Source organism: Xiphophorus hellerii, chromosome 1, assembly GCF_003331165.1.
Source record: "Xiphophorus hellerii strain 12219 chromosome 1, Xiphophorus_hellerii-4.1, whole genome shotgun sequence".
Classification (NCBI taxonomy): domain Eukaryota; kingdom Metazoa; phylum Chordata; class Actinopteri; order Cyprinodontiformes; family Poeciliidae; genus Xiphophorus; species Xiphophorus hellerii.
In genome coordinates, this window is record NC_045672.1 from 22,983,710 (window position 1) to 23,037,434 (window position 53,725).

The window sequence follows — 53,725 nt, forward strand, 5'->3', positions numbered from 1 at the left end:
TTAGCAAAAATAAAGCTTTTACTATTAAATTAATAAATGTTTCTTTTAGCTCAAAAACAAATTCACTATCTCATTTTACAATCGCAACAGAGAGAGAGAAAAAAAATGCTTAAATTCTGGAATAGAAATTTGTCCTGTAACCAGCGGGTTGCCAGCTCAAAACTCGCTCCGTCCATCTCAGTCGTTTCCTCTGTAAGACACTTCATTCACCTCGCCACCATCAGTGTGTGAATGTGTGTATGAATGACTAAAAGTAGAGTAAGCCGCTTTGGAGTCCTCTGACTTGATACGCCATAAAATGCTGGCCATTTTGCCATTTAAGGAGAAGTTGGAATTGGCTAATATCTATATTTGCTGGTCAGATCTTTATATTGATCACCTATCGGCCAGCAACCCCATATCAATATTAAATAACAATTCGTACTCAGAAATAGGACAATTTTTATGTGAACCTCAAGTTTTTTCTTATATAGCTGGTATTTGTCTCATTTTGCATCTTTTCCCAAGACACGCTGATGAGTGAAGGCATGCCATTCATTTCTTTTTGTCTTTCACAGTAAGCCAGACAGTTTGAACAGATCGGCTTCTGTTGCTCAGCTAAAAGCATTGTGCATCTTTGTGTGAGTGAGCATTATTTGTGTGTTCATGCGAGGTGGAGGTGCTAATGTGTGGGAGGCGGTAGGAGCAAGTTGTGTCCTCTTTAGATCTGTCTGCCTCCTCTTTCTCAAGTCTTACATCACCTCGGATGGTTATATGGGACATGGATTTTGCTTTCCATAAACAGAACACAAAAGTATATTGATAGATACAACTTGTGTAACGCATCCTACTTTGCAAAGTTAAGTCAACAATAAAGACCGGTTAAATAAAACCTATGGGTGTAAAACTTAACATTTCACCAGGACGCCCTGATTGTTGGTTGCTCTTGCTAGCAGAAGCATCTATTCCTGTCCTAATTACATTTCTTATATTTGCTTCTTGTGCACATTTGGCCCCCGAGGACAGGACGAGGAAATTGAAGCTTGCTGTGGTTGTGTAGGTAGTGATTAGGTGGCAGAGGGAAGACAATAGAGTGCGGACATCCTGCCAATTTGTTTTTAGCTCTGGAACTTGTTCTGTTTATAGAAATGCAAGCAGAATTTGTGTCCTTCATTCTTCTGTTTCACAATACCTGAGGGGGAATCCCAAGGCCAGCGAACACAACCAATATGATATACAGTTTTGAGTGATTGCTCTTGTTTTCAGTTAATTATCTGAGGAAACATTTTGACGTGTTATGCACCACTGCTGTTAAATGTTTAATTTCCAGGTGTGAAGTGCAGGTCCTTGCTAAAATTTACATAGCCATAGATCTTTTTCACAAACTGTCACATTAAATCCTCATAAGTAGTGGATGTAATTGACATTTTATATGATACATCTAAAGTTTGGCAGTTTTTCAGATATTTAAAACAAAAAACCTAATCAATATTTATTCATATCAACTGATATGAAACGCATATATCATTGAGCCCCATTATATTTATGATTTTATGTTGATTGTTACCATGTCAAACCTCCTATTCAGCTATATAAAGTTTTGATCTGACTATTTGCTGCCCCTTTAGGCTCTCCATATTACGACAACGTCAGGCCCCTCTGCTACAGCGACTCAGACGCAGTGTTGCTATGCTTTGACATTAGCCGGCCGGACACAGTAGATGGTGCTCTGAAGAAGGTATGAGCAGCTGAGATTCCTGCTAGGTGGCATATATGCTTTACTATCTACAGTAATGATAATTAATAATAGTAAACCTGCTTGTTTTATTTGCAGTGGAAAGCAGAGATTCAGGACTTCTGTCCTAACACTCGAATCCTGCTCATAGGCTGTAAGACAGACCTTCGAACGGATGTGTGCACACGCATGGAGCTGTCCAATCAGAAACAGGCTCCAGTCTCCCATGAACAGGTGAGCTTTTGTTGGTTCCCTTTTCCTTCTTAATGTACTTTCTCAATTAGAGGTGGGCAATATGGACTTAAAGTTTTAATATGATATTTTATTGACTCTTATAATTAATTAAACTTAAAATCTTCACTTAATTTCATTATACTTTCCAATTTATTGATATTTGTTGATGTTTTCATTGACCCAACAGTGGAGAAAATAGTAAAACTAACAAATCCAGTAATAAGGACAGTTTAATATAAACATCATTAATTGGGATTTATCCTGACAACAATAAATCAAAATTATTATCATAGACATACAGACACACTGCATTTATTCTATACAATAAATTAACCCTTTTAGAATTTAGTTTAAAAAAAACCCCATTTTATTAAAAACGCTCCTCTTCATTTTGTAGGGTTCATCTTTGGCCAAGCAGCTCGGTGCTGAAGCTTATCTGGAGTGCTCGGCTTTTACTTCGGAAAAGAGCATCCACAGTGTTTTCCGTACCGCAGCTCTTGCCTGCATGAATAAACTGCAGCCTCCCAACAAACCCAGCCCGGTCCGCCGCCTCTCCAAAAGACTGCTACACCTTCCCAACAAGACAGATCTCCTTAGCAAGGACAAGTCCAAAAGTTGCTCCATCATGTGAACACAGCAAGGAGCGTGCTCGGAGTATGGAAAGAGAGGACAGTATTCTACCTGGTTCAGGTGGGGTTCAGGGTGTGCAAGGGAAAGAGAGCAATCATCGAGATTTTCACAAAACCTTTTACTCTTTTGCATCATCCTCCTCTAACTCCTGGCTGCCACAGTTTCCACAGAGAGAAACTATTTGAAGTGGAGTTTCATGATCCTGTACAAATGGAGAGAAACATGTTGCAGCCCCACATAAAGGTTGTTGTGAATCAGCTTAACAATGCTCCGTTTCTTAACTCGTCCATGAAGGAAGCATTGTTTCCTCTCCATTAAAGTGATGAAATCCATTTAAAGCTCTGATAGCAGTGCCGTATCCCATCCATCTCTCTGTCCGGATGCAGTTTAAAGGTCACAGCATAGGCTGAGTGATGAGAACGTAAAATCTGAGAATGAAGCTGCATCTGCAGAAATCTAGCTGAGGAGATCGTAAAAAATTATTCCCCCACCAGAGCTCTCGCCGTAATATCTATTTTGAAATTAAAGTTGACAGCAGAACAAAAAAGATGACAAAAAGGGAGGGATTTGGCAAGCGGTGCGCTCATTTGCAGAAGGCAGTGGGAGGACAAAGTGAGTCCGTGAAGAAGTGCAATGTGATTCAGTACTACCATGAGCCGCAAGGTCGAAAAGGGTGGAAGCATTTTGTTAAATACTTTCCACCTGTTTTCAGGAGGTTCTCTGCCATGCACCATCACCACACAAGTTCAGCAACCATAGCTATTTATTTTAGTGGAGTTACATGGAGGAATTATATTTCCAGACTGTTAATGGGTTCAATTTTCATTTTGTTTACTTTTTTCTTAGTCTTTTTTTATATAGAAGAGACCAAGAAAAGAGGATTTTTTTTGTGCTCCAAAATAAGTCAATGGATTATCTATGTTTCAGAAATACTCTTCCTCACGGACAATAAGGGGAGCAATTGTTCAGCTTGGTTCTACAAATATGTACTCATTACAGCCTACTGTCCTGAAACCTGGCCAGAAGATATCACACCAGTGAATAATCAGTTAGCACCCCAAAATAAAACTAAACCTGATATATCTTTTTTTCTGCATGTTTTTTGCCTTTCATACTCCACAGAATGTAGGATTTTGTAGCAAAGAGCTGAAAGTAAACACAACAACATTGTGCCGTCCTCATCCATGACCTTCTTGTTCTTAAAGGGAAAGTTCAGAATTTTTGAAGCAGGCTTTAAAAGATTACGATTTGTGATTTCTGAAACCCTGCTAAGACTTGAAAATTCAGCATGAGCCATGACAGTTGTCAGCCTTATTGTTATCTGCTGAAATTCTTGCTCTCATTCATAGCCTGAGAGAACTGAAGACATGGAACCAGACTTCTTCCGACTGTAACAACTTTAACACCAAAGAGTGTTGTTATTATGGACTTGTTGTTATTAGGGACCTGGCTAAAAACATTGGTCATTACAAGATTTTTCCTCTTTAGATCTGATGACTCTCACAGCATCTTAATTTGTATGAATTGAGATTAGTTGGTAACAGATGCTAAAGCTAACTGCTAGTCCAAGCATAGCTAAGCACAATACAGACTTCCACAGTCCTAAAAGTGTGCCATCAATTAGCTTCCCTGTGAAACGTGTACTGAGCACATTTTTCCACTCAGAATAAATTATAAAAAAGTAATATAGTGCATAAAAAATAAATAAGTGAACAACCTCCATTTTCTACCTGTTTAAATAAACATAGCTTTTGTGTCCAAACTTGTGATATGCAAATATCACAAGAATTTAAAGATTAATAACATAGCATTGCATAAACCACAATGACATTTTCGTTATTGTGAGATTTTTAAGATAATAAAAGTTGGAAGTGCTACTCTGATTAGCTGTTTTCTATAGTCTCCAGGAGCAACGGTGGATGGTGAGAGAACTATGTACTGCAGGAGAAATGTAAATTATTCATAACCTTCTACAGAATCCCACTTCAAAAATCATGGGCTATCACTTATTTTTCTGCCATTGTCATTTAGGTTTTGGAGTTTGTGCTGCATGCTTCTGTAAAGAGGAACCTCTAGCCTGGTACCTTAAACTCTTTCAATTTGTGAAAATAAAATGCTCCTTTCTGGCTGCTAACATCCAGAGATTAACTGAAATAATAAAGACTTTCCTCAAATTTTAAAAACAAAAGATTTTCTTATATCTGCACTAAACTCAGCTCTGTTATGCAAAAATACAAACTTTGTCACCTCAATGCCCAATTAAGGCTTTATTCAACACACACTTATATAAACTCTCTATATTTAAGCTAACAGGACTAATTTGCACTCAGAGTAAATCCCATGAGAACAAAACATGAGTTGAATCCCTCGAACAGGCTGGTCCTGTATGCATTTTCTTTTCTCTCCAATCATTACGGAAAGCAGAAAATTTGATACTTTTTTTCTTTTTTTGCTGGATGTTTTTGCTTATTGTTGTTTTCTCTGGCGTTGTGTTCACTGGAGTCTCCTGGCATTAAGCTGTTGACAGCTTGGCTAATGGAGGGCTTGATGATTTGTAGGTCTGCACCGGGAAGAGCAGCAATGTGCACAGCGGTGGAATTTAATGCGTTGCCTAGCAACAGTGTGAGCAAGGGCCATGCCTATATCTCCGACGGAGAGGAGGGGTAATGTCTCCGAGAGAAGCACGCCTCACCTTTTCTTTGTAGCATTAGACTGAAGCCTCAGCGAAGGTGACGGCGGGACATATCAGGGAGAAGCTGTGTCTTCAACATGTGTTTTCTGGTTGGGACACCGCAAAAACACAAAATCTTACCAAGTAATTTTGGTCCAGTTTCTAGTGTAAATATCTTAGTCCACTTGAAATAAGACAAAACTAACTTACAAGTAACTTTTCATCAAGATATAGGACCTTGTTTTGAGTCAGTAATTCCTTAATTTTGATGAATAAGTACATTGGACATTGGACAAGTAAAATGATCTGCCAATCATTGGCAGATCATTTTACTTGTCCAATGTCCAAGCATCAACCAGTTTAAAAATAAATACAAAGCTATGGCTGCGTTCACACTGCAGGCTGAAGTGACCCAATTCCGATTTTTTATTTTATTTTATTTTTTTACGTAATGTGAGCTGTATCTGATCTTTTCATGACAGTCTGAACAACACAGGTCGGATTCTTTTCGACCCAGGCTGCTTACCGGATACGTATCCGAGTCAAATGTGACCTAACATCCAAGTCACGTTAATCCTGCCTGAACATCACTGATACTCGACAAACGTCACTGTTCTGTGTCCTGATATGCGCAAGCGGGAAGAAAAACAACAACCATGACGGACTATAATGAGGATTAAGTTGTTAACAACTTCAACTGTGTAAACTATGGTCCACCGTTAGCATCCATGTTTACTTCCGCAAACACTGAGCACTTCTTCTTTATATGGCGGTTGGCAAAACACTGACGTTAGTGCGCCCTCTACTGCGCATGCGGGATACTTTCAGGTTGTTTGCCCGTTCACACTGGGAAAAAATCCGATTTGACGAAAAATCAGAATTGGGTCACTTCAGGCTGCAGTGTGAACGTAGCCTATGTTACTCACGTTATACAGAGAACATTAGCTGTATGTCAGGTTGTTATTTATAATTGTCATTGCTACTATTAGTATTATCCGTACATTTTCTTGTCTCTAGAGAGATAGTTTGTAACCACTTTGTCTGTTGAGTCAGTAGGTAAAATATTTCATTAAATTGAGATAAGGGGATTAAATAAGTGTTGCTACTCCTTTTCAAACAGAAAAGTCGTGGTAAACAAATTTATTTGTTCTTGTTTATGCATGCACTTGTTCTCTTGGGTTTTTTTTATTTTAAAATAAATACATAATACTTATGACATGGGAAAAATGTCTTGTTATAAGTTAAATGATCTGCCAATAGAACTGGAACTTTTTCATCAATATTAAGAAATTTTTGACGTAAAACAAGCTCTTATATCTTGCTGAAAAGTTACGTATGAGTTTTGTTTTATTTCAAGTGTACTAAGATATTTGCAATAGAAATTAGTCCAGAAATACTTGGCAAAGGGTTGTGTTTTTGGCGTGAAAGGCCTCCCTTACTAGTAGCAGTCATCTGCTTTAGACTGGAAGGAACACAAAGTTTTAAATGTGAATCTTCAAGCTGTGCTGCGGTGCTTATTTAACCACTGACTTGGTATGTATCCCATACATCCCAAACTAGTTAATTATAATTACACTGTTTCACGGCTTCTCTTGCTCTTTTTTTCCAGATTTGTTTTGTACATAATCTTCTTCATAGAGCTGTTTACTCCCACAGAGGAATGTTATTGAAGCAAAACAACATGCTTGTATGAAGTCGCCTCTCGTGGCTTAAATTATTGCCAAGATCCTGTATTTGTTATTGTTATACCGTCTTTAAAAGTTTCATTTAAGTAAATATGCCTGAATTTTGTTTACAAGTGTTACTTCTGTGATAAATCAATAAAAGATAAACATTTGATGGACATATTATGAAATCAAGTCAATTTTTATGTTAGAATGTTTATGTTCTGAGTTAAAAACACCAATTTCAATTAAAAATATATATAAAAAAGACAAAAATAGGAAGTGTAGAAATCCTACATATATGCAACACTTCGCATGTATGATGAGTTGAGACATTAACTCTTCTGTAAGTTCAAAGTTCAAACTTATCAGAAACTATCAAAGTAGAATAAAAAGCTATTTTGGGGATTTATTTGAACTCAAGGCTTTTATGGAGTGAGCAGCTGATAGCTTGGTGGCACATTGTCTGTGTTGACTTCAAGATGACTGATAATATATCTTCATTTTTTAACCAAGGGCAAAGGAAGATGGACAGAGTAAAATGCAAAGCATTCCTGAAAGAAAACTTGCTAAAGTCTTTCAAAAAAAAATTCAGACTGCGGTAGAAGTTTCCTTTTAGGAGGACAATTAACCAAACCATACAGCCTGAGCTACAACAACATGACTTAGATTAAAATTGGCATTAGTGGACTGAACTTGAGCTATTTTAAAATAATAATAATGGGTTCAAATTTCAATGTGAAAAGCTGCTCGTTACAAGATGACATGGGCTTATAAAACATGTTTACCACATTATTTTGCAATCAAAGCATCCATTTCCTCTCTGCTTTACAAAATATGGATTACTTTGCATTTGGTTATTACACAAACTCTAATAAAAATCCTTTCAAGTTTGTGGTTTTAACATGATCTTTTGTGACAACATTTGAGGGATGTGAATATTTTTGCACGACATTTTACATAATGTTTATACAAAAAAATGAAAGATAAACAGCTACCTGAATCCAAATTGTTTTGTTTATGCGCAAATCCTGTTGTATGACTTTAATGCTGTGTAATGCATGTTTGTTTTCAGAATAAACCTTAAATAATTAAGCCTTTAATTGCTGTGTTGCATCTGAGGTAGAAAAGACTGCATAAAAAATAGAAAGAAATATATAATGAAAACAAAAAACAGGTATTCATGAAAGAAAACCGTAGTTTCATTTATGCTTTGGAAAAGAAGGGATGGAAAAACTTTACTGTTTGGAGTGTCGCAGTAAAACTTTCATCATTTTATTCAAAATATTATAAAACTTTCCTTTCAGGTAAAGAATTCCCTTGATATTATGTTTCTGTTGCCTCTTTCTCTCTTTTTCCTCTTAGCCATCCATCATTTGCTCCGTCACAATGTTTGCTGTCTTTCCCATGACTTGCCAGATCTTTGCCGTTATCAGCTTGTCTCTGTTGGCTCTCCGACGAAACCATATAAATGAAGTGGCCTGAATGTTTGCCATTCCTGAGCTATCACACAGGATACAGCTTATCTGCTCCCTTTACACAACAGCAGACAGGCCAATTGGGGCAATTAGCAACCTCCGATAAATTTCATATTTGCTGCTGCGAGGCTGATTTTATGAATGGCTGCTTGATCGTCTTTTGGATAAGCGGAGCTGTTTCTGTACTCCTCTGTCCTATCTCTTTCTGCCGTTTATGATTCCCCATCTCATTTTGTCAAGAACGTTACATGTCTCATCAAATCAGGTAGCCTTATGACTAACCTGTCGCTCCAGGGCGTGATTATGCAGTTTGGCACATCCATGGTAGATGTGGTGCCAGTCCTGTCGCTGTCCTTTCACAAAAGCGTCTACTATTTCAAGGTTTGTTCTGTCTTTTTCTTAATACTGTGGTGCTAAAATATTATTGAAAAACTGTCACAAGAGATATACTGTAAATAAATCAGTATCTGAGTTTCTTAGCTTGTATAAAACAGGTTGAATGAATCTTTAAAAACAATTCAGCCAAAAAGCCTAAAGTTGAGCTTTTACAAATTTAAGTATGTAGATATGATCTGCACACCCACGCTACTGTGGCTAATCAATAAAAACACTTTAACAAGTGTTTCATGTTTGAAACCCTCTTCTATTGTTGATAAAATGGTGGGAAAATATTTTGAAACGTTTTTGATCTTTGTACTAATCATTAAACAAATAGAAATAAATTGTGCAAGTGACTTAAAACAGGAAAAGTTTAGTCTGATTTGATGTCAGGCTGTAAGGGGAAAAAAAACTACATTGCACGCAATCATTTTGTTTCAACTGTATGTATAGGAAAGGTTATTACTGAATGGAGAACAGATGAGTGACATGATAATATACAAATGCAAAACAAACACAAACTTTAAAATTATGACTTGTAAACTAGTCATCAGAATAAAGATTTTCTGCAAGTTTTAGATTTGACACTTTAGTTTTGGGCAACAAAACTAAACATGTTGGACATGTTTAGTTGCCCATGTTGCTCATGTTGTCCAGCATGGGCAACTTGTTGGACAAAGTTTGGCAAAATCTTGAATCAGTTTAAAAGGATGCAAACAGGTCAGTATGATATCTATGAAGAGAGTCTCAAATTCTTTGGTAAAGATAGTATAAAACAATGTGTATCCCTTAAAGGTTCATTTTTTAAAAACAAAATGTTGAATTTGACATCTACAGTAGGTTTTGACAATAAGCTCAAGCCCGAAATTTGGTCTGAACAGGACAAAGAAAACCTGAATTACTCTGACATGTTTGACATGAACCAACAATCAGGATTGTTCCGGATTGATCTTTGTCGACCTGACGCGTGTCCCCTCCTCTCAGCTAACATTTTAGCCTCCAACAGAGAAGGTGGAAGTGCTGACGTTCATAAAAAGGGGCACGGATGAAAAAAAAAGACTTCTGCCATCTGAAACCCTCTGTGAAATTTAGACAAGAAGGTTGCTTTGTGGCATTTTTCACTGGCACGTAATCTCTTAATCTATCAGACGGGATGGTGCCGATAACCCACACACACACACCCCCACACACCCATACACACACACACACACACACACACACCCACGCACACACACACACGCAAGAAGCAGGGTCACACATTCTCGCAATCAAGCCCTCAGACGTACCTCACACTGCAGCAGAAGCAGCAGAAAGAAGATGATGAGGGGGTGGAGGGCTTGAAAAAGCTTTGCAGCCTGGATGCTGGTGACGAGCGATCTGCAGCCTGACATATGGGTAGCATTCCTTCATGCAGCAGGCTCTGTCACAGCTGCTCTGACAGTGTTGTAACACCTGTCTCTGTGTGCGAAATAGGAGTGCATGTCAACGTGTCAGCCAGGCGAGGAGGAGAGAAAATTAGAGTTGTCTTTGACTATCTGCGGCTCAGTCAAAGGAACATCGACTCCATCGTGTCTTTCCATGTTACTTTATTTCGATTCTTCAGCTCGTTTTATTGCTGATAATCCAGGTATTATATGCAAGAGATAAATAGAAGCTTTTTTTTTGTTAAATTGCTTATCTTGGAGGTACACCTGTTTCCAGAGACATTGCATGATTTCAGTTGTGTGTGGTTTTATTTTGGATATTTAAATTGTCTTCCAATTTCAGTATGGAGTGTCCATCCATCCATTTTCTAACACCCTTGTCCCTAGTGGGGTCAGGAGGTGCTGGTGCCTATCTCCAGCTAAAGTTCCAGGCGAGAGATGGGGTTCACCTTGGACAGGTCGCAGGACAGACACACACACACACTCACACCTAGGGATAATTTAGAGAGACCAGTTTACCTGACAGTCATGTTTTGGGACTGTGGGAGGAAGCCGGAGTACCCAGAGAGAACCCACCATGCACAGGGAGAACATGCAGAAAGACCCCAGGCTGGGAATCGAACCCAGGACCTTCTTGCTGCAAGGCAACAGTGCTACCAACTGCGCCACTGTGCAGCCCCAGTGTGGAGTGTTCTGTACAAAATTAAGGTGTATTAGTCTTTGGGAGGGAAAACTTGCATTATTATTATCTTTATTTTAGTTAAAACTGCTATCAAAACGACACTATTATCATTTATCTTAAAATTTAAAGAAATTTTTAAAATGTGCTGTGAACTTGTAGAACAAATTTAGCAACTAATTTCAATCAGAAGTAAATAATTAGTGTGTTTACTTATTTACATGACTAAATGTGAAATATTTGATAGGGTATGAATACTTTTGTAAGACACTTTAAGTTTTCCATGAGCGATATGAGAGTGCGATCAATCTTCCTGTTCCGGGAAATGAAATAAAAAAGCAAATGTTTTCCTAAAAGGTCAGCCAACATATCCTCTCAAAATACAAGCTGTCAAAGTCAAGTCATGTCATAGTTTGTTTCTCCCGTCTTTCATCAAAAAAGGCTAGACGAAGAAAGAAAAAGAAGGCCAGACTGGCTGCCCCATAACTGCCAGAGAAATGATAAAAATCAGAGCTGACTCTCTCCGATTTCACAGGACTTATTGAAGCTGAAGTTTTGTTTCATAAGTCCATTCGCATATTTATGATTTTTTTTTATTTCAAAGTTGCCCGAAGTGAGAGCATCAGACAGCTGACAGACTGCTGGTAAGCCTTCTTCAGTCCTGCAGCCTGAGGACTCGTGTTAATACTAACTAAATTATGCTCTATTAACATCATCCTGCAATGCAAAAACGCGCCAGAAGTCAATGAGTGTGAGAGTAATGTGTGTCACTGGGTCAATTTAGCTTGGCACGGTCTAATTATCAGTTCATGTGTGTTTTTATAAAGTCTGTATTTGCAGCTAGAGGCATTCATATGTGAATGTGATTTGGTGTATGATTGTGGCGCGTGCTAAGCAGTTTATTTTGTATGCTCTGCAAATTTTCTTAGTTTTAATCGCAGCAAGGTGAGCCAGATTCATATATGCTAAGAAGAGGATGGTGATGGAGCCCCTTCCCCCATCATGTCCCTGCCAGAGTGGAATAAATTCCCTTGGTGGGTCGCCTCTGCCCTGGTCCCAACCCCCCCTCTGCCTCCCCTTTCAACCTTTCTGCCAGAACCCCATATTTTATGGCTCTGCTCACCTTCTACAGATCTAACCTCCCTTCCCTCATCCTGCACATGTGCCCTGCTTGGCACGCCCTGAGGGCATGTCAAGAGTGAACGCTCTACAGCAGCTTAATTAGGCAACTATGCCTGGCATCCAGAAGTATGGAGAGGGGGCTAGGGGGTCCCAGTGCTGGGGGCAGCTGAGGTACGTCGGTATACGGGGTCGACTTTAGTTAGGATCTAAGGGATATGCTTTAGATAAAGGGTGTACAGCTGGGGAACAGCTAAACCCCATCATATCTGTGTTAGCCAATGATCTGAATCCAGCTAAAGCCTGTTACTGGGCGCCAAACTTTTACTGTTGCTTGTTATTCAAACATGCTACAGCTACACTGGTTGACTCCAAAAGAGCTGAATTATTTTTAAGCAACCCTGGATATTGTTTCCTTACTTACACAAACCTCGCTTTAATCAGTCGCCAGCTGTTAGTGATCAGAGTGATGCAACAGACGATAATATCCAATGTTAGATGAAACAGTTCAACCTCTGGGCAAGCAGAAACACACTGTAATTTATAGCAAAACATAAAAAAGTGCTTTTTTGTTTAGAAGACCAAGCTGTCCTGAATTTTAAATTGATCTTTCTCACTGCAGAGTAAAGAAATGGTTTAAAGCCACACAGTTTTCAGCTTGCAACTCAACAAAAAAGACTCATTAGGTGAATTATCTGCTGAGTATACAGGACTTGAGCACACTCAACAAATAAATAAAGACGAACATAATTGAAAAGTTCATTTATTTCAGCAACTCAAGTGACACACATCTTAATTACACACAGACAGATATTTTTAGCTTTTATTTATGTAACTATTTTCCACTTACAGGTAGTGAAAACAAGACATTTACCACCAATAAAAAACAGTTTTAATAAAGGTGTGTGATCTTGATATAAAAAAGCATGTTTAATACCTGATTAAAGACTGTTTTTCTGACAATGTAATTTTAATCTGACCAACAAGCCTAATTTGAATTAATATTTTAACTTATTGAATATGAATGAATATTACCCTAACTATAAGACGTTTTCTCCTCAGATCACACAGTCTTGTATTGTCTTTGCTTTGAAGCTTGACAAATGTGCAGCTAGATTTAGTTTTTTTTTTTTTTTTTTTTACATAAAAGCTTGATAGTGTGAATTACTTTTTAGTTTTAATTAGAAATAATGCTTGTGTTGCACCTTTAAAACTATTATGTTTTCTCATGCAATGATTATGGATTTTTGTGCATAGAATTAGTGTCAATTGTTATGCATATTTAAGTTATTCTAAAGTGATTTGGAGGATTTCCAGAGGCAATGTGTGAAGAAATCTCTTATGACCTAACGGTTACCCATTAATTGCCAACATATCATTTATAAAACTTGTCCTGGTCCAACTTCATTGAGTTTGATTACTTCCTAAGAAATCAGAAGAAGAAACAATAATAATACTGAGATGTGAAAGCTTTGACTGTATCCAGATCTTCTCAAACGCTAAGATCAGTCGTACCTACTCGACTGTTTTTGTTGCATCTTCTAGTTGAGCACCTTACCATTATTGACTCCACTCAAAGCAGTTTTTAACTTAAGTTTGCAGCATCTGTATACCAGCTGAGACTTGGTCATGCAATAAGATGAGTATCCCACAGGTAGCTTGTCTTGCTGTGTGCAAAACACATGTTGTATGCAACATTATTGTAACACTTGTTGCATGCTCAAGAAGCAGCTGCTGGGCTTCTTTCCCACATGTGTACAAGAATACATACTGCATAAAATAAACCTGTTGTGTAGCATTTAATTGCTCAGATGAAAAGCCACAAACTAATGGAAAGTATTATGTGCAGCAAGACAGTCAGCCTTTTATCCTTGTTGTCTTTTAGCAACAATGTGGGATAAAATCCAGTTAACTTTTTCGGTCTCACCAGTCTGTTGTTTTCAACTTCAGGAGCTTTTCATTTCTTATGTATGTTTAACAATTGTTTTTTTCACCATTAGTTTTGATTATGTCCACTGAAACAGTTCACCTTCAGAAGGGCTCCATAAATCTCCTTTGATCTGAGGATGGAAGGAAAGGAAGGTCCAGAATATGAATAAGTGATCGAGCCAATCCTGACTCAAACACAGCAGCATCTAACATGTCTTTTATCTACATGCAGTAGCTTGTACACATACACACACACACAGAGAGAAGACACTGCTTTAAATTACAAGAAGAAGAAAAAAACGGATTCCTGGGAAGACAGCCGTTCTTGAATTTTAATCTGCTGCAAAGGATGGTGCTTGTGTGTACAGAGCAGACAGGGATATTTCATCATCATGGCTGCTGGTCTGCATTACAATATAGTATTGTGTTGTGTTTCCCTTTTCAAACTCTGGGAATCCAGACAATGTTGGCATGAAATTATTTTTTGCACTGAATTTTTGACGTACTTGTTAAATATCACAATTTAGTTATCTTGTCAGTTAATTAAAGTAAAAATTATTGAACACTTTTTTCTGTCCATCCAAAAATAACGCCATTATCAAGTTCTTGAGTAAGTTCGTGAAAATTGTGAGAAATTGCTATTTGTTGAACAAAAGAAAAAGAAAGGAAGAAATAAAGAAAGAAAGAAAGAAAGAAAGAAAGAAAGAAAGGGGAGAAGAAAGGTCCTATGTTGCAACTTATTGTCGCCACCTGGTGGCCAAACAGATAAATCCAGCTTAACGCATTATGTGTTTGGATAATTTAGAAAGACTGAAATAATAATAATAATAATAATAATAATAATAATAATAATAATAATAATAATAACAACAACAACAACTGGTTTTTAAAGGGTTTCACATTTACCTCTAAATCATTATTTTATGCCATTGTACAGTTTAAACATCAAAAAGGTATTAGACTTAGTGGTTGGATATATTTTCATATTAATGTAATTAAAAACATTGTACGGGGCGTGCAGTGGTGGAGTAGGGGATAGCCCTCGTCGCGGCCGTCGCTGGTTCGATTCCCGGACCCGGCGACATTTGCCGTGTGTCTTCCCCCCTTTCCTGTCAGCCTACTTTCATACAAGGGACACTAGAGCCCACAAAAGACCCCCTGAAGGGGAGAAAAAAACAAAAACATTGTACATCGCACTAGTTGTACTTTCTTATATTGATTTGGAGATCATGTTCAGTTTTTCTCTCATTGGAAGCTGTTAATTTGACTAAAATGACTTCCTGTCACTGCGTAAAAACAACTGCTCAAAATTAGTTGAATGTACATTTTAGTGCCACTGTTATTATAGCAACACTCAATTTGGAAGCAGATTTGCTATTTTTCAATCAGAAGTTTACAGTCGTAAAATCAACCCTTTTATATCAGTATGCAGTAGTCAAATTTTGACATCTCAAAAAATCGGACAATGCGACTTCCAAGCACCACAAGTCTTTTTTTAAAAAGGCACTTAGACGTCCGTGTGCTAAACAACTGGGGTCCTTACAGAGCTTTTGCTTCGTGATGGACAATGTAGTTTCCACAAGAGATTATCTCACTCTCACAACAGCACCCTGGACTTCACATCCCAGAAGCCTTTGCTCGTTCTGCTCGTGCAGAGCATTATGGCGTCTCCTTGAATCGTCGATAGATCGCTGGTGTTTTGTTGACAAGCTAAAAAACGAGAGTGTGAGTTTAGTTATAGTTAAACTATCCTGGTGGTTTTGGCTCTCTGCTCACAGCTGGAGGTAAAGTTGTCTCAGTTTTGCGCAGTTGAGCAGTTTTTTTGGGGAACAAATAGAATCTTCGTTTAGCCTTTAGCTAGCCAACGTCTGAGGGTTGACGTTGTTACTACAGAAGTAAAATTACCAATTCTTTTCCCTCCATTGCAATTCTCGTTTGTTTAAATGTTGACAGCATCTTTATAATACTGCTTTTTTTTACACTGTAGTTTACTGTTTGTTGAAAGACATGCCCTAACACCAAACTAGATTGCAGAAAACATATTCTGTCTGTATCATACAGGAGACGTTATGCTATGATGTATTTATTGCTGAATATAGTTGCGCTGTTTTGTAGTACTTTTGTAATTGCTTTATGTATTTTACCCGTTATCCTCTTGCTTAAATAAAGATTTATTTTAGATTATGAAACGTCCACTTGTTACAAGGGACACAACCTTTTTTGACAAATTTTTATTATATAACATATAGGTCAAAAACTGACAGAGAAATCCGGAAATGTGTTTATAAATGTAGAAATCCAGAATAAACATCTGTTCAGCTATTTTCAGATGACCACGTTTCTGCCTTTACTTTCCCCGATGATATTTTTACAAAAATACTATTCAAATTACTTCACTCCAGACTGCAAGAATTAGTTTTTGTTCAGAAGTCAGGAATGGAGATAAAGAACAATAAAGCAAAATAAAAAAAAATCAGGCTGTATTTGTTAAAAGAAAAGGTACTCAAAGTTATATTTTCTAAATTTGGTCCTGGCTGTTTATTCTTCTATTTCAGGGCTAAAATGCATTGAAAAGCTTCACTCATGTACTTGCGCCTTTTTTAACTCGCAGATGGCCGCTGACACAGACAGGAAGGATGCCGAATCATCAGGGAACAAAGACCGGGACAGGAAGCGGAGCCGTTCACGAGATCGGGATCGCAGAGGATCACCTTCACGTAAACGGCATCGTTCCCGTGAACGAAACCGCTCCAAATCTCCAGACAGGTGACTTGAACTGGGGCACACAAACAGAACTTAAGTGGTTGTGTAGATGTGCTATGGATTGTTTGCTTCTTTCTAATTTGTGTTACAATAAAAAGGGATCGTCGCATGAAAGATAAGGACAGAGACAAGGACCGGGACAGAGACAAAGACAGAGACAGGAGCCGCAAAGACAGAGACAGCCATCGGCGCGATAAAGATCGCAGCAAGAGGTCAAGGTATGAAAAACACAAATGTGATCCTACTGTAAAAATATGAATATTTTAGCAAAAATTTTGAGAAAATAAATGCAACTAAAAAATAATGTCAATCCCGACAAAAATATGTGGTGTAATTGTTTTTCTTTGTATGACCATAACACACAAAATATATATTTAAAGGAATTTCTTTAAAATATGATTACACATTCAAGGGAAATGTCTCCAATTCACTTAAATTTTATAATTTCTAAAGATTTACACACCCAATCTCCGCCTAACCTTCATGACTTATTGTTTCCTTTCATGAAAAAAACACCTAAAATCTTCCTCTGAAATTCAGCTTTTATTTTTATTTTACTGTTATTTCCAAATCTTGGTGTTGCTAACATTAAGATTTAAGAAATGCATCGACCAGTGCCTGATTTCATATTTGGCTGGTTCTAAATTAGAGATGGTGAGCATATGAAAGTTTTGTGTAAAATATCTAACTGTCACTCGGTTGTCTTTTTAGAAGCCTGTCACCAAAGTCAAGGGATAGCAAGTTAAAGAAGGAGAAGGATATAAAAACAGAGGAAGAAGAAGATGACAAAAAGAAGAAGGAGAAGGTACGCTCTGGACTCGTGTTTTCATTTGGTTTATTTGTTCTGTAGATCAGTTCTGATCACTGTTGTAAATCATGCTTCTGTTTGCAAGAATTGAATAAAACTGAATTATTGTAAGGAATTTGAAACTTTGCAAAGAAAAAGAAACATTTTCCATAATATTTCGAAGTAGAAATGTAGTTATTCATGCAGCATCTATGGACTGAGTGCTTTTTTTCTTTAAACGTTTTATTATTTATTTTATGTTGTGTGTCTCAGGTTCAGCCACTCTCTTTGGAGGAGCTTCTGGCCAAGAAAAAAGCAGAAGAGGAAGCCGAGGCAAAAGTGAGAATTTTCACTGCATGCTTATTTTCTTTCAGAGATTTGATTTTTAATATTTTTCTTTAACTTTATCTGTTTTGTTTTTAGCCAAAGTTTCTATCTCGAGCAGAGCGAGAAGCTGAAGCTATAAAGCGCAGAGAGCAGCAGGTGGAGGAAAGGAAAAAGATGATGGACGAGGAAAGAAAGAAGAGACGGATGTTCCAGGACATTGGGAGAAAAATGCTAGGTTTATTTCACATTTTAGCTTCAAAATATGACATTCTTGTGCTAAGCTCTGGAAACATGTTTGTGAGACTTGAGATTTGTTTCTCACAGAGGATCCCCAAGAAAGGGAAAGAAGGGAGCGCAGAGAGCGAATGGAGCGAGAGAACAATGGGAATGATGAAGATGATGGGAGACAAAAACTCAGGGAAGAGAAAGACAAAAGCAAAGAGCTCCATGCCATCAAGGTTAGTTTCAAGAGACCAGGCTCAAGAGAGGTCTGCAATTAAATTATTTAACATGAGTCTCAAGGTGGGTGCTGTACCATATTTAGGTTGGCCTTTAACAACAAAATCATCCTCCTCATTTGTTTTTTCAATATGTTGCATTATATATGATATTGTTTTTATTGCTTTTCATTTTGAATCTATTGTTTTCTGTGTTTGTATACCTGAAATCAGTCCCGTTTAGGTTTTTTATTATTTTGATTAAAAATTAATTACATGCGTTCCTGTCCTACTGACTAAATATTGCATCAGCAAAAAAAAAACACATGAAGAACTCAACAATTATTGTACTCCAAACAGTCCTTAGCAACATGAATGTTGCGCATACTGATACTGCGATGATGATTTGAATATGTTGTGCAGATCTAGTTTCCATCAAAAGAGAGTCATTCTCTAATTTAGTTCAGTATGACCTTTACGCCTTTTCTACTTAGAGAGATAAAGCCCAAAATGATATTTATAAAAGTACTTATGTGCTTTCAAAAACAGAGATTAAAACCTAGAGTTTTTCTAGGTTTTCTGGGTCTAAAATGTGTTTATTTTTTTGCTAAGGTTCCATATTTTTACGGTAAACATGAATGTGAAACTAAAATGATGATAAACAGCATGCATGCTAATAGTTTAACCTAATTACAGGAACGATATCTGGGTGGAATCAAAAAACGCCGGAGAACTCGCCACCTGAACGACAGGAAGTTTGTATTCGAGTGGGATGCTTCTGAAGACACTTCAGTCGACTACAACCCGATGTGAGGGGATTATAAAGTTATCTTGAATTGGTTATTTAATTTTTTTTCCAGGTATATATGTTAGATTTTAATTTCTCCCTGCAGCTACAAAGAGAAACACCAGGTGCAGCTTTACGGGCGCGGGTTCATCGCTGGCATCGACCTGAAGCAGCAGAAAAGAGAGCAGTCACGTTTCTACGGCGATCTGATGGAGAAAAGGCGTACGCTGGAAGAGAAGGAGCAGGAAGAGTGAGTATAATGATATAAAATGGTGTAATCTGTCTGGTTGAAGGAATCTCACATTGTTTTCCCAACAGGACACGACTGAAGAAGGTGCGAAAGAAGGAAGCTAAGCAGCGCTGGGACGACCGGCACTGGTCCCAGAAGAAGCTGGATGAGATGACGGACAGAGACTGGCGAATCTTCAGGGAAGATTACAGCATCACCACCAAGGGAGGGAAGATCCCCAACCCCATCAGGAACTGGAAGGAGTATTCGCTGCCCGCTCACATCCTGGAAGTCATCGACAAATGCGGCTACAAAGTTTGTTCAAGTCCTTAATCCTGCTCTGACGTGTAGCACTGGTTTCTGTAGCGCTGACTGGTGTCTTCTGTAAACTTCAGGACCCAACACCCATTCAGAGGCAAGCCATTCCTATTGGCTTGCAGAACCGTGACATCATTGGCGTGGCTGAGACGGGTAGCGGCAAAACGGCTGCTTTCCTCATTCCTCTGCTGGTCTGGATTACCACTTTGCCGAAGATCGACAGGTAGCAGAAATAATCCTTCATTATTCCTCAGTAAACCCTTCAATGCGCCTCCATCCTGCCGGTTACAGCGGTCTGCTCTGTGTGGTAGGATCGAAGACTCCGATCAGGGGCCTTACGCTGTGATTTTGGCTCCGACTCGTGAGTTGGCTCAGCAGATTGAAGAAGAAACCATTAAGTTTGGTAAACCGCTTGGCATCCGAACGGTGGCGGTGATCGGCGGAATCTCCAGAGAAGACCAGGGCTTCCGACTCAGGATGGGCTGCGAGGTGAAACATTAATACTTAATATCTGCCCTGACAAAGTATCAAAACCACTATAACATTCAATCTTTAAAGTCAGAACTGAGTGAAATCAATTGAAGACAAAGTAACTCGTTTGATTAAAAGCTGCTTAATATGCAGACTTACTTTTGTAGTTTTCTGTGACATTGTAAGAGATCCTGCTTTCTCTTTCACCAGGTAGCGGAAACCTTTCGGTTCATAAACGTCTGAGTTTTTCCTCTTCTAACAGATCGTCATAGCAACTCCCGGTCGTCTCATAGACGTGCTGGAGAACCGCTACCTGGTGCTCGGCCGCTGCACCTACGTCGTCCTGGACGAAGCCGACCGTATGATTGACATGGGCTTCGAACCGGACGTCCAGAAGATTCTGGAGTACATCCCGGTGACCAATCAGAAACCGGACACCGACGAAGCCGAGGACCCGGAGAAGATGACGATGAACTTCGAGTCGGGGAAACATAAATACAGACAAGTACGTGAATCTTTCTGCTCCATGCCGCCGCTGGCGCCAGGTGTTCTCTGAACTCTTTGATTGCGTCTTGCAGACCGTTATGTTCACCGCCACCATGCCTCCCGCTGTGGAGAGGCTGGCGAGGAGCTACCTGAGGCGCCCCGCTGTGGTGTACATCGGATCTGCAGGAAAACCCCACGAGAGAGTGGAGCAGAAGGTCCTGCTCATGTCGGAGGGAGAGAAGAGGTGAGAGGCAAACCAACACGACCTCCGAGGATCACAGAAACCGCAGCACGCTGAGCGTTTCCTTCTTTGTGCTGTGCAGGAAGAAGCTGCTGGAGGTCCTGGCGCATGGCTTCGAGCCGCCCATCATCATCTTCGTCAACCAGAAGAAGGGCTGCGATGTTCTGGCCAAGTCCCTGGAGAAGATGGGGGTGAGTTACTGTGAAACAGGCGGGCGGTTCTCTGACAGTAGAAGAAGAAAACAGAGAAACTGGGAAAAAAACATCTGTTGCTGACTTTATCATTCATCCATCCATCCATCCATCCATTTATTTGTTTATCCATCCATCCGTTTATTTGTTTATCCATCCATCCATCATCTATCCTTCCTTCCTTGTTGTCTGTCTCTCTATTTATCTATTCATCCATCCATCTATCTTTCCTTCCTTTCTTCCTTCCATCTTTGCTTCCTTCCTTCCTTGTCTGTTTTTCTATTTACCCGTTCTATTTGTCTTTTGCCTTCCTTCCATCCATTTTTTTCATTTGTCCATTTTTCTATTTATTCTCCTTCCACACTTCCTTCTATTTATCCATCCATCTTTCTATTCGTCTCTTTCTATTCTTCCATCCATCTGTTCAGCCATTCAGTTTGTTTTCATTTATAAATTCATTGATTTATTCGTCTATTCCATCCCATTGTTTGTCCCTCATCTTTTCCTTCTTTCTCCTTCATCTTTTTGTTTGTTTTCTGTCTCATTCTGTCAGATTTTTTTTCTCCATTTCCTAACAGGGTCTGTTTTTGTTGAATCTTTACATAAACCCTTGTCAATGTAAATAAAATAAAATAAAAATCAGGGGGACCGTTACACTTTAAAATGTGTAAGACAGAAGGAAGACTGAATAAATCTGAGTCTGGAATGTAAATAATAAAATAAATAGGGACCCTGACTAGATAGTATAACATTGTAACACATGAACGTACCTCCGTTTCTTTCTTCAGTACAATGCTTGCACGCTGCACGGCGGCAAAGGCCAGGAGCAGAGAGAGTTTGCACTTTCCAACCTCAAGGCTGGAGCCAAAGACATCCTGGTGGCCACAGACGTTGCTGGTCGAGGAATTGACATCCAGGACGTCTCCATGGTCATCAACTACGACATGGCAAAGAACATTGAAGGTGAGGAGGCCACCTTGTTTCCAAAACAAGATAACCACCAGGCTTCAAGTTCAAGTTTTCTGGGGGAAACCTTGAATATTCAACATTTAAAATGCATAGCTCTAGAGACTGTGTGTGTATTATATGTTGAAGTAGTGCTGTTCTTACTTGAGTAACATTTTTGGGTTTTCTGCCCACCTCTGTCTGTTACTTCTAAAAACAACACAAACATAACCAAGTCTCACTTCTTCCCCCAAAGACTACATCCATCGTATCGGTCGTACTGGTCGTGCTGGTAAGAGTGGTGTGGCCATGACGTTCCTGACCAAGGAGGACTCTGCGGTGTTCTACGACCTGAAGCAGGCCATCCTGGAGAGCCCGGTGTCCACCTGCCCTCCGGAGCTCACTAACCACCCAGACGCCCAACACAAACCTGGAACGATCCTGACCAAGAAGAGGCGTGAGGAGACCATCTTCGCCTGATTTATTGGTTTCAATTTTATTTACCGAACACAGGACTTCAAGTTTATGCCTCCTTATCATGTATATTCATCTTCCCCTCTTTTACCTCCGTTTTGGTGTTTTATTTTTTTCAGCCCATTTGTGGAAGAAAAGATTACTCGGTACCAAACGGGTTGATGAATTTTACTTGCTAAATTTGTTTTCAAACCTGATATAACATCAGTAATGTGGACCCAGGATTGCTGTACAAGTAAAAAAATTTGATTAATAGCAGACAGTGTTGAGGATGCTGGGTAGGTGCCGTTTTTAGTTAATATTTGTTATGATCTGGATCCTCTCCAGATTATAATGTGTAAAAGACCAATAACAGATTAAATGTTCATTTCTTATGATTTGGATGTGTCCCCTTTGTTTAAATCCATGTTTTAAACATTTGTATGACCTGACTACAACATATTTAAGTGCCGTTTGTTTCGCAGGTAGGGCTGGAAAATAAATCATTAACAATGTACTGTATATATCAAGATAAACACACGCTTAATATCAGTAGATGATACGTTTGACAGAATATTCAATAATTTTACTTTACTCCGATTCAAACTGCACAGCATTCTGGGGGATGTAGGCAGACGAAATGCTTCAGCCGCTCAACCTCTCACGACCCACTAAGCTTCAAGGCTGGTGGCTTCAAATGACTCTCTCCTGGGTTATCTAGCAACTCTTTGGTTACCTAGCAATGGACTGTTGAGTAACTTGGTCAGCAGCACTTTAAAGTTCAGTCACCGTGCTTCATAACTGCTTAAAAATAGAAAACGATGGTGTAAAAGTGAGAACCGTGGATGAAACCGGAGAGATCACACCACCAGTTTGGCAGTATGTTTAAAACAAAACACCTAATCAATAGTTATGTATCAATGAAAAAAAAGTGTAGCTTCCAGCCTAATGATTAAAAAAGTAGTCTATAAAATATACTAGTGGAACTTTTAGTGGCATTCTGTTGTCAAAGTTCAATGTAATTATTACGTGTGAAAACTGAAAAACTGCTAAAACCTGCTTTTGTTATTCACTGTATAAATATAGTTAAAAAGAGAAAAAAACGTGAGAAAGTATCTACGTAAGATGGATATTTTTCACCTTATGTAGATAATTTAGCAGTTTAGTCACAAAAAAAACTGCAAATTTATCTCTTCTATAGCAACAGCTATAATTAAAAAGTGTAAAACAGCTGAAATTACAAACAAGGCTGGATGAAAATGTTAGGAATGTAAATAAACTTGAGTAATAATAGAAATATGTTTGGCATTATGCAATTGTCCGCAGTTAATCTTTATCACATGATGAATTTAAAATGTTATTTTCCTGCACTTGCTTTTCTTTGCAGCCATTCTACTTTCTAGAAGCTGTTTTAGCTCATGTGTCTTTAACTTATTCATAATTTAAGGCGTTCTCTTCTCTGGTCATTTCATGCCGACCCCACAAGTAGAAACGAAAATAAATAAAAAAAACATTTTTAAAAGCAGAATTCAAAGCAGTTTGTGGTATTCAGCTTTATGTTTAAAGTATAAACAGGTCCCTATATTTAGTCATCTTTTTCAATTCCAACAATTGACTTGTAGATTTTTTCCTTTGTATTATAAAACACACACAACTCAAACAATTAAAAGTACATAAAATGTCATGTTTATTTAGTTTAACTCATATTTCACTTAGCATCGTAAATCTGTTTTCCAATAGAAAGCATTCTATACAGCTTCAGGCAGGAAATGTCTCACTCTTTACACCTTTTCTGTCTCGTTTGATAAACAGAAGGGAAGAGGCGTGTTGGGGTCACGCTAGCACGCTGTGGTAGTCTGGTGGATACATGGTTATATTTAGTGCAGTTATTGCATTACAAAGCAACCATCCCAAAAAACAAAGTAGTGCAATTTTTTTTTTTCTACTCACAAAAGAGGAAGTCCAGATGGTCTAAGGCGTTTAGAGTTTTTCAATGTTAGGCTTCATATTGCATACAGAATAAGACAGAAAATTAAATCAGAACCCTTGTAAAAATTGTGCTTCAAAATTGAAAAACCTCAACTGCTTTTATCAGTTGCTAAATTGGTCCGCTTCAAAAAACATACTCCGCCAAAATATAATAACAGTAGCTAATTGTTGAGCTAAGACATGCAGGACTCACTCATTTTGTCACAGCCTTCATCTGGGACTTTGTTTTTTTTTTCTGTGGAGTGATTTTAAAAGTGCAACCAGCAAATATTGTAGTAAAATCTCCTCATGTTGAGGCATTTGGAGAGGGAAACAAAATTTTCAGGGGTTTGTAACTGTAGCGAGGAGTGAGTAGCCCCAAAGACAAGACTATCATCACTACAAGACGACGAGGAGAGTCAGAACTAATGCATTACTGAAATACTTAACCGTAAAAAGAAACAATCAGAAATTCATGCAACACTTGCATAGATTTTTTTCTTTTTTAAACCATGCTGATTTTTTTTTCTCTTTTAAATATACAGAACACTAAATAAATACCTCTGACACGTGGAAGCAGAAAACGAGTAAACACTGACCCTGTGTAGGAACAGAGATGGGTCATCGCTCGTCAGTGTCACGTCAAACTAGTCGTTGGCTTGTGGACTGGAAACGGCGCGTTAGGAAGGCCAGGACTGCCAAAATATGTGACTATTTGTGTCTGATCTGTGGTGAAATGTTTGCATGTAAACAAACAATTGTTGACATAAAATTTTCACACAAGAACAATGTGAATAGAACATTTACCAATGCACAAACATATTTATAGCCTTAATTAAAAAAGTCAATTTTTTTTGTCCCTCCTGGCTTTCCATACAGCATCAAACATGTGACTTTTTACTGTTTAAGTGTTGCTTGTGTGTTAGGTACATAATAAATTATGTCCAATGTGAAAACATTAACATGCAAGCATTACAAAAAAACCCCAAAAAACAAAGTAGATATTTTTTGGCTTTTCTGGCTTTCCATACAGTAATATTTATATGGAAGGCAGGTAGGGCCACAAACATTTTTTTTGTCATTGATGCATTGCTTCTATGTTTCCACATATAAACAATGCAACAAACAGAGTGTATGGCATGCAGTTCCACTCAAAAAGTCACAGGTTTTTGACTCTCCCGGCCTTCCACACAAGAACGGACAGACACGGCATCATGGGTGCTACGAGTCTTTTCAAAGCCTGACGAGTTTGTAACGTGGAGTTGAGGACTTGACACCTGAGGATCCGCCTTGGTAAAAACCAGCCTTTTAAAACTGCGGAATTCACAGAAATGACGCCATGTTTTCCACAGAGGGTGCGATCTGTGCGGGAAGTGTGGATGCTACAATCAGTTAGCGTGCTACAATCGAATTACGTTGCGATTGGTCAGGTCAGAGAAACCAGGTGGTGCTGGAGGTGCAAAAGGCATGCGAGCTTACATTCGGTGAAGCATTGATTTCAAGAGGAGCTGCAGCTGGGCAGCAGCATGTGCTTGACATATGTGAATGAATTGATGTAAACAAACATTTTGGCAAATAATTTGTCCCCTGGAATACTCTGAACATTCCCTTCCTTGGTTGTATTTACATTCTGTTTGCCCATTTTTAGATTAATAGAGGTGTCAGTGATTGTGCAACAGCAAAGACAAGGGATGTCCAGAACGTACTGCACTGTTGGTGACATATGAGGTGATACGTGTACAAATGGATGGCAAGAAATATCTGAACATAGCCACAAAAATCAGACAAAGAAAGTAGCAATGAAACAAAACCAGGTGGCCATTCAGTATATACATTGTATTCAAATGCATTACAATTAACCCTAAATGGATAAAACACGGGACATTCCTACATTAGTTTATTCCATAAAGATCATTCACTTCCTGTACTGCCGTAATGTGCAAATCGTCTTGAAATAATTATACATGCAATAGTAAAGATAGTTAAAAGTCTTAGGAATTTTAAGGCCAGTATATGCGACATCCTACAATAGAGAAACCTTTAGGCAAAGCAGCTAACGTCTGAGTCTGCATTCAGCTGGTAGCCTGAAACCTTTCTGTTGCAGAGGTGGATAGCCCTGATGAATTTAACTGGAACTGTTTGACCCCGGAGAGACGAGCGTTCATCTCGATTTACAGAAAATAAGAGCCTGGAGGAATAAGAACTAGATTACCGATTCACAATAACTGACTGTAAAGTAAAGAGTTGGACTTTTGATCCGTTGTTTTTTTTTTTTTTTTTTAAATAATGTGTTTGGATCTGTGCATCAGCCGGGGGGCTCAGAGAGGAGGGGAGCCGTGTTGGCGGCCTGGAGGCCAGAAGGGGGCGCTGGTCCTAGTAGTTGTCTCGGGGCCAGGGCCGGCTGCGCTGGCGGTTGTTCCTCTGGTTGTGACCTTGCTGGGCTTCGCGCTGGAGCAGCCTGTCCTGTGATTCGTGCCCGTTGGCGCTGTGGTCGCTGCCTGGATGCCCTCGGTGGGAGGGGTACCTGTCCCTATATGAGCAGCCATGACAGGGGGAGGCGCAACCATCCTCTTCCTCCTCTTCCTCTTCTTCCTCCTCTTCATCCTCCTCGACCCCCGTGTGGCATGGGCTTCCTCTGCGGCCACGGGACAGCGAGTCGCTGGCCTCATCAGATGGCATGAGACTGTCCTGCTCCAGCGGAGAGTGGGCTTCCTCACCAGCTTCCTCCTCCTCCTCTTCCTCGCCCTCCAAGCCCACTGCGTCCTGCGGCTGTGTCTGGTTCTTGTTCTGCAGAATTGAGACGGTCATGAAGGAAACTAGGAGGAAAGAGACTAAAGAAAACACAAACACTTTTAAAACTGCAGTATGTAACGTTTATTAAAAAAAAATATGTTTTTTTTAGGTATTTGTTGAAACTGTCACCAGGTCATGACAGTATAATATGAGACAGGTCATTTTTGAAAACAAAAAAGAAATGCAAAAACAACCTATCAGAGCCAGGAGTGTCTTAGCGTTGTCAATCAACTCGTGCGGCGGAGAAGCAACTTACCATTACAGGAAAACCATTATTGGTGTCGATCCTAATGCTAATTAGCCTTAGCATTAATGGCAAGCTCTGCTAACAGGTAGCAGAGAGCAAGGGGAGGGTGTGAGCAGCGTGTACACAAACATGATGGACAGTGCTAAGGCCCTTCTCCTGGCTCTGATTGGTTGTTTCTGACAGACCACTGTATGTCTTCAGTTAGCACTAGGAGAAGCCAAAGGAGCTTGATTTTTTCCACAAATTACGTGTCTCATCCATACTGTCATACAATAGTGACAGTTTTAATAAATACATTATATATATATATATATATATATATTGTTTTGTTTTGTTTTACATAAAAGTTACACATTGCATCTTGAAAGCAGCTCACAGGAATAGTTCCGATGTTTTTGGAGTAAGCTTAAGTTTGGGTTATCAATCTTAGTTCTCTAACCTGCAGCAGACGCTGCGTTGTAGCACAGTGGATTGGTAGAAAAGTAAACAAATCTTCAAGCAAACATTTAATCTGATGGATCCTGGCACCACCACTCTCCTTCACTCCCCCTTTTCCAGATTTTTGTTCTTAAAAACAACTCCAACTAAAAAATGAGAAGAGCTGTGTGATGGGATAACGGCTATATTTGTAGCTGTTCCAGACTTTCACAAGAAGTTGCTGGTAAATTTGCTTCCAGTTTCTGAGCCGAATATGTCTTATTATACAAAGTAATGTTGACTGATGTTTTTGCAGGTTGTAAAAGCTGATGTGCCTTTCAAGGTCTCACTGCTTTATTTCCTATAAACGCATCATGTATGTAGTTGTTTGCATGTTGTTCATTTGTTTTAACATTATTTACATGAAACAAAGAAGCTGTAGATGTAAAAAAAATTATTTCAAAATTCCAGGTTTTAAAGTTTTTGCAAATGTTGCCACGGATCTTGTTTTTTTATTTTTTTATTTACTCACAATCATCTTAGTTCATGAACAAATACGATGGTGGAGCAATGGCCTTAACCAGCATTTCATTGACTTAATAAGGTGATTAGAAAAACAGCAACAAACCTGCAGTCTTTTATAAAAACATAGTTTATTATATCTGCTATTGTTGTGTGCCATGAAAAATGAATATCTTAAGTTTTTAGCTGTTTTAATTTGCAATAATCAGCTAAGGCACTGGATCCATCTGACTAGCAGTTTGCATTTTACTGGTTTTCTAAAAGATCAGTGTAATTCTGGCATCTTTCTACAACAAGAAAGGGGACCTATACAGATAACTGCACAGAATCTTACTTCAAAATATAAAATAAAAGTAAAATAAAAACTTGAACAAACCCTTTAAGACTCAGACATCAGATAGAAGACAGGAATGTAAAACACTGGATGTGAAAAGGAATCTGAAGAAGTCAATCCTACAGGATAAGAACTGCTTCTAATTTTAGCCTGGTGTATGATTCCTTTATGTATTTATCAGGTCATAGGTCATGCAAGCACCGAACTCAATCGCATCACTGACTTGAAAATAGATGAATAAACTTTTGTTCAAACGTCTTCAAATCAGTTACAGTTAGAAACAAAAGTCTTACTGTCATTCAGATTGGGAACCTTGTGAATTATTGTCCACCTCCTAATTTCAACAAATCTGCAGAGGCCAATGTTTGCATGACTCACAATAATCACATTAATGAGAAATATGATTGATAAAAATAAAGCAAAGTTATGCTTTAACACCAATCTCACATGCCAAAATGTCCCTTTGAAGGAGTTGCATTTTGCTGCAGTTGTTTCTCCTCTCCAGACCCAAAACTGAGGAGATGCAGACAAACATCCGCCATGCTGGAATGTTTAATGTTCGATTAAACATCTTTTCTGAACAATAAGGCTGTATTATTAGGAACAATGACTAAAAAAATCAAGCTAAAATTTACTACAATACTTTCAGTTTAAATAAAATGATCAGCCATCATAACTCTACATCCCCTTGGAGACTGAAGTGTTATGACTTTGCAAGATGTAGCCTTTATTAAAGCTGCCAGTACAATATATTGTATTGGCCACAGTCAGATTTAACCATTTCAGGTTTTATATTTGTACTTTCAGTCAAATAACTCGATAACTTCTGCTATGAATTCAAATTGAAGCCATGAAAACAAACTATCACGGCATTGTTTTCATTATTTCGCTTGAAATTTTAATCAATTTACCACAATTTTAATTAAATGCATTCACCTTCATTAAACAAAAAGAACAACTGGATAGTTCATTAGCTCTTCTACCAGATTATTCTTTCATAAATAATCCTGACAAACAAAAACAAATATTTCTTTCAATTCCTAAACATTCAAGCAAGACAGAACTTACTGACGTATTATTGACTAAAAAGAATCCAAGTTTCCACAAACTCTTGCAGAAAAGAGGATATTTAATCAGTCATTTCATATTTGTTTTATCAAATGACGTTGATAGAGATGAGAGAGAACTGAAAGATTTAAAAACTGAACATCCTAGTTTTTAGAAAGCTTCCTACAAACCTATATGGTGGCAGTTCTTGGCAGAAAGAGTTTGACTTCAGTTCTCAGCAGTAAGCAGGTGATTCCAGCTCCCCATTGACTACACATGCATATAAACAATACTAAAACATATTCAGGGCACATCTAACGCATAAGTTATATATATTTTTATGGGATTTGTATGCCCACCCTCTCGAATGCCTCCCTGGGCAACTGCCACAATGGCCAGGAAATTGTTAAATATTCTTTTTCATTTAAAAACATGCTTCCTTATATAAAGCTATAATAAAAATTAACTGTTATATCAAGTTGTTCTTCTATTTTTTTTTTTTGTTTGCAATAAAATAAAGTAACTGACTGAAAATCCTCCAGCAGTAAGTCTATATTTTTATGTTTTTGAGAGACGTTGAGACCTGGTCAGTTTTTTTGAGTTTCTCTTTTAGCAGTGAACATTTCCATGAAATGGTAAATAATAAATGACTGAAAAAAAGAAATAAAAACAAAAACATGCAGCTCAAATTTAGATTTGCATTGGATTTTGTTAAAATGTCCAATATGACCAACTAAAAAAGACAGCAAAAAACAAACTAGTTAAAAGGTTTTATTATCTCAAGTACTTGTTGTAATCATAAACACTAAAATTTCATAAAATACGTAACTATATACTAAGTTAAGCTGTTTGTACAGTACGTATGCAATGAATTAATCTTCTATTTTGACTGGAGGATTGTTTAAATTTAGTAGATAAGTAAACAGTAGTAAGAAACCTGCATAATTTAAAATGGCATAGTTTTAAATGCTGTCACTGAGTGGTAAAATAGTTCATTAATCTGGTAACAAGCTGTTTTTCTACTCCTTATTAACACATTTTCATGCAGAATTAAGTGTTCAAAACAAAATCTGGTGATGTAAAATATAAGATTTGACTAAATTAATAGCGATTCTACCAAATTTCTTTATCCGACAAAATTGGAAAGTGGTGAAAGTTGGAACCAACATGTTGCCGTAGATTGAAAGAAATAAACCTGAGGTGCTCAAAGCTGGACAAGCTGCAACATTAGGCAGATTTTACTAAACATCTATTTTAGAAAGCTAAGGAAATTAAATTAAAATGTACGTATTTTCAGATTTTAGAACAAAGTGAATCATCTAACTTTTATAAAGTGATAGTGAGGGAGTGCTTTCCATAAATATAAAAGAAAGACAGGCAGCAAACTTAAAAATATTAAGTTACTTTTAAAGCTTTTTGTCCATTGGAGGCCTTCAGTTGTAGACATTTTATGCAAATATTGCATAAATATAATATAGCAGAACTCCTAAAATAACCACCCTGTATTATCACCTTTTAAATGAAAAAAGTAAACTTATTTGATTTCACTGAAACCAAAGTTGAAGAGCCGAAGAGCAACGTGTTGCGTTAAACATTGATCACTTTTCTTTTAATATTCACTGTGAGCAGGAAGAGCATTCACAACGCATGCTTGAAAAGGATAAAAACGCTGCAGAAAAAATGAAATGATGGGGAAATCATGTTGTTTTTATCTCAATTATGACTTAGAAATGGGGCTTCACTACATTATGAATTCACCCTAGAAGCCGGTAAAACAGGAATTCACCTAAAACCATAAATTAAAGAACAAAATACATGGCGCGGTTAAAAAGAAACAAGCAAACAAAAACCATTTCTGGCGAGATCTGAGTGAATAAAGCATGGTTCATTCACTGCCTCAGCCGCTGTGTTGTGTTCAGGTGTCAGGAGGTGTGTAAAAGGAAGAAGGAGGAGGAGGGGTGCACATACATAACATATAAACCCCACTACTCACCCCATTGTGTAAGCGATCATTCAATTAATCCCTGTGTTTCAGAAAACTGCAAAAGTGTTAAGCAGGGATGAGCGAGAGGACAGACAGGACAACTTGAGACAAATCAAAACACATGAGTGAGTCTGAGATGGCAACAAAAACACTCGGTAACATTCAGCTTCACAAGAGTCTTTAGCCAAGACTGAAAGGTGTGGATTTGGGCTGGTGGGCCTACCTGTAGACTGGAGATGGCAGAGGGCGGGGTCATCAGGCTCTGCTCCAGTAGCGGGTTCAGAGGGGTGTTTCCTGGCAGGTGAGTGGCGCGCCAGTAGACCTCCAGGTATTCGGCCAAATGCTCACAAGCATCCTCTAGCTGGTTCTCATCCAAAATGACATCAAACATATCCTGAAATAAAACACGTAACACTGTCTTTAACCCTTTACGACCCGAGTTTAAAATGCCCGCCTGGATATTTTTGCTTATTTTAATAGACCCTTTTCACAGTGACGTCAGACAATGGCCGCCATAACTCAAAACTGGGTATCTTTACTTCCGGTGTGATTTTGCCTTGGGAACCAAGCTGAAAACTTCCCGCATTCTCATAATCTTAAGGATATAATAAAAGGTAAGTTTAATAATAACAGCATTTAAGTGTTAGATAGCTGTTACTAATCATTGTAAATTCACCATTCTCTATCTGTGTATAAAATAAACAGCCTCCGATCGGAGAGTAAACCACCTAGCAGCAGCTTTAGCCACATTTAGGAAAAATATACTCTCTGTCAGCGCTGTAACGTTTAGAGGTTCACTTTCTGTGTTTTATAAAACAGTGTTTACGTGCTAGATAACCGTTATAAGTCATTGTCAATTTACCATTCTCCAACTGTATTCAAAGGAACCAGCCTCTGATCATGAGTAAACCAGCTAGCAGCAGCTTTAGCCACAGTTAGGAAAGATATACACGGCCGCCTGTCAGCGCTGTAACGTTAGAGGTTCACTTTTTTATTACTTTTTTATAAGTTTAGAAAAAACAAGACAAAAGCCACAAATAACAGTTGGGCTTGACGACATTTCTGTTTTTCCAGCAACAAAATGCGCATCTCCATGCACTGTTCATGTTTCTGTCACTGCTAACTGTCACAGAGTCTCTCCCAAAGACGCAAAGAAGGAATAAAAATAAATACACAAGAAAATATTAATGTGCAATGATTTGGATAAATAACTTTAATCTGATTACTGGATTTGAAATACGAACTCGTTAGATTATTCGTTACCGAAAAAGTGGTCCGATTAAAGGCATTACAAAGCAGCGGCGGCACCGGACATCTCTGCTTATAACAAACAAATCCCTATTTTATGGGATGAGTGGCAACTCCAGTCTATAATTTAATAATCTGATCAAGATTAGAGCCTAAAACGTTATAGTTCAAAAACAGTAAAAAGTTCTGGTTAAGGAACAGTTATGTCACGTAGTTAGCTAGCTAACAAAATTCACTAATGCTAAGCTAACGGTTACGCAAAACAAAAATACCTACCTTCATAGTCAAACAGGTATTGTTCGGTGAAGAATTTGTAGCCTTTGTCTAATTTAGATTTTTTTGTCAGAGAGAACTGGTTTGCAAATCGTGATATATCTTCAAATCTTATTTTAGGCAAATGTTTTAGAGACTGTGTAAACTCCATGCTCCGGTGATCTGTCTGATCAACATATGCTGTCAGATTTATACCTCTCTCTCTCTCTCTCTCTCTCTCTCTCTCTCTCTCTCTCTCTCTCTCTCTCTCTCTCTCTCTCTCTCTCTCTCTCTCTCTCTCTCTCTCTCTCTCTCTCTCTCTCTATATATATATATATATATATATATATATGACATATATATATATATGAAATAGACAACTTTATCATTACTTACTATGTACACCGGAACTAAGGATACACAGCTTCGAGCCAAAACGGAAGTTGTGTGACGTCATGTGAAAAGGGTCTATTGTACGCAGTTCTTTAAATGTCTTGTGAGTAAATATATTTGCCCACTTATCCATAACAACTGGAACTTTCAATATCTAGCAGTTATTTTCGCAATTTACCGTCTGCTAAAAGAGAATTTCACTCCCTTCTACGGCGGGGGTGAAATTACCGTAATAACCCGATCTTTTTGTAGTTAATATAAAAACAGGAAGTGCTGATGGATTTGCACAATAGAGTAACAATGCTGGTCAGAATCTGGGCAAAAATCTACTTGAATTGGTCCAGACTGTTTATTTTCTAAATTACAACGGTCACAAGCACAGAGTGCTTTTAAATACCTAGATGAGGTGCTAGTCTGTTAGGTCTCAGAGGTTTCTCCTGACTTCCTGGTCCTCACTGGATAAATAACTTAATACATTTCTACTTTATGGACTTGAATCTTAGATGGTCGGCTCTATCTTTACTTTTGGTTTGAGTTTATCTTCCATGTATATATTGATATTAAAACTGGTGCAAAATAGGTAATTAAGACATAGAAATTCAAGACTCAAATGAGTATCTTCCTTAAACAATACGATCTGTCAGTTGCAGATCAACTGACAGATCTGCAACTGGAATATTAATCTATATTGACTAAAACAGAGATAAATATAGATTAATACATAATTGTTAGTAGTGATTAAATTTGCAAATTATGGATAAAAAGCTCCAGACTTTGACCACTCACCGGGGGGCACTGAGAGAGTTTGTCTGCAGCCATCATCTGCACATTCAGGTGTTTGCTCTGAGACTTCCCCCTGGACTTGACCAGCCTCTGCAGCACCTGAGAGACGAAACAGAAACCCTGTGAGGAACCTGAGAGGACGAGGCAGCCTGAAGACAATGACGAAGAGCAGAACGAACCTTTGGTGAGGAAACTTTCACGTAGACAATGATGGGAGCGAGGGAAGTTTTAGCGAGCTGTGCGGGGTGGTTGATGGTGTCAGCATCCAGAACCACCAGCTGCAGGGTTTTGGCGAGCTCAAATATTCTCTCAATCTCACTCTGAACCTCCGCTGCACAGATGAGACACATTTGGCGTATACTTACGTCATAACTGAAGCAAAAAGGCTTTTTGTGCTGATGTTTGCTCTGTTACCGAGACTGGAGCGGGTGTTGGATCTCTCCATGATGGGTCTTTTGTTCAGGACGGATCTCTTTGCTAAGGACAGGTCGGCAGTTACACGGGTGATGGAGATCCTGTAAATTCAGTTAATATAAATAAACATACAAAAGGATTTGGGACTCAAAACCCTGTGAGAAATGTTACTGACCTTCCTTCAAATCTGTGTTTCAGAAAGTCAAACAGAGCTTTCTGCATCATGTCTGTCACCTAGAGGAAAGGACAAAAAACATACACTGACAGAAGAAGAATTGTATATTTCAAAACTGACTTTACAACTTTCTAGTTAATCCACTAGGTTTTCATTTAAAGTGGACCTATTTAGAAAATGTTATGTTTTTCATTTGGGTTTCTACTGCTTCTAAAAACAACACAAGTACTTCAGAATACATTATTTGGTAGAAAGTTAATGTTTTTTGGAGTCTGGGAAATGAGCTGTTTTAAAAACCTCCATATTGTTGAATCTCAAACAATGGGTTACCTAGCAACCCCAGCCCGTTACCTAGCAACCCAAGCGAAGCTTCAGCATGTTTGGTCAGCTGGTTTTACCGCTGAAAAGACAAATGTTTTGTTGTTGACAAAACCAACAAAACCACTTGTTGCATTCCTGTTGGTTGTGCAGGAGGCTCTACTTCTGCTTTTCAAAGATGTACGGTTGTATACATAAGCATCTGTATGCAGCCTTGTTCATGTGCGAGTGTAAACTTTGAGTTAGGGGGCGTGGCCAGAAGCAGCTTATTTGGATTTAAAGTGACAAGACACCCTAAAACAGCTCATTCTGAAAATTTGATGCACATGTTTTGTATAGGCCACAGACCTATCCTAAAATGTTCAAAGAATAATAGGTGGCTTGTAAAATTTCTTGGTGTCTTAGAGTGTGACACCAAGTCTAACAAGGATCACAAAGCTTTTTGAAGAAAAACTGGCCAGCAGAAAAACGACTTGTTGCATTCTTGTTGATTGTGTAGGAGGCTCTACTTCTGCTTTTCAAAGATGTAAGGCTGTATATGCTCTCTTTGACTTATAGATCCTCCATCATCCCTAATCAAGGTTTCCCTCAGAGAACTTGCTAAGCCCAGTGGTTGGGCACTAGGGCATCCAGCGGCCTGTTGTGTTTTTGAGTTAAAAAATGTTTAAAGTTGACAGGAAATTTGAAAATATCACTTGATAATCAGATACTATTGAAAGATTGGAAGATTTACACCTGAACACCAACTATAAAGTCTTAAAAAATGCAAACATTTAAAAAAGACTTAAATAAATAAGCAATGCTTAGCCTGGTGGGGGCACAGGTAAAGCCTGGTGGCCCACCAGACTTTACCATATCTTCTCTTCTCCTATTTATTTCCTTCAAGTCACAGAAAAACTTCCTCCTAAACTCGACTGGTGATTTTTGCTTCCAGGATCTGTTTGCTCTCTTCAGGACCAAAGTACTAAATTCTGCCTAGCAACAATTCCAACCAATAGAATGAAAGCTCTTGGCTCTGTCTTGGGTTGCACTTGTTTTACAATATATGACAGCAAACTTACCAGATTTTAACTTTGTAGTTTACTGATTGCCAACAGATACATACATTGTACTAATTTAAAACAATACGTCTGAAACTTTGGTACATTATTTTTATTTGCAAGCAGAAAGGACAGTAGTGAGCAAGCAGGATTAACCTGCAATGGGAAGACAAAGCAGAACGATGCCAACAGGAAAAGAGAAAATCAGTGTGTTAAATTAAATCAAATTGCAAAACACTAATATTTGAAGGAAATTTGATACTGAAAATAAGGACTCCCTCTCTTAGATTCAAATTGTATTCTCAAAAGAAAGAAGATTTTCTTCACATTCCACACATCGGCATCTATTTAAATCAAGAACTATCTGTTATTTTTTGTTTTTTGTTGAAGAAAAAACAGATTTTAGGGGTAAAATAAAGAGAGACTGACCTCATAGCCCTTCAGTGATGGTCCCACCAGGACCACCGGCCTCATAGAGGGCACCACGTCATAGGGAGGGACATGTTCCTGCCAGAAATGGAGGAGCAACGAGAACAGATTTATTTATTGTTACAGGACAAATAAAATAAAAAATCTCCTTTTTCACTCGCACAGTCTCAGGTTCGGAAGAGGCCATTATTTTATAGTCTTTCAAAGTTAAACCCAACAATGTTAAATCCAGGTATTGTATAATCACTGTGCACAATTCAACTCTTCTTTGTCACTGAAAAGAGCCAAGACATACCTGTTTTTGCTTCTGTTTAGCTTGTGATAACAGAAACATAACATTAAATGACAGTAAACCAGAAGTGGCAGCAGAAACTGTGTTCGTGTCTCAGTGAAATAAGATGGGGCTGTAGTACTTACATTCACCTGCAGATGGCGGTGTGGTCCTCCAGCTTCCAGACACCATGTCCCCTAAACTTGAGGAGTTGCCTCCTGTTTTCCTGCAACAGCAGCAACATGCTGGCTCATAGCTCTCATTTTATTAAACAAAATCATGTTGGAAGTACAAAAGCAAACATGTGATGACCTCTGACCTTTGTTTCTGCTCCTGTTTGAGCCTCATGGCCTCCAGTCGCAGAGGGCTGGGGATGAAGGCGATGTCCGCTCCTTCTTTCACTAACCGCCCGATCCACCAGTCATTGTTGTACTTCTGTTAGAGCCAGGAGGTCAAGGGTCAAATCAATCCATGGAGAGGGTTCATCAGCTTTAGCAGAGGGTCATAACTCACTTCTTTGATGTGCAGGAAGTCTTTGGCATCAAAATTAACTGCAGCTCCTTGGACAGGACAGTCCTCATCCAGAGCTCCGCAGTAACTCACATTTGTCTTTACGGCAAACGCTACAGGTTTGGACTGTGGAGCAAAAAAACCGACAAGAATATTCATCAGTGATGGGAAATGCTGAACAGTTGGGCTTAATTATTCTAAAGCTGTTAAATACTTTGCTTCCCTGCTTAAACATCAAAATTAAACTTTAAAAATTATGTAAAATTATGCTTACGTACTCACAAAAGTATTTAAAAACTGTAAGGTGAAAATTGGGAAAGCAGATTACTAAAACTAAAGTAAAATTCATGCCTATATACCTTTAGGTCTCTGTGCACACGGTGTTTTAAGTTAATAATTCATTAATATTGATGAAAAAGTACTAGTTTCACTGGCAGATTATTTAATTTCTAACAGGACATGTCTGCCAATGGAACACATATTTTTTTCATCAATATTAAGGAATTTTTGATTTAAAAGAAGCTCCTGCTTCTCTGTCAAAAATGTCTCCTAAGTTAGTTTTGTCTTATTTCAAGTGTGCTAAGATATTTGCACTAGACAAAAAAAAGCTGGTAAGATTTTGTGTTTTTTCACTGAAGTCAACTCAAAGTACTTTACATGACCATAAAACATCAAACAAAAATATTACATTGCACTACTATTGTTAAGGAAAATCATAAAAATTTGGAATCCAAAATAAAAGTAATCATGTTTCTTAAAAGTTTTCATGTTAATTTAAAATAACAGCGTTTCATTATTTTTGAAGTTTTCTGGAAGTTTCTTCCAGATTTGTGGTGCATAAAAACTGAATGCTGCTTCTCCATGTTTGGTTAGCTTGATCCAAAACACCTGAGAGGTCTGGATAGTTGATACAATGACAAAACATCTTTTAATGTATTTTGATGCTAAGCCGTTCGGTGATTTATAAACTAACAAAAGTATTTTAAAGTCTATTGCAGGAGACTTCCTGTCCTCCTAGAGGCTAAAAAACAGAGAAAAAAAATGCAAAAAATCCTGCAGGCTAAAGACGTAACTCTGCATGGTCAGAATATCAACACAATTCCTGAAATGATGGGTTTTTGTTTTGTTTTTTAAAACTAAAATGATTAGCGTCGCTCTTTGTAAGCTGTGTGGAGGCGGCCCTGGTGTCAAACCTTAGCTCTGTCGAGCTGCTGCTGTGCCTGGCGTTCGGCTTCACGCCGATACGCCTCGCGGTCCTCCTCGGCTGACAGGTCTGAATCCGACGGTCTACTGGTATACGAATCAGCCGACCCCTGTCAGGACACAATCACATCGAGATTAATTAATTTTGCACATCCTCTGCTAAAACCTCTGAGGAGCAAAACTGGGAGCAGAAACACAGACCTGCTGTTTTTGCTGCTCTCATCTGTGTTGTCTTCTGCAGACTGTCTGCATGCAGGTGAGCATGTAAATATGTGTGTGCATTCATGACCGAATTCATGTGGGGATCTATGAAACAATGCACTGCTCTCCCACACCAGCTATCTTATGACAGACCAAATATAGCACAAAGGAAGCAATGCTTCCTCTTCTCTCCCGCTTGGCCCTAATCCATTCCAACATCCCCCTCAATGCAGCACATACATCCTTTATTCCCCTGTTTATCCTCCAGAGACTTCTTCTCATTAGAGAAATACACACTGGTTATCATTTTTCAATGTAAGCAGTTTCAGAACACGTCCCAGGAATGGCTAGCACGTTAAGCTGAAAACAAAAGATAGAGTGCTAGCAGAGACGCTTGCAGATTTGTTTTTCAGTAACTTTATAGTCATTACATGTTTTAGAAGATACATTTTAATCTCAGAGAAGCATGAGTTAAAACATAAAGTAGTTTTCTAACAATAATTTTATTTATTAAGCAAAAGAAGCAATTCTCACCCAGTAATTGTAAGTAATTGTCATCTTTCGAATGTTTTTTTTTCTAAAGTGGGTTGTCGTTTTCAAAAACACATTCAGAAATGTTGATGTTTGTTTAAAAATGTTTCCATCCACAAAGGAAACACAGAAAACATCTGATTTTTACCTGTAAGTGATGCTAAACATGAAGCATGCACATTAAGCCTCCATATGAGGTTAGAAGCAAACACAAGAAAACAAGAATTGGCGAACAGTGTAGTGGGGTCTTCTGTAGAGCTGCTGCAGTACCATCACAAACATATAACCCACCATTTTTGCTGTTATGCATGATGTGTGTAACACAGTTTGAGCTATAAGCTGGGTTAGCGGTTGGGCTAATATGTCGGGTAAATACATGAGAGAAATTTTGACTGGAATTTGTTTTGGAAAAATAAAAAACTTTCATGTTTGGATAAGTTTGATTTCCCACATGATTTTGGAGAGCTGGCTTCCGTTTCACAAGCAATACATAGGTGTGATTAGTGCCAGACATGTAGAATTAAGAAACCATTTAAGTAGGACCTGTCTGACAACAAGAAGTAGGCTAACAAATCTTAAAAAAGAGGCAGAACTTACAATGACCCAAAGAGATTTAAGACCAAATGAGAATAAACGTAATTGACGTCTATCAGTCTGGGAAAGGCTGCACAACCAAATCACAGTGAGATCACACTTGGTTCAGCTTAGGTCTTTATTCAGCAATAAGGAATATAGACAGGAGAAAAATGGATTGACAAAACTGGAACTTTTTGAAGGCATGTATCCTGTTAAATCTGTTGTAAGATTAACAGCACAGTCATACACAGGAGTGGGAGTGTGATGGTTCGGGCCAACTAGTATTTTCTGACAATAAGCAAATTTTTAGGAGGTATTTACTTCCTTTTAACAAGTTAATATGGACAGTTTTGTTTCCTCTACAAAATAAATCCTAACCCGAGTACGACATTTTGTATTCACTGATGTCAGTGCGTCAAAAAAGCAGGAACAGAAAAATCTGGAAGGAGGTAAATGCTTTTTCAGAGTCCTGAATGTGAGAGTCCTGAATCTGTCAGTGAGAAGAACTGCCACAGCAAAACCAAAATGAAATCAGCCCAGAACAAACTAAGAATATCACAGAAAGCCGGTAAAAAAACAATGTTCTTGGAAAGAAAAGGCACATTTTTATAGGGCTGAAACAATCGTGATTAATGGATTACTGAAATGATCGTCAACTAATTTAGTAATTGATTACTCAGTAACTGGAGTACACAGACTTACAAGAGAACTTAGTCATTTAAGGCAAGAGACTGTTTATTAACAGTTCTTCCTTATTCTTCCTTAAAAAAGGAAGTGAATTGCTTTTTTCCATCTTTTAACATATTTCTAATATTTGATTTAAGAAAAAGGTGTCAAAATAATCGATAACTAAAATAATCGTTAGCTGCAGCCCTACACACCTGAACAGTGTGGTACTATATTCACTGAGAGTAAAGGCTCAGTGCTGGTCATCCATCTTGCCAACATGGATCCTCTAGAGGTCCAATTAACCAACATCTGCAAAGACGTCCCAAACAAAAACCAGAACCACCAACAACCTTCGCTTGGAACCCAAAACGAAGCGTTATTGACAGCAGCTCTGCGAGCGAACACCTCTCCTCGTTTCTTTTTTTTGGTCTGGCGTCTATGTTAGATAACTCGATGTGATTTCTAGCACTCTGCGAGGCACCACTGCACCAGAGCCGGAGCAGCGCTGACAGAGAGGAAAGGAGGGTGAGCAGGAGAACGGAGAGGGAGAGAAAGATAAGAGCAACGTATAAAGATACACCGAGAGGACGGGAGGGCTCGAGTAACGGGAGAGAAGAGGGGCTAGAGGGAAGAAGAGCGGAGGAAACCTCCAGGGAAAGGATGAGATGCGAAAGGACAAACAAGAAAATGAAAATATGAGACGGAGATATGAGAAAAAGTTGCATATATGGCTGATTAGGAGCACGGCACTAGAGCCTGATGAAGACATGAATGTGAAATTTCTGACTGTAGCGGCGTCCCTGTCTTCACTGGGAACGTTCACAAACCCTCACAGACATGAAAGCAGAATAAATGTGGCGGTGGGCGCAGAGTAGAGGCGTTACATTTAAGGTTTTTTACAGAACAGGAGGTGATTGCTGCTTGGAGATGACAAAGGAAACCTCTCCAGCCTGCTCTTTGGCCTCCTGGCCACTTGTTTAATGCAAACACACTAAAAAACGCTTTACCATAGTAGCAGGACATGAAAACTTGGCCTATCTAGGAGAAGCTTCACTGCATTGCAGACTGTAACAACGAAAGCAACATCTTCATTTTTGTTTTTTATTTTTATTTTTTTAGGATGTCTTGTTTTATTCCTGCTAACATCTCTGTCTGCAGGCTAAATTTAACTCTGCTCCTTCCTCCTCTGCCTCTGTGATTATTCTTCACGCGCTGCAACACTGATGTCCCCCACTCTGCAGGGTGGGGGCCAAGTGAGAAAAAAAAAAAGTGTGTCACCCAGCTAGTTGGGCCCAGAGAGGGCCAAATCATCCAGCAGTCCAGCCAGCGGCTCCTCAACGAAGGAGTTCAACGCTAACCACATTAGGGTTTTTACAGAAATCTTAGTTTATTCTCTTTATCTCATTAAAATTACAGTGTTTACACAAACAGCTGAAGAAAATCACTTAACAGAGTTCACAGAGACAACGAGAGCGAACCCAGCTAGCTGTTTGCTTAAGTTTTATTCTTAATCAACAGCAGGTCTTAAGCTTGCTCTAAAAACCGACTCTGGATCGTCGGCTTACTGCTGACAGATTTCAGTTTGTGGCTGAATCATCTGGTCATACCAAAGCCATGTATGATGTTACACAGGGTTCTGTATTTGGAGTTATTCTGTTACTTCACTGCAAAAACACAAAATATTACCAAGGCTTTTTTGGTCCAGTTTCTGGTGCAAATGTCTCAGTACACTTGCAATAAGACAAAACTAACTTAAAAGAGACTTTTCAGTAAGAAATAAGTGAATAAGTCAAGACATGATGACATAATATGGGGCAAATGTCTTTGTTTCACTGGCAGATTATTTCTTTTTCATTAATATTAGAAAATTATTCATTAAAAGAAGCTCCTGTTTGTTGATGAAAAGTTCCTTGGTAGTTAGTTTTGTCTTATTTCAAGTGTAGCAACGCATTTGCACTGAAACTAGGCCACAAATACTTTTGTGATTTTGCAGTGTCTGTATGCATTTCCCCAGATAAATACTAGAAAACATGTACAGGTAAAGCTCCAATTAGGGCTGGGCGTTTTCCCATACCATTTATCTTGATATTCTTATCATCATAAGAATTATGATTTGTTGCTGTCACACTAAATTCAAATTAATCACCTTTAAACCCCCACCAAACTGTCCTTATTGTCAGGATTGATATTTTTAGTAATTTCTACACTGTCAGTTCAATGAGAGCATAAATAAATACCAATAAACCCAAAAATAAATGAAGCACATTACAAATGGGAATGTTTTTCAAGAGCATTTTTTGTGTTTGTGGGGCTAAAATTGCTGTGACACAGTCACAGTCATCATACACTTACCTAAAAAAGAAGTAACTAATAGATCTTCATCGCATTTATCGTTATCATAAACGTACCGCAAAATATCCTGATGAAACTTTAACTCCAGCCCTAGTTTCACTGTTTTGATGATTTGTCTGTAAACCAAGAGGAAACAAATCTGCTTATGAAGCTATAAGCTTTTCTTAGATATTTACTTTTACCTTTATGAACAAAGCAGCTTGATACATTTGACTGCCAGCCAATAATAAAGAAGAGAAGAGCACAGCAAATAACGTTTCCCTGAATTTCTCCTCTTGTGAGACAACAAAAGCTATTTCTACATCTTCAATAAGTTATTTTAACTTATGTTTTACAATAATGACTGAAAAACAGATTGCATTTCTAATTTAAAAAATAACAATTCTTATTTTAAAATGTCTTCCCTCCAACTTTCTGAAATCCCCCAGTTGCATAAGTAACAGCATCTTTCCATCCTCATTCAACTTCAGCTGAACTGTCTTAGAGCAGCAAAAATCTACATTTTTTTCACCAAGTAGTTTCTGCATAAATCTGCTGTAGTATGTTGGCTCAGAAAGAATTATTTAGTCCTTATTTATTCAAAATGTAAACTATCCTTAGATCTAAGCGACGGTGTGTGGACGTGACTAACTGGTGAAATGTACAAGACGTATTCCTGTCTGTAAATCATTTAATACAATTTTATGTAAGGATTTAAAAAAAAAATAAACTCAATATTTATTCACTGTATTGAGGGCATGTTAGATCTTGGTCCCCAGTAACAGTGCCTAAGTGTTGCTTTTTAAGCAATAATATATAAAAATGCATGTTTTTTAAAGAATAAATAGCATTCCACCAATTTCTGTCTTCATTTTTGCAGCATTTACTATTTATTCTCCAGCAAATCCACATTCCTATGTGTTTTCTGGAAATGCTCAGAAAGACCCATATATACTGTAAATATGCTCTACTGGTACAAAATGCAACACAAATATCACAACAGTGACCCAATAAAGACATTACTTCATCAGTGCAGACGCAGCATCTGCACCGACGAAGGTTCACTCACCTCAGCATGCTAGATGTTCACACTCAGCTCAGAAGTCTGGTCTATTTTTTTGTTTGAATCAATAATATTTTTGTTATAGTTTCAACCAATAATATTTGAACCACTTGGGAAGCTGTAGAGAGCATTTAACTTCATTGAACGTTAACCAAGGCATGAGAAAACAATAATGTTTTTATTCTTTTCTCTAGTTTTTTAAAGTAAAACTCCCACAAATAGTAAAATACGGATGTAAATAAATACTATACCAGATCATCCGCCAGGTTTGTTCCAGTATGTTGTAGCAAGAAGGACAATATTTCTGTATTATTTTGAACACTACGCCATTTTAAAATTAATTTTCATTTAATTTCCATTTGGGATTAATACAGTATTTTTGAATTTTAATTTTGTCACCGTTTCTGCTGGACAGTTTTGTTTTCTATTGAAACACAGCATTCATGACTCTCATATTTGGTCTCACATTACAGTCAGACTTTTTATATAATTAAACCAAAAACAAAGTAGCACATAATTTTGTGGTGGAAAGAAAGTGATGCGTGTTTTTTTTAAAAAATGTTTTAGATTGCATCAGATTTGGATGCCTGAATCTGAAATCTTTGCTTATTTCTCTTTGCAAGCTCCCTCAAACTGTCAGATTAAACAGAGAGTATCTGTAAATAGCAATGTTAGATTCTTGCCACAGATTCTCATTTGGATTTAGTCTGGACTTTGACTAGGCCACTTAAACAAATGAATATGTTTTGATCTGTAGAGTTAATTTCCAGCTGGAATGCTAGCAAGCTTTTTTTTTTTTCTGGAACCTTCCTGTATTTATCTCTATCCATCTTCCTGTAACTGTGACCAGCTTCCCTGTCCTCATCCCCACAGCATTATGCTGCCACCACCACATTCCAATGTGTGGATTAGTTTTCTGAAGCTCTGCTGTGCCCTTAACATTTTCAGATGATGAAGGCAGCTGATTGCGTGAGTTATTATTAATTTAGGAGTGCCAGAGTAAAGGAGGCTGAATACAAATACATGCCATGCTTTTCGGATTTTTATTCAGAAAACAATTGTTGTTAATTTGTCACTCAAAATCAAAAATCAGACTTAAAAACCACAGTAAAAAACACAAACGCTCAAACATCTGCTGCATGATCAAATGACTTAAAAGCTACAAAATTAGCCTCTATTTCTGCAGGCTGGTCAAAATCAAGTGAAACAACCACAATCAGGTTTGTAACCCCCAAAATCCCAAACCAAACATTCATCCCCCCAAAAAATTAGCCATCAGCTTCTGTGTTAACAATCCACTGGACTCGAAAGCACCATGCAATAAATCATTCTGTTAATATCAGCCGCGCTGCATGTAAAATCGATCAACCAAAGGCTGCAAGAGCCTGTGCAGAGCGCATGCAGCCGGACTGCAACCAGAAAGTAAAACAGGTGCAGGGAAGGAGGAAACAAAAGCCCCGCTGAAGGAGGGGAGGGAGACCAGGTGATGGAAGACAACACGGGAATCTTTGACAGGAATACTTCATACTTACTCAGCTAATGATGATGCTGCTGCTGCTGCCGGTCCCTCCCTCTCTATACACTACCTGCTGGATGCAGACGGACTGCGCTGTGTCCCGCTCCCTAAAAAGGGACGACCTGCACTGGTGTTGCAGAAACTGGCAACACCTTCTTTTCTATTCTTACCCCACATCCTCACATCACAACACAACAACCAACGCAGCATTTGCGTCACTTGATAAAACCCACCTCCTCAAATTTACATCACTCTCATTTATTATTCCGTGATTCCGAGTGAACGTGCGGCGGCCGAGAGAAGAATCAGCTGAAACTGCTCTTGCTATCGATGCCTCCCTTAAGATTTCTCCTCCTGCTCATGTCCTACATCTAACACATGTATCCATACAGTATCCTGCTGCAGAAATGAGTCATACTCCGCTGCTCCTCCATAGTCACACCCCACCCCTATCACAAGCAAGAAACTATCTGCTCTGTGTGTGAATGTTACTCTCTCTGTGTGAAAGCCTTTGTCAGTGGGAGCAGAAGGTGGTGGTGTGTGTGCGCGTGTGTGTGGAAGTAAGAGAATGATTGGGAAGACACTGGAGGAGCTTGTCTGAACACTGAACCCACACATCAGCATCACATCGGCCTTCACCATGAATATTTGAAGCTGTACGACATTCCCTGGAAATCTGGAGGTTTTCATTAAGCTCCCACTCAAATCGGGATAACTAATGTCTCTGCTGAAGGAAACGCCCGCTCAGCACTTTTCCTATTCTGCTTCACTGTTACACTGCTCCACATTACCTATAACATATAACAATAATAATATTAATAATAGCACTGCCTTATATGAAACTGATGTATATTTTTAATCAATCAATCAAATTTTATTTGTATAGCACATTTCATCAGCGTGGCATTTCAAAGTCCTTTACATCATAAGAAACACAAAAACACAAAGTCATGCAACATAGAATCAACAATCAAAACATTACATTAAATCAAGTGCCATCATTAAATTCGGAATTGATTACGTTTCAAATACAACTCTAAACAGGTTGGTTTTTAGTTGTGATTTAAAGGAAGTCAGTGTTTCAGCTGTTTCACAGTTTTCTGGAAGTTTGTTCCAGATTTGTGGTGCATAGAAGCAGAATGCTGCTTCTCCTCGTTTAAACGTTTCTTACATTCTCAGAAGAAAATGTGAGCATTTTGAATCTTAAGGCAGGTGTTAGTGCATCATAAAGTCAAAAGTTCTTGCAAACCAAGACTAGTAACATTTTAAAAAGCCGTTATTAAAAAAATGTTAGTTATTCTTTACCTGATCAACATGATCTAAGGAAGCAATATCTAAGTAAAACAAAGTAGTCCAATTTTTGTTTTAAAGGAAAGCAATATAAATGTTGAGGCAAAACCTGAAAACGAGTTGTGCCTCATTAAAAGAAATATATTGTTTGGATGGACACTTGTAAATAATTTTGCATAAAATTAGCAAATTAAAAAATAAAAAAAATAAAAAAGAAATATACTGAGTTTGCACATTCAAAAATTGAGTTTGTATTTGGTCATGATTAATTAATTTAAATGCAGATTTGGATTCATTAAAGTCAAAATAAATGTGGTCAGACTTACTGAGGAAAATACAAAAACAGTGTTTACTAAAAGATCGATATTTTCTGTTGTGCCTAACTTTTTTTAATCTCTTATATTTCTGTCCTAGTTAAAGATAAAATAGTCACCATGTCTGTAAATCGTCTTTGCTGGGGGACAAATTTGTCCTCTTCTTGAATTGCAGTTGGGGGCCATAGAAAATCAACACTGAGGCCACAAACAGCCTCCGGGCCGCACTTTGGAAAACCCTGCGTTAACGGGTACCACTTCATAACGATTCTGGATGTCATGAAAAACTTTCAAATGAACATAAATTTCTTAACAAGCTGATGCGGATCCTTCTTGTAATCTCTTACTGTGGATATATGAATAATTCTCCAGGCTTTCTGAACACATTTCCAAGTTTTATTTGAAATATGAAACTGCTTTTTCAGTCCTGTTGTGTTCCTACACACAAAAGCATAATGTGACGTGAGCTTAAAAATGAGCAAAATGAGACGTTTCAGGGCTTAAAAAACTCTTCACACAGTCTCTGAAAGTCATGTTTGTGTAAAACGAGAAAAAAAGACCTGAATAAAACCATCACTTAGAAATGGGCTTTCTGGGACTGGACTGATTCATCGAACAACCCAAGCCTGTTTGGGTTTAATATTTAACTGAACAGAACTTGGATTAAGCATTAAACCAGGACAAAAGCAGGTGGAATACCGAATATATTTTATGTTTCTTTTGACTGTATCTGGATCATGTAATGTTTTTCTCCCTATCTTTTAGGTTCATAAATTAAAATTGGGAATAGATAAACCGGATGAAGTTGGATGAAATGAGCAGGGTGAAGCAGCTCCTTCTATGCTTCTATAGATCTGGTGGTGGAGACATTAATGGCAGATTGTGTCAACAGATCTGTTCCTCCATACACACACCCTCCGAAAATAAAAAATTCATAACACAACAGTTTATGAATGTTTCAGACCAACTAAACAGCTGAATTCACCAAACTTTCGTGGACAACGGCGGCAGATTGAATACACAAACAACATTTCAAAGATTGGAATATATTTTATGATATAAACTTGTGATAAAACTCTTGAAAAATTATCTCTGACGTGTCTGTTGTGTTCCACCAAACTTGACAGTTAAACTCTGCTTATATTTTTATTTTATTTCATAGAGATTTTAGAGTAAATGGGACTGAATATATTTGTACATCATACTTTTCATAGTTTTATTTGTTAAACATTTTTCTTTCATCTCAAAATTATGCACTGCTTTGTTTTTGTAAATAGAATGAACTTCAGTAGAATACACAAAGGTTTCTGGTTTTAATGTGAATTTTTTTTTTTATTAAGAGAGGATTGAAGAATATGAAAATATCTTAAATGTTTTGACTGCAAGGACTAAAACAACAATATATATTTTTAGAAGATACCAATGAGAACATAATTCCTAGTTGTCTCTACATTCAGAGATTTTTAACAGCACTACTGCTGGGAAATTTTAAATAGTTAGGATCATTGCTAGGAAAAAACAAGAGCCCTGGTCTGAAAAAGGACCGAAGTCTGACAGAAATGAGCTGCGACTGAAGGAAGAAGTTAAAAGAAACTAAATGCAACAGATCACTTTTTGAGTAAATTGCTTGTTAAGTCTCAATAGACCAAGAAAAGTAAAACAAAAAGAATATTTGAGCTCCCAATACTCTTTCAGAGTCCAGTTTTCTTATTAAAATACCCTCCGGCAGAAGACTATTTCCTGCATTAGCCACTAGTTTCTTTCACTGAATGCAACTTGTCCTCTTTCACACATTCAGGAAAGTAGGCTGTGATGATTTAGGTTGCACTTTGTCTGCACAGCCCCCCGGTAAACGACTGGACTCCAATATCAAATCTTTGATGGACTCTAAAAGCAGTTTAATTTGTTTAAAAAGGTCAGATCAAGTCAAATGCTTCTTCTAATCCTGGAGTGTCAAACTCATTTTTGGTTTGGGCCAAATCAAAATCATGAATGCTCTTAATGGGCCGGTTGAGCCGAATGGATCGATAAAACCTGTTAAAATATCAATGAATTCTTAAAATTAAATATTATTGAACATCTTTTCAGGCCCTCCAGGATTTTGTGACTCTTTTAATGATTTTTTGCTATAAAAATCGAACAAATTTGGAAATATTTACAATATTTGTGGTTATTTATAACGGTAAATGTGATTTTTATTACTCGTTGTGTAGATCATGGACTATAATCTGACATCAATTAAGATTGAGGCAGCTGTTTAATACAAGTAAGAAAGTTTTGACAATTTTTGAGAAAAATCTGCAGTAAACTTAAAATTAGCGCAAAAAAAGTGCAGAGGTTTATTGATTTTTTGTGAATTTCCACGACATTTCTCTAGAAACTGGGGGGGACTGATTGATACAATTTGGCAGTAAACAGATAAAAATTGCATTAATTTGATTGATGATATAACATTTAAGCTCACTTAGGGTTTAGTCTAGAATCTGTAGGGCCACATAAAAAGCTGCAATGGGCCGGATTTGGCCCACGGGCCTCGAGTTTGACACGCATTCTAAAGCGAGATGTGAACAAATATTTCTTCCAAAGCAACTTGTCACAACAGTTTCAACCTGAATATTATTTTAATCACAGCAGAAATCTTAAATAACATAAAAGCACCAAATTAGTTTTCTAAAAGTGTCTGACCCGAAATTACTAATTAAAAATTTCTGGGCTGCGTTGGGATTTCAGAGCAACATTCCTCCATTGTCAAGCTTTTTGCTGCCCTCTACTGGACACAAACAACACCTGCAACAGCAGACATTTCAAATCCAGACCATTAAAACTCAATGCTGTTACATTAGAAATAAAAAAAATAGGGATAAACACATTCTGCTGGTTTTATTAGAAAAAGTTTCTTCACTCTGCTGTTAATAATTCAGGAAACTTTTACCTGTCGTTTGATGAAGCTGGACGTCGTGTCTGAGGACGTGCTGCCATCTGAGCGTTTGAAGCGACTCTTACGTTTAGGCAACTTCCTGGGCAGCTGTGTAAAGAACAAAAAAAACCTTTCAGCATATTAATCATACAAGTGTGTGTTTCATTTGAGTCATTCCTAAAAAATAACAACCAGATTCCTTATAAAAGGACTGCACCATAGTGCTGGGAATTTACTTTATTAACAATACATTTATTATGTTTTACATAAAATAAATAGATAGATCGATTGATAAAATGTCTAAATTAACACTTGTGATAGACTAAAAAAGCTATAAATGTATGAAAAAAATATCCAGTTTCTTGCTAAAGTTAATTTGAAGAGATACGTAACAATATAAAAGACCATAAATGCAACAAAAAAAAACAAAAAACGGTTGAATGTGAAAGGATGTAAAAGCAAAATTGGCCAGAAGTTGCACAAAAGTGATAAAAAAATAAGAAATAAACCAACTAATCTGCCTGAAGATTAAAAATAAAACACTGCTTACATTTTTCATAGGATACTGAAAATTACACAATTTAATTGAATCCTATCATTTCTACAACTTGTGCATTGCATTCAAAATAGAATTATGTCAATGAATTACAATATTTTTTGGTCTGAATTACTCTAAAAGACCAAAATGACAAAACTTTAGTTGAATATTACCAGAAGAGCCGTTTATTCTAAAGTTTAAAATAAGAAACAATATTTTTAAAAATGCTGTCCCAACATATAAGCAAAATAATCCTTTTCCTGCTGCAGACTCTCAAAAGAAACAGAGTAATAATATAATTTCCATCAGGGCCGGTCCAAGCCTTTTCTGGGACCCTAAGCAGATTTTTATTTGGGCCCCCCAAACCAACAACCAGATGCTTCATCATTCCTAACACACCTGCTATCATTAGCATCTTTTGTGATTAGCTGACATCATACCAGTATTTTGTGGTATTTAAGTGAGTCATTTTATTTTAATTAGTTGAAAGCAACATCAGCTGATAAACACTAAATTTACAGTAAACAAGTTTAATATCTTAAAAAAGTGGCAACAGCGGGAAGAAATTAACCTATTCTTCGTCTAAACTATAAAAATAACATGAAAATTGCTGTAATTTTAAATATACATTTAAATTACATCATGCTAGCTTGGTGCTCTGGGGCCCCCTGGTGGTGGGGGAACCTTAAGCAGCCATTGATCTCTGATATGCCTCAGCTGGCTCTTATTTAATCATTTCTACTACACCTTTGTATAGCTGCCGCTGCTGCATGTAGAACACAATGTGACCGTTTTCAAATAAATCTGAATGCGAAACTGAGCCCGAATATCAGATTCTGCTCTGGGCCCCATAAAATCTTAGTCCGGCCTGAAAGGCGCTGTGCCAGTCTGTAACGTGCACATTTTCTTGCAGGGTGTGTGGTTATTTTGAGTCTTTCTCATCGGTTAAGTTTTAGTCATGCATGTTTCCATCACTACTTCGCCTAAATATGGTCATCAAATAATGTCAATAAAACATATTTCAGATTTTGCCGTCGCGAAGACGCAGAGGTTCTTCTCCCCACCGAGTATTACATGAAGCGCCTCTGGTTTCAGGCTACAGGTTGCAGTTGGAGCCACGACCTGATTCGAAAAGCTGCAATCCCGTCATGTTGCTGCTGTGCTTTTCTGCGTTACTGTAGACGATGCGTGGCAAAAAAAAAAAAACCCCGCACAGAAATAAATAATAAAAGATCAATATAAAGGAAAGGCCTGATGTGTGAGTTTGGACCAAAAAGCAGCAGGTCTGATTATTTTTTATTTTTTCAATGTGTGGGTGGATTAAAGCCTCCGTGTCTGAGCCTGATGATGTGGCTCCGGTAAAAAAATAAATAAATAAAATCAAATAAAATAAAATCTGCGGTTTTACTGAAAGATGAGGTGAGGAAAGAAGTACAAGACTGCCAAACCACGGCGCCTCAAACGGAACAACAAGTAGCATCTGACACGGTCTCTACCAACAACCTGTCCGGAGAGGACGGAGCTGCAGTGAGTGAGTGGGTTTACCTGGAAATAATGCGACTGGGAGCCGGTTTCCACAGCAGACAGAGGGTCTACGGGCGATTTGGACATTTTGACTTGCACCATCTATTGAGAGCGCAGGGAAGCGGGCGGCACACAGACATGCGTTACTGGAGGAGGAAACAAGACGCACCAAATACATCTATGTGCAGGAAGGAGAAGAAGAAGAAAAAAAAAAACACTGGAAGGAGGGAAGAAGCGACCCGTAACATTCATGCAAAGCCAGGGGAAACAAACTATTTCCCTCCCTATGATAGAGTAAAAACAATCGTTACATCAGAGGGTAGAGAGACTGCAGCCTAGCAGGAGAGACGTCGGAGCTAAATTAAACCTTCAACGCCGAGGCGTCAGTCCTTACAGGTCCGTGCGTCGCTGAAGTTGGTGTCCGATTCGGAGTCTTTTCGCTGCTTTTTTTTTTTAGGACTCGGCGCCGCTTACAAGATTAGAAACATGAACTGAACGAGTCTGTAATGCTTAATTAGATCTTTAAAAAAAATATTATTTGGGATTTGTAAAGCATTAACTTCATTAATAAAACTCAAAAGAGAGCAGTTTTGAAAATGTTGTGGAATTTTGTGGATTCTCTGCTTGAAACCCGGTTACGATTTAAACATGGGTTGAGTTACTCTACGATTCTGACAGATTATTTAAGTAATCTGTCATAATCTGTATTCCGAACATGCGGATCCATTTCTTACTATCGCAAATATGAACAGACTAGAGAAGACAAACATAAGTAGTAAAGAATAACATGAATTCAGTCCGAAAAGAGATGAAAAGGACCACAACTTATTTGATTCCACCTCAAGTCAAATTTAGTTAACCCAAAACAGTTTATCTTCCTGATATTATATATGTTATTTGTGTAACGTTTTTTCTAGTTATGAAAGTATAAAAATTAAAATAGGGATTTTCTGGCAGCTTGAAGGCTGTTTTGTAAAAGTTTTGCTGGAATAATCTGAATTGTCTCTTTAAAATGCTGTTTTACAGTACATTTCCATCCTTTTTTCATAATTGAGCAAATGTGATACAGGAATAAACATTGATTTGAAAAATAAAGCTACTGAAGATGGCAACTTTTACCACTTTTACGTTTTCAAGCAATATCTGGACTTAATTCTGACATTAGAACCATAACAATAATACAAGGAGTATTCTTTTTGAGTAATTTGCAATTAAGCTACTTTGATTTTGTTTGCTATTTCCCAAAACTATGGATTGTTCAATCTTGTAAAAATGTTCGTCGACATCTGAGCTCAAGCGTCTCACCTGAACTCGAAATAGAACCCGATCAAAGGTAGAGAACGTTCCTAAAAAGTGGTGAAATGTCCCTTTACTGATAATCCAGCCGAATCGGAAGTGATGATTCTGATGCCAACTTCAGCGTCCTCGGGTCCATACTAAGTGTTCGGTCCTGCTGGGGGTGTCCGGCTGCACAAACACAAAAAACACCAATTCATGGCAGCACAACACAGGATCACTATTTACATATCTGTCATACAAACCCCTTGTACAG

General features: G+C 38.0%; 3 protein-coding genes across 5 annotated transcripts in view; 2 read left to right on the forward strand and 1 right to left on the reverse strand.

Moving 5' to 3' along the window:
• The window catches only part of rnd1a (Rho family GTPase 1a), a 17,672-nt gene extending 9,664 nt beyond the window's left edge, over positions 1-8,008 (forward strand). Inside the window, exons 5-7 of the mRNA XM_032572697.1 lie at positions 1,608-1,717; positions 1,814-1,948; positions 2,346-8,008. Of these exons, the coding sequence (XP_032428588.1) occupies positions 1,608-1,717; positions 1,814-1,948; positions 2,346-2,579 (479 nt within the window). The 3' untranslated portion in view covers positions 2,580-8,008. The remainder of the gene's footprint in view (positions 1-1,607; positions 1,718-1,813; positions 1,949-2,345) is intronic.
• A 7,523-nt stretch (positions 8,009-15,531) lies between these two features.
• On the forward strand, positions 15,532-22,753 carry ddx23 (DEAD (Asp-Glu-Ala-Asp) box polypeptide 23). Of its 2 annotated transcripts, none has more exons than XM_032572903.1 (17): positions 15,532-15,645; positions 16,532-16,686; positions 16,782-16,901; positions 17,395-17,488; positions 17,744-17,809; positions 17,894-18,032; positions 18,122-18,255; positions 18,931-19,043; positions 19,128-19,271; positions 19,340-19,565; positions 19,646-19,791; positions 19,880-20,057; positions 20,302-20,544; positions 20,618-20,769; positions 20,849-20,957; positions 21,746-21,920; positions 22,159-22,753. In XM_032572903.1, exons 2-17 carry the CDS (start codon positions 16,532-16,534, stop codon positions 22,380-22,382), a joined length of 2,418 nt encoding a protein of 805 aa, XP_032428794.1. In that variant the 5' UTR covers positions 15,532-15,645; the 3' UTR covers positions 22,383-22,753. The 2 variants fall into 2 exon arrangements, with proteins under 2 accessions (XP_032428794.1, XP_032428714.1); XM_032572823.1 differs by having other exon boundaries at positions 15,540-15,704.
• Positions 22,754-24,018: 1,265 nt separating this feature from the next.
• On the reverse strand, positions 24,019-52,587 carry cacnb3a (calcium channel, voltage-dependent, beta 3a). 2 transcript variants are annotated; one of them, XM_032573093.1, is made up of 15 exons: positions 52,195-52,587; positions 50,127-50,219; positions 38,694-38,813; positions 37,504-37,626; positions 37,310-37,425; positions 37,137-37,216; positions 37,015-37,034; positions 36,720-36,797; positions 34,933-34,991; positions 34,758-34,858; positions 34,523-34,674; positions 34,347-34,442; positions 31,891-32,061; positions 31,677-31,722; positions 26,999-27,110 (listed from the first exon to the last, which is right to left on the reverse strand). In XM_032573093.1, the coding sequence occupies exons 1-14, from the start codon at positions 52,273-52,275 to the stop codon at positions 31,693-31,695; spliced, it is 1,320 nt and encodes a 439-aa protein (XP_032428984.1). In that variant the 5' UTR covers positions 52,276-52,587; the 3' UTR covers positions 26,999-27,110; positions 31,677-31,692. The 2 variants fall into 2 exon arrangements, with proteins under 2 accessions (XP_032428907.1, XP_032428984.1); XM_032573016.1 differs by lacking the exon at positions 31,677-31,722 and having other exon boundaries at positions 24,019-27,110; positions 52,195-52,581.
• Positions 52,588-53,725: the final 1,138 nt, after the last annotated feature.

Coding starts and splice junctions, on each gene's coding strand:
- ddx23 (XM_032572903.1), top strand. CDS start 16,532: ATGGCCGCTGACACAGACAGGAAGGATGCCGAATCATCAGGGAACAAA. Junction 19,566..19,645: donor TCGACAAATGCGGCTACAAA/GTTTGTTCAAGT, acceptor TGTAAACTTCAG/GACCCAACACCCATTCAGAG. Junction 20,958..21,745: donor AGTCCCTGGAGAAGATGGGG/GTGAGTTACTGT, acceptor TTCTTTCTTCAG/TACAATGCTTGCACGCTGCA.
- cacnb3a (XM_032573016.1), bottom strand. CDS start 52,275: ATGGTGCAAGTCAAAATGTCCAAATCGCCCGTAGACCCTCTGTCTGCT. Junction 50,220..52,194: donor CCCAGTCGCATTATTTCCAG/GTAAACCCACTC, acceptor TTCTTTACACAG/CTGCCCAGGAAGTTGCCTAA. Junction 34,859..34,932: donor AAACACAGATTTGAAGGAAG/GTCAGTAACATT, acceptor CTGAATTTACAG/GATCTCCATCACCCGTGTAA.